Consider the following 72,089-nt stretch of genomic DNA (forward strand, 5'->3'; position numbering starts at 1 on the left):
TGGTCATAGATTCCAGTGGGTCCCAAAGATCTAATCTACAGATCAGTATCCCAGGAAAGCCTCCTTTTAGCATCCTGGATATCTCGGCTCTGAGATTTTGACTTTATATATCAAGAGTCGGTCCTGAAAATCTGTAGTTTTTGAAAAGCTCTTTCACCGACTTTAAGACAAACTCAGGAATGGGAACTACTGGGTAAAACTGTGGTCAGAAAAAAATAAAATATAAGTATCCATTTACACAAGATATGTCTATGATATATAGAGATACAGTATAGCTACTATATATATACATATATATAAAACATATCAATATACATTTATTATATATGAAAAGGCAAAATTAATATACCTATAATACCAGCTTTCATTTGGGTTAAGCATCCTGGTTCTTCATTTTCCTGGGAGAAAATACCTCTATGCTTAGTACTGTCTGTAGGAGACAGAGAAATCTACATTAGCTATGTCATCGGTCCTCAAGATGCTTCTGATGTGATTGAGAAAAGTATATAAAAAGATTCTTTCACAAATTTTCCCAGCTGCCCTTCTCATTCTTTTCTACCTAATACACCTCTCTTTATACCCCTACAGTCACACCAATATCACCTCCTCAAAGACCATTTCACACATTATCCGTTTATTGACAACCCCGAGCCCTCCAGGGCAAGCCAAACACTCTCATCTCTGTTCTCTCCTAAATCAGAACAAAACGCAAAACGCTGGAGGCCGTGGGGAGCGGGGCATCCTCACAACTACTGGATACAACCTGCACTAGGTAAGGACTCTGGCTGTCTCATCTTTGAGGGGCATGAGTGAGAAAATTCGCAGAGGCTCCCATGACTTAACAGGAATCTCAAAAGAGAGGACTTGGAAAGGGTTGCAAAAATGAGGATTTTACAGAGCTAGCAGGAGATTCTGGCTGGGAGAGGACCGGCCACCATCATATGCCATTGGAGGCTTCTGTCTGCTCCGGACACGAGCGGACCCTCTGCTCACTGCTGCACGTGAGTCCCAACACCACCTGCAGACTTTTCCGTGCTCTGGGCCCAATGGACGTTCCCACTTTTTCAGGATCTCGGATAACAACTGGTCATATATCCACGCGTGCTATGTGATATCTAAAAGGCCCATAGGGCCCCACCACATTAGGCAGACCTCTTTCACACTGACAGAGAGTCCAAGCAAGGCAAATTGTTCTTTTGTTCCAATACGCCCCAGATTATCAGACTGTCAAAAATATGTCCCTAGAATTTTACTCAAATGTGGAATGCAAGGAAAAAAAAAAAAAACATGAACACAGGGAAAAAGAGAGAGAGACAAACCAAGAAATAGACTCTTAACTACAGAGAACAAACTGATGGTCACCAGCCAAAATCAAGAGGCAGATGCTTAACCAACTGAGCCACCCAGGTGCCCCTATAGAGTTACTTCTTCACCTCACTCACCAGAAACTCCTTCACCCCAAGCACTGAATTCTTTTATTTTTACTTTCTTAGAACATTAAGTATGTCTTTCTCTTTGCCTTGTTGTAACTCTGTCCCACAGGTTTTAACATATGGTTTGTTTTTTGTTATACTGTAGGTACCCAAGAATACTTTATTTCACTTTACTACCTGACCCAAATGATCTTTAAGGAAAATATTTGAAATTCCCAAGTAGTAGCATCATTTCATTTTCTGATGATGTTGAGATTTTTTAGCTTATTGAACCTTAGTCAGATAATTTGCCAATGTCTTTTTCTACTTTGTAGAATATATTGCTTACTCTGTAGACTTACAGAAGTTGTTTTTTATTTCTTAAAATGGTGATCGGCACTCTGAGTGTGTTTTCTGCATTTAGATGATCATATATAAACATAAACATAGTATAATAATAATTTACAGTCTTCTGTTATTTGGTGTTTTGTGGGGTTTTCCCCCTTCTCCACAGTTATTATCGTGGGCAAAGTCTTCTAGACCAGGGCTGGCAAACTATCTCTATAAAGGGTCACAGAGTAAATACTTTAGGCTGTATGTGCCATCCTGGCTCTGTTGAAATGAGTTAGCTCCTCCTTCGTAGCTCCCCCCAAAAAGCCACTGGCCAACAGACCAAAGGACACCACTGTTTGCCGATGAGATTCCCATGACAAAATCAGAATCCACCGGCCTGCGAGCAGTGACGTGCCAGTCCCTCCCACAATCTACTGTTTCCCCACATAATTACTTCACATTTCCTCCTGCTTTTGCATTATGACCTCGTCACTTGGCACTCGGCTATCCAAAAATACTACATTTTTGCTTTCATGATATATAGATGTTTGGGTTTTTTTTTTTTTTTTTCACTAATTGCTCTGTTTTGATCTCTTGATGGCCTTTCCTCCCCAAGTCAAACTCTGGTGAGATTAAGACTGTGGTTCTCTGTGTTCTTTCTGTTTACTTTCAACACTCATAAATCACTTTTCAATGTGGGTGGATGGATTTTACTGAGGTACACAATCTTGGAATTCTTGCTTCTAATAGGGAAATCTAGGCAGTTTAGTTTTGTACACTGGACACATATAACTGGTGGTAATTTTATACTTCCTTATATTTTTGTTTTTATCTTTCCTTTTAAGAGTTTTCGCTGCACAATCTGTGTTTTTGTATGTGTCGCTTACATGTTAGATTTTGCTGTCTGTTCTGTTCTTTTCATTACAGAAATTTCATTTTTGTTAAAATAGTTATTTCTAGGGGCGCCTGGGTGGCGCAGTCGGTTAAGCGTCCGACTTCAGCCAGGTCACGATCTCGCGGTCCGTGAGTTCGAGCCCCGCGTCGGGCTCTGGGCTGATGGCTCAGAGCCTGGAGCCTGTTTCCGATTCTGTGTCTCCCTCTCTCTCTGCCCCTCCCCCGTTCATGCTCTGTCTCTCGCTGTCCCAAAAATAAATAAACGTTGAAAAAAAATTTAAAAAAAATAGTTATTTCTATAATGTCAATTTTGTGTCATGATCCTAATTCTTTATTTTCTCACATAGTATCCACTGATTTGCTTTTCTGAGTGAGGAGGACATTCACCTGTTTCTATGTCTTCTTTTCCCACCCTCTGCAGTCAATTGTATAAGATTTCTTTTTGTCTCTTTTTCCTTAGTGTTTTCAAGAGTAAACACATTTAGGGGTGCCTGGGTGGCTGAGTCAGTTAAGCATCCTACTCTTAATTTTGGCTTAGGTCATCATCACATGGTCTATGAGTTCGAGCCCCACATCTTGCTCTGTGCTGACAGCTTGGAGCCTACTTGGGATTCTCTCTCTCTCTCTCTCTCTCTCTCTGCCCTTCCCTTGATCTCACTCTCTCTCTCTCTCAAAATAAACAAATAAATTTAAAAACAATATTGAAGATAAACGCACTTATACGGCCCTGGATATCTCCCAACTTCTTTACTGTCCCTCAACTTTTGCTACTTATACCTTATTTTATTTACATTATTGGCTTTGCATCATCTGTATTCTACATGTAACATGAACGTCCACTTCAATTAGTCTTAATTCTACAGTGAAATATTTTTAATTCCCCGCCCCCCTCCCCCCCCCCAGGTTGTTTTCAGTTATGGTCCAGCAAAGTTTTCGGCCCGGTATTTTCTATGAGAAAAGCCTCTTGCAACTGTACTCTCAGAATTCTTTCAATATTTTTGAGACGTTCTTTGTATGTGAATGACGGTTGGGTTGGCTATAAGCTTATTATTAGGTGACACTTGAACTGATGTCATTGTAACCGTCACTACTCTTCAGGCACTGAAGGTTACCACCAGCGATGTGAACCAGGCCAGTATTTTCCTTCTTAGAAGCTGCAAAATCTTTGACTTGATACCCAAAGAGCTTTTTTCCTTAACTCTGTCAAGCAGCAACTTCAGTAGAATATCTGTGCATTGTTTTTTTTTTCCAACGTACACTGTGAACATTCTCTTATTTCTTAAAAATAACCTTCACATTATAATTGTCATTTTTTTTTTGCTATGGCTTTGATTCTCTATTCAGTAGACACCAAATAGGTATATGATGAATATCCGTGGCCTGTCTTCTCCCTGTGCAATTTATTCACAATATTTATTAACTATACATTTATTTTTAATTTGTTGCTCGCATGTTTCTGAGTCCTTTCTTTCTCACGTAGTGTTGTTCTCAGTGGTGGTGATTCATTTGTTTTGTTAGCTTTGCTGTGACTCCCATTTCAATTATACTTTTATTCTTTCCACTTCTTGCTGAGCTCTGCCAGCTCATGTTTTAGCGTCTGTTTTCCACCACGTCTTCCCCTACGCTTTCGCACAGGGGATTTTCTCCTATTTTATAAAAGCAATTGCTTCATTAAAATTTCATTCTCTTAATTCACACCAATATATTTGGGCCTGATTGTCATCTGCATTCTGGCAAGACCTGCCAATGGAGTGTTCTTTGTTGCCGTGTTTTTCCTACCCACAGCCCCTTTCGCATGGTTCTTTCCATACGGTGATCAGAGGCCAGCTCTTTTTTCATTTCTTTCCTCATTTTTCTTGAATGAGCTGTTTACAAAAAACCAGATACGGGTGAGGGAACAGGGCAGGGTGGTGTGCCTGGCTAGAGAAATCTTATTTCAGCTCGGATTTTGGTACATGGGAGATGTTTTAACCTTTACTTTTCCTTACGGCTGAAACACAGCACGGCTGGCTTGCTCTGAATACAGAAGCACCCTCCCCTGCCTTCCCTGAAAATGCGGACATGTTCCAGGTGTTCTAGAAGGAATGGTAAGGAATGGTGGACAAAGTCTAAGGAAATGTCCTGCTCCAGTCCTTGTGAAGGGTGCATCACCTGCTTTGAAGAGCTATCCTTTGTTGGATGTCCCTTGGCTGTAAGCAGAGACCACAGTGATCTGTTTATTTAAAAAAAAACAAAACATTTAATGTTTATTTATTTTTGAGACAATGTGAGAGACAGAGTGCAAGCAGTGGAGGGGCAGACAGAGGGAGACAGAGAATCCGAAACAGGTTCCAGGCTCTGAGCTGTCAGCCCAGAGCCCGACGCAGGGCTCGAACTCACGAACCACGAGATCGTGACCTGAGCCGAAGTTGGATGCTCAACCAACTGAGCCACTCAGGCACCCCAACAGAGACCTGTTTCTGGTATGCTGACTTGGCCTTGGTGCTTTTAAGCATCCCTGCCTGGAATGTGTCTGAGAAACACAAACACGGTCTGCTTTGACAGGGATGCTCTCTCTTTCTAATTGTGTGTAATTATTTTTGAGACAGAAAAAGTGCTTTTTCTTCTTATTCTTCATTTTAAAACATAAGGTTCTTTTTTCTTTGTACTTTATCATATTTTAGGAAGTTTTATAGAAACATGCGACTACCCTGTCATAATAAAGGCAAAATAAATAGCCTGACGTGGGAAGGTAGGTGTGAGGGGCAGAATTTCCTAACAGTGTATTTATCACATCCCTTAGGTACCAGCATCTTAAAGATATTTCCCTTATGCCTAATATTTTTGTATCTATTAGTATGTTTTGATCAATGAACATCACCAAAACTGGTACATCTAAACACTTTGAAAAAAATACAAATTTTAAAAACATAAGAAAATATTAACAATAAAAACATAATTTTAATTATGTATTATATAAAATATAGGTATAAAATTAAAATAAAAACTATTATAGTATTAAATTATAATCCTTACCAGAAAAAAGACATTTAAAATATCATATAGGGGCACTCCTGTAGCTCAATCAGTTAAGCATCCGACTTCAGCTCAGGTGACGATCTCACGGTTTGTGAGTTGGAGCCCCGCGTCAGGCTCTGTGCTAACAGCTCAGAGCCTGATTGGGATCCTCTGTCCCCTTCTCTCTCTGCCTCTCTCTTGTTTTCTCTTCTCTCTCTCTCTCTCAAAAATAAAGATTAAAAAAAAAACCCCATACATTGCATACCTTAAACAAATATTATACTGTATGTTTAAGAAGAGGAATTTAAACAAACACTTTTTTAAAATTAAAAAAAAAGTTGGGGCACCTGGGTGACTCAGTTAAGCATCTGACTTTGGCTCAGGTCATGATCTCATGGTTCATGGGTTCAAGCCCCATGTTGGGCGCTGTGCTGACGGCTCGGAGCCTGGGGCCTGCTTGGAATTGTGTCTCCCTCTCTCTCTGCCTCTCCCCTGTTCTCTCTCTGTCTCTGTCTCCCTCTCAAAAATAAAATAAAACATTAATTTTTTTAATTAAAAAAATTAAAAATCACATAAGCCATCTAGAAATAAAGTATTAAAAATGCTCAAAAGCCAATAGTGGAAATAAGTATAGTACTGTTGTACCCCGGGATGAATTCCCAACGTGGTCAATTTTGATTTCAGTTCAGGGACAAATCACACTTTTTTGTTAATAATCCTGTGTTACACCTACATTAAAACTTGACACATAAAGGCTGCCAGTGCCCTTAGGGCTGACAGAACTCACCAGCAAACTATCACAAGGGAACGCTGGGAGCTTCAGGGCAGCATGGGCAGCTACAAGCCCCCTGACCCTCACAGGTCCCTTCAAAACAAGCAGAAATGGTCAGAACACGCTTTGTCAGAATTCTGGAAAAAATGCAAAGGTTTACAGCAGCCAAGCCAACCCTGAATCGAGGGAAAGGCAAGGGTAACCAAGCCCCAGACAGCAGTGGCTCCACTGTGGTGATGAAGGCAGCAGACCACGTTCCCAGTGGGGGACCCTGGCCCTGACCCCCGAGGCAGTGGAGCAGAACTCAGTCACGGGCTCCTGCGCAGGTCTGGTCCCATCACCTGGGGTACAGAGGTCTAGTGCAAGGTGCTCTTCTCTGTGGTACCTGCCTCGGCACTCACCCGGGCTGGGAAAGGACAGGGCATTAGCTGACAATATTGTAAACCGATGAACAAGCTACAGATGGCTGGACAAAATGATTACAGTTGAGAGCCCACAACCAACCACCGAAGTCCTGGGAGACAGGGCCCGGAGACAGTCGATTTGGTCAGGGCATCAGAAGCACTATTTCAAGAGCCACCTGCGTGTCCCAGGGCAGGGTGGATGCTCCACAAAGGTCTCAGACGTCCCTGTGCTCTCACACCTCGGGCTGACGGTCAGGCTCAGGTCAAGTGTGGCAGACAGGTGAAGGAGCGCCCAGCACAGGTCAATCTGAAAACACTAGGAGAGGTTTGCTTTGCTTTCGTTTCTGTTTTGCCTCTCCGGGCATTCATGAAGAGTTCTGTCACAACCCCAGCAGAATGCACAGTAAGGAGCAGAGATCCTGAGGAATCACACATGAAAAGGGAAGCAATGTCTGCAAAAATACTTGTGAAAACATCAAGTCACCACACACACTGAGTTAGTAAGCCTTCAAAGAACGAAACAAAACAGAAAACCTCAGGGAATGGAGAGGGTATGATTTCCACCACAGCCATGTTATAATGTCCAAATGCCCAGTTTTCAACAACAAATTATGTGGCCTCAAAGGAATGGGGAAGGGGCACCTGGGTGGCTGAGTCAGTTAAGCATCTGACTCTTGATTTCAGCTCCGGTCATGATCTCACGCTTGGCGAGATCGAGCTCCACATGGGGCTCTGTGCTGACAGCCTGGAGCCTGCTGGGGACTCTCCCTGTCCCTCTCTCTCTGCCCTCCCCTCATCTCTCTTTCCCTCTCTCTGTCTCTCAAAAATAAATAAGCAAACATCTAAAAAGAACGAGGAAATCATGCCTGATGTAAAGGAGCAAAACCGGCCGATGAACAGCACCCCTGAGGAATCCAGATGTTGGGTTTATTAACACAGACTTAAAGCACTGACTTAAATATGCTCAAAGAGTTGATGGAAAACATGGGGAAAAAAAAGTAAAAAAAAAAAAAGGTTACAGATAAAACTGGTAGGTAGTTGTGGTCTGTAATTCCAATTGTTGCTTCTCACAACTAAAAAAAAAAAAACAGATGCATAAAACATAAAAAATGCAAATTCATGTATTGGGCATACAACGTATAAGATATATGACAATGTTACTGGGAAAGAGAGTTGAATGGCAGTAGAATTTTCATATGCTATTGGAGGCAAATGGGCAATAGTTTAAACTAGATTGTTATCCATTTAGGAGATTAAATATAATCATCCAGAAAACTATAGAACATTGCTGGAAGAAATTAATAAAGACCTAAATGACAGAATCATGTGTTCACAGATTTGGAAGACTTCATATTGTTGGCTATGAATAGTATTAACAATTTACACATTGAACACAAGCCCTATCAAAATTGTAGCAGCTTTTTCCCCCTAGAGATGGAAAAAAACAATCACTAAATTTATATGGAATTGCAAGAACTCAAAATAATCAAAAGAAATCTTAAAAAAAAAAAAAACCCCAGCTAGAAGACTCACACTTCCCGATTCCAAAGCTTAATACAACTAATGAAAACAGATACAAATCTATACTAAATACAATTGTCTAGCACTGACACTGGGCAAACAGGTAGAATGATATAAGAGAGTTGAGAATATACCCACAAACCCCTGTATCAACAGCCATTTGATTTTGACAAGGGTGCTGAGGCCAGTCAATGGGGAAAAGTTAGACTTTTCAACAGATGGTACTTTAGCAACTGGATTTCCATGTGCAGAAGAACGGATTTGGACTCCTACTTCACACCATATACATGAATTAACTCAAAATGGGCCAACAGCTTAAATGGAAGAGCTAAAATCATAGAGCTCTTCAAAGAAAATGTAAGGATAAATCTTGTTGACCTCAAATCTGGCAACACATTCTTAGATGCGATGCAGAAGCAGAAGCAACAGGATAAAAAAATAAGCAAATTGGATGTCATTAAAATTTAAAACTTTTGTGCCTCAAAAAACACTATCATGAGAGTGAGATAGTAGCCCACAGAATGAGCAAAATGTTTGCAAATCATATATCCGATTATGGTTTATATAAAGAATTGCTGCAGCCTAGAACAAACACAAGTGAGGAGATTTTAAAAATGGGCAAAGCATGTGAATAGACATGTTTTTCCAAAGAGGAAATGCAAAAGGGGCCAATAAGCATAAGAAAGACGCTCCACAGCATTAGTCATTAGGGAAATGCCAATCAAAACCATCACGAGATACCATACCACATCATAAAGGATGGATGTAATTTTTTAAAATAAAAGAAAACAACCAGATTGCGAAGAACGCGAAGAAGCATTCTTTTTTGCTGGTGAGAATGTAAAATGGTGCAGCCACTGGGGAAAACCGTTGGGCAGTTCCTCAAAACGTTAAACATAGAATTATTATCAGACCCAAAAATTCTACTCCTGGGTATGTATGCAGAAAGAGCGAAAACGAGGACTCCAGCAGATTCATGTGCACCAACATTTATTATAGCATTAGTCACAATAGCCCGAAAGGTGGAAACAACCTAAAACTCCATCAACAGATAAGTAAGCAAAATGTAGCAATTGTGTACAACGGAAGATTATTCAGCAACAAAAGGGACGAAATTCTGATTCTTGCTACAGTAGGGATGCTCCTTGAAACATTAAGCTAAATGAAGTAAGCCAGACCCAAAAGAACAAATATCACATGATTACATTTACATAAAATATGTAGACAAACTAATGTATTTAGAAATTAAAGGTTACTAGGGCCTGGGGACAGGGCAGAATGGGAAGTTACCACTTAACGGGTACAGAGTTTCTATTTGGGGTAATACAACCTTGGGAAATAGAGAGTGGTTATAGTTACACAATATTCTGAATGCAATTAGTGCCACAGAATTGTACCCTTAAAATGGCTAAGATGGAAATTTTTGTTTTATATATTTGACCACAGTAAAGAATATTATAAAAGCAAATTATAGTAGTAAATTTGATTTAAATAATGATGAAATAAAAATAAAGGCAATGACGACAAAACAGAAGAGACTCATAAATATGGAGAACAGAGGGTTCCTGGAGGGGTTGTGAAAGGGGGGATGGGCTAAATGGGGAAGAGGCACTAAGGAATCTACTCCTGAAATCATTGTTGCACCATATGCTAACTAATTGGGATGTAAATTTTAAAAAATAAAAAATAAAATCAAAAAAATAAAGGCAATGATTTTAAGCTATCTTATTGTTATACGGAACAAAAAAAAAAAAATGGAATGTTACCTAAAGTTTTGAAATAGGTGTCTTGTGACCAGTATCATAGTTTCATAATCACCACTAACCAGCTATTGTCTCAGTATCTTTAGATCTGAATTTCTTCTTCCAGAAAAATCAAATTATATAATTTCCTTACTAAATTCACAGGGCATTTTGTGCGAGATACAAGTGGAGTTCTCCAATTGATAATGCTTTGGAAACAGTAAAAATGTTATCCATTTTTAAAATAGGATTATTAATTATGCAATTGTGTGGTTTGTCCAAATGGTGTAATATAGTCCATAGGCTTTACGTGACTTTTAAGCCAAGCAAAAAGATGCCCCCAACAGGGATTTTTGGAAAGAGATAATAGAAATGAATGTGTATTGATCTAAGTTAACCTTACGAACACCGTTTCTGAACAAATCACATTGGTACATGTCTATAATGTTCCTCTGTGAATTCCAGTTTGGAGCAAGAATACCAATTTTGCTAAGCATGCAGGAACCATTTGCAATCATTTAAATTTCTCAGAGATCTTTGTTCTTAGACTATGACAGCACAGAGAATCAGTCTCACATTTTGGGGTTAAACAAAAGGAAAGATCTAGGACTTAAAAAGAAAATGTGGCCCCGTCAGCTACGTCATACATCTGTCCCACATTATCTGCAGTTTCTTTCCACCCCACAATCTCAAATCTCTCTTCTGTTGTAAGCTTCTAATTTTACTTTTCCCCCCAACATGATGCAGTTTTACTTATATAATGAATGGAAAATAGCACCATAACAACTTATAAGCCTGGAAAAATCATCCTGCATTTCTTCTAAAATAATTTACCTATTGTTTTGCCAAGGATATTATGCTGTGACAATTAAAAGTATGTGTTTAGCTATTAACCTTATAATAGGAATAAAATTGTCTCTGTCTACTTAACCTAAAACCCATCAAGCAAAGAAGGCTGGAACGTAAGAGCTAAAGGAAATATGACTTCCTGTTTATCTGGACAAGATAAGAAGATGCTGAACTGTCCATGATCACACAGGCAGGGCCCCAGAGGGACAAGGATACAAAGAGGGCTGATGAGTTCACGGGCGACCGGAGAGCAAGCAGCAGTGTTCTGGGTTAGGCGGGGTGGGGGGGGAAGATACTGGTGAATAAGAGACACTGTCTTCCAGGACTTGGATGGAGTTACCTTTAATCTCTGAGGTATGCCTCAAGGATGTGTGGCCCTGAAGTAATGCACTGGGATATAACCCATTTGTGCTAGCTCACATTCTCTCAAATACCCTCCTTTTCCTTTTTGATTTTTTAAAAAATGTTTACTTGTATTTGAGAGAGAGACAGAGCATAAGCAGGGAAGGGCAGAGAGAGAGGGAGACACAGAATCCGAAGCAGGTTCCAGGGTCTGAGCTGTCAGCACAGAACCCAACGCGGGGCTCGAACTCATGGACCATGAGATCGTGAGCTGGGCCCAAGTCCGGTGCTTAACTGACTGAGCCACTCTGGTGCTCCTCCTCCTCTTCCTTTTGGTCTGTGTCTATGGTTTGCATGGCTGCCCCTCTACTTCCAGTGTTACGAAGACACTTTCACCTCAGGAGTGGCATTTGCATCCCTGAGCAGCCGCTGAGAGACTGGGTGCCAGAGATCTGAGGTGCAAAAGGCAGAAGTAAGAGCTTGCTTCCCAGACTGTACCTGGCCCAGGGGGTACAGGCAATGGGAAAACCTGAGGCAGATCAACTCATTTATCTCTCTCCTCTGGGCCACCCAAGAGTGGGACTGTCCTTATAGCCTTTGAGTAAAAGTCCTAAGTCCAGACTTGCTGTGACTTTGAGGCTTGCTCTGAAACAGTATCTAGTCTAGAGAGAGGTGAAATTCATCCGCATATGTCTTTGTTTTTTTTCCCTTAGTGTCACTACTCCGGGTTTGCACCTTCCCAATAAAGTGTTGATGCTTGAACTGCTACCTTCTAGAAAAAGTCGGCTAACACAGAAAATTTGGATGACATTTGAAGACTTATAAGTAAGGCACTCAACAGTCACAAGCTTGGGACGTTTATTTCAATATTACCCTGAGAGTTGCTTCATCTGTTTTGGGGGAACACATGGAGAACAAAAAAAACCACCTTAAAATTAAAATCTACTAAATATCGTAGTTTCAAAAAGTAAATGATATGCAACATCAATGAAAGAAATCAAAGAAGACCTGAAATAATGGAGATATTTTCCATGGTCATGAGTTGGAAGAGTCAATATTGTTAAAATGTCATTTTTTCCTAAATTAATCTATAAATTCAATACAACCTCAATCAAAACCCCAGAAAGCTATTTTGTAGATATTGACAAACTGACACTGAAGTTTCTATGGAGAGGCAGAGCTCTAGAATTACAGACACGATCTGAAGAAGAACAACAAAACTGGAGGATTGACACCATTAAATTTCAAGACTTACTCTAAAAGTACAGTAATCAAGACACTATGGTATTGGTGAAAGAGTAGATTCATAGATCAACTGAACACAGAGGCAGGCCAAAAATAGACCCACAAAATACAGCCAACTGATCTTTGCAAAAAAGCACAAAAGCAATTCAATGAAGAAGGAAAATCTTTTCAACAAACAGTGCCAGAAAAATTGGATAGCTATGGGGAAAAAATGAGCTCAATCAGAGGCGTGACACCTTTCGCCAAATTAGCCCAAATATCTCATAGACTTTAGTATAAAATGCAGTATTATGAAACTTACAGAAGAAATTAGGAGGAAATCGAAGTGGCCTTGGATTTGGTGATGAGTTTTTAGATACAATCCCAAAACCACAATCAATGAAAGGAAAAATTGCTGAGTTAGACTGTATTAAAGTAAAAAGTTCTGCTCTGCAAAAGTCACTGTCAAAGAATCAAAAGACAAGCCACAAACTCAGATGAATATACATACAAAGGCACATCTAATAATGGATTTGGAGGTTAAATACACAAATAACTTTTAAAAATTTATTTTAAGTTTATTTTTGAGAGAGAGGGACAGAGAGTGAGCAGGGAAGGGGCAGAGAGAGAGGGAGACACAGAATCTGAAGCAGGCTCCAGCCTCTGAGCTGTCAGCACAAAGCCCCACATGGGGCTTGACCCGAGCTAAAGTCAGAGGCTTAACCAGCTGAGCCACCCCAGCACCCCTACACAAATAACTCTTGAAATTCAATATGAGGACAACAGACTCAACTAAAAAGTCCATTAGTGGTAGAAATGGATAACTCACTGAAGAAAATCTAGAGACAGCAAACAAACATATGAAAAGGAACTCAACATCATTTGTCACTGGGGAAAACCAATGACATCAAGTTCCATTACACACCCATCAGAAGGTTACAGTGCAAAATCCGACAACATCCAGGGCCGGTGAGAGCACACAGCAGCAGAACTCACTCATTGCTGGTGGGGATGCAAAATGGCACAGCCATGATGGAAGACAATTTGATGATTTCTTACAAACCAACAGTCTTAGCACACAATACAACAAGCACATTATGCATGACCTTTCAACTGATCTGAAACCTTATGTCCGCATAAAAATGAATGTTTCTAGTAGTTTTATCTTTTTTAACAGAACTGGAAGCAACCAAGATGCCCTTCATTAGGTGAAAGAGTAAACAAATGGATGTACGACATACCATGGAAAACAACTGAGCAATGGAAAAGAAAGAGCTGTCTAACATGAAGGGACATGGATGAATCTTACATTCATTGTACTAAGGTAGTCTGAAATACTGTATTTATATCTGTGCTGCTATAAGAAAAATGCCACAGAATGGATGCCTTAAGCAACAGGCATTTACTTCTCACTGTTCTAGAGACTATGAAGTCCAAATGAGGGCGATGGCATATCTAGTGTCTAGTGAGTGCTCATCTCCACCTCCACGATTTAATCACTTCCAAAAGGCCCCACCTCCTATTACCATCACCCTTAGGGTTAGGATTTCAGCATATGAAATATGAGGGACACAAACATTTAGTCCATGACAATAATATTCTAGAAAAGGAAAGCTACCGGCATGGAACACAGATCAGAAGTTGCCAATGTTTTATTTTATTTTATTTTTTGTACAGACTATCCAGATGATACTCTAACAGTAAATGGGTGACAGGATACATTTATCAAAACTCATAGAACTTTACAGCGTAAACAGTGAAACCTAAAGTATGCAAATGTGAAAAAGTCACTCTTTTCCCTCATTGAGGTGTGGGTTAATTCTAAAACTCTCTCTCTCTTCCTCTACCTCTCTCTCTCTCTCCATATATATATATATATATATATATATATATATACACACACACACATATATGTATATATGTGTGTGTATGTAGATACACACATATATGTATATATGTGTATGTAGATACACACATATGTGTATATATGTGTGTATATGTATATACACATATATACATATACACATATATGCATATATGTGTGTATATATATACACATATATACATATATGTGTGTGTATATATATGTATATATATATATACATATATATATATATACTGAATTGAACAATTAACTGGTGGTGGATGGCGGTAGATGGTGGGGGGCTAGATCCTTTTGTTGGAGTGGAAAGTCATGGAAAATCAGGACAAAGGTGTGACAATGCATATGGCAATGGGATAGAGTTGCAGACACCAGTAAGGACTCATATACAGCTTGACACAGAGATAGCTACATTATAGAAATATGTCTTGACATGTATAGAAATATGTCTTGACATGCCAGACTTAGTATACAAACTTACATTCCCTTGCTCTGTCAGTTGAGAGGGACTAGAAACAATAAAACCCCAGTAGTAACAAGTACACCTACTTCACAGATTTTGATTACTAATACCATTCTCCAACAAAGAACCAGGGCTCCTTGGAAAAGTGACTGATTCTGGAACTCAGAAATTATACAAGTGAGGCTGGAGAACCTTATAGTGCCAGAAAGTGGATAAGTACTCAAATTCTCTCTCTCTGTCTCAGTCTCTCTCTCTCTCTCTCTCTCTTTCACACACACACACACACACACACACACACACACACACACACAGAGAGATAAGGGTGTGTCAAAGAGACACTGGAGCCAATTGAACACACTCCCAGTGGCCGAAACTGAAATATGATCAAGCCACAATATTAATAAAGTAGTACTACTAGATTATAATCCAAATTACAAGATAAATATCTACAAAACCACAGTGATATAAACAAATTATTAAATATTTTTCAAATAGGGAAGAAAAGAAAAATCTCCCATGTGGAAGAATAATATAATTTATGTAGATAGTTCACCATTAAACAAATGGAACATAACTCTTCACCCCTTAAGTGTGGGGTGGTTGCAGTGACTTCCTTTTAAAGAGAACAGTATGGAAAAGTAGTGGGGAGGTAATAACTTGATATTGGAGAAATCAGCAAACACTACCTCAGCCAGGTGATCAAGGTCAAAGTCAACAGTCCTAAGTTATGTTCACAGTACATACCCCTGACATAATGTGATGAGAAGGGCATCTTACATCTGTGATCTTCTCAGGGAACCCACAACTTCCAGTCTAATCATGAGGAAAACAGCAGACATACTTCATTCACCAGACATCCTACAAAATACATGAGCAGCACTCCTCAAATGTGTCAAGGTCATCAAAAACAAGAAAGTCTCAAAGCTGCCACAGCCAAGAGACTGAGGAGGCATGATGACCACGTACGTAATGTGCCGTGGAACACTATACGAGATCCTGGAACTCATCATCGATATTAGGTAAAAGTAAAAATAAATCTGAATAAATCATGGACTTTAGTTATTAATAATGTGTTAATATTAGTTTATTCATTGAACTAATATAGGGTTTTATTAGGGGTATTACATTAGAAAACAGTAGGTGCAGATTATATGGGAACTCTTCAAAGTACTTTCACAATTTTCTTTAAATCTAAAACTATTCTAAAATAAAGAATATTGTTTATAATGGAGCATACTTGTCTAGGAAGTAAAGTGCCAGAGTTCCTTAATTCACTTCATTCATAGAAGGCGAAAAAATTGTTTTTCTTCACAAGACAAAAGAAAATATCACTAATGGATCTTGTCCAAGTGCTGACTATAACACGCAACAGCGATTCTACTAGTAACAGGTTAAGCAAAGAGGGGTTTATATTTACCAAGTAACATGATGTCACTAGGAGAGCAGTAACAAATAGCACAGTGGCTCAATGGCATTATCAATCAACTAGACATCATTCTAGGGGCTCCTGGGGGGGCTCAGTGGGTTAAGCATCCAACTCTTGACTTTGGCTCAGGTCATGATCTCATGGTTCATGAGATCGAGTCCCGTGTCAGGCTCTGCACTGAGCGTGGAGCCTGCCTGGGATTTTCTATCTCTCTCTCTCTCCCCCCCTCCCGGTCTCTGTCTCTGTCTCTCTCTCAAAATAAATAAATAACCATTTAATAGAACTTAAAAAAATTAGAGATCATTCTATTGTCTTCAACCTGAGGTTCATATCCTCATGGTGGCAAGATTGAATTACTTCTTACAGCCATCACAGCTAGAGTCCAAAAAGGAATAAATATTAAAGGAAAAGGCAGGAAGAACATATCAGGAAGAGCATATTGTTGTTATTCAGGTAAATCGTTGTTTTCCCTAAAGACCTACTCGGTAGACCTACCATTCATTACAATGAGCAGATTGTTTTTGCAATGCTTTATGTAACAAGGCGAGTCAAAAATTAGTTAACACTGTCTGTTAACTAACTGCAGTTAAAATAAAAACTTTAAAAAACCATCTATATAAAGTGTGCCCCGAAAATCATCTTTCGAAGCCAATCACATTGCATCGCTGAGCAAACCGTAGGTTCCATTAGTAAGGAGAGGAAACGGAAATGTCGACTGACAATCAGCAGTGTCTACCAGCATTTATCCATGTACCCACATATCCCACAGAGAAAATATTGAGAAAAATAAACAGCCATGTATGTTATGTTTGTATAGCACTTCTAATGGACTATATGTTATGATAAAGATCCCATGCGCCCCGAACAAGGTTAAATCTAAGCTTCTTTGTTCATTGGTCAAAAAATCAAAATTGAGTCAGAATCCTCAACTCCCTCAGAAGGAGAGCTGGTGCCAGCCCATGGCTATGCCTGGGCCCCCCCCAAGACCCAAATAGGTCTGCGGCCACCGAAGATGTTTTTGATGATAGCGCCTCACCCGATCTCGACAAACCTGTTTTTACGCCACAGCCTTCTCTACAAGGTTTTTTGTCACTTTGCAGAACAACTTCCACTAACAATCCATGCATCTATATTCAAGTGAAGTTGTGCAAGCATCAGACACCCCTGCATCAGGAGTGAAACTCAGCACCGACTGACCTAATTCTTGTGGGGAAATGAACAGCTACTACCCATTTCTGCTGCTACTTTTCTTGGGTTCTGTAAAGTCTTTTATCCTGCAACTTCTAATAGGTTAGGAAGAAAAATATCACAGCTCAAGAAATGTGAGTTTAAATCCCACCTCTGCCACTACCCAGAAGTATCACTTCAACGTTTGCTTTCAGTTTGCTCATGAATGCAACGAAGTGTGTAAGACTGAACGATATGTACTTTCTGGGTCAGGGTTTCTGCTCTATAAAATGATGCCAACTGTCGTGTAATTGGTTATAAAGTATAACTTTATTCATGAGCGTTCTATTAAGGCCAACAATAACTCATTAGCCTACAATGTGTTGGCCAATTATTCTTTATGTTTAGAATGAATCAGAAACGCATAACCTAAATCATCCACTTCTCTTCAGTTCTAATTCTTGGTGATTTCATTGTACAGCTTGCCCAGTGAACTGATGTATTGTAATTAAGAAAACTGTTTTCGATTCTTCCTTCCCACTCCATGCCTTTGTATATACGATTATACCAGGTACCCTCTCTCCTTCGACCCTTATACAACACACTTCACTAGGCAAATTTAAAGTCTTTTAAGTTGTTGGGGCTGAAACAGCTAGTTGTTCAGTGAGATTCATTTGTTCTTCTTCTTGGACCAGCTAGACTATATCCCCTGCTCTTCCGGACAAGATGGAGCCAGGGGACTGATTTAGACAAAGCAACATGAGTAAAAGGGCTGGTGCCATTTCCGGGCAGTCTCGTGAACTTAATCACAGCCGCTGCTGGGTTATTTCTCATTCTACCAGCTGAATGTCAATGTTGTCAGGACCCTAGAGGGTGTCAGAGCTACAACATGGCAGGAGCTTGGATCCATATGTTGCTCTGGTGCAAGGAGCCAATTGTCTACCAAGAATGTATGTGAGTTTGTGTTTGAGCCCATATAAGTGTATGGATCTTTTGTGTTTTGTTTTTGTTTTTTTTTCAAAAACAGTCCACGTTAGTTACTATACTCTGATTGTAAATATAATTAATAACTTGAAAACTAGGATAGTATACACTTTCTTCTTTCCTAACTTTGCCGTCATATAAGAATTGCGGATTTAGAGTAAATGAGTCACTCTCTTCTACAATTCTCTGAAAGAATCCTGACAAAGTGACCATGAAACCACCCACAATGCTCTGTTTTCTATGCTTTGTTTCTATTTCTGTTTTGTTTCCAATGCTCTGTCTGCACAATAGACAATATTCACGCAGAGTGGAAATACAGGCTTGTATTTGGTTAAAGGGTTATGGTTGTTGAATGAAATGATTGAATGACTTACATCACTACTCTTTAGAGCACTTCATTCTCAAACATGCTTTGCAACTTGCAAATCTAAGGTACCTCTATTCATATTTCATTCTCTAAGCCTCATCTCTGACAGTATCTAATCTTCGGATCCCAGAGCACAAGTTTTACCTCCTCTGCTTATCCTACACTTTCCACCTATCTCTGTTTCCAAAATCATCATCTGGTATCATTTGCTTATATCTAGGTCCCTTCCAACAGGCAGTGAAATATGAATCAAACGGATTGTTGTGCAGCTGATAGAAGAATAGCACCGCATACCTCCCGTTGTAAAGACTGGAACAGCTGGGGTACAGGTGACATCACGACACCCACTAGTGAGGGTGTTTGTCTTAGGACAGACAGCTAGCTGCCTGCTGCCTCAAAACCAGACTTATTTGCTGTTGCAAATGTGAATGAACATGAGGGTGGTAGAAGAGAATTATAAAGTTGGAGGATCTTAGTGACTAAGCAATAGGAAGTGATGGTATGTATTACAGAACGAAAATAGCATAGGGCCGAGGTTCTCACAGGGGTCTGTGGAAAACCTCACAACCTGGAAATGGGGGAAAAACACAAATTATCAGGTTCCAACTCAGATCTACTAAAACAGAAAGTCTGGGGGTACAGCCCCTAAATCTGAGTCTTTAACAAGACCTGCATGTAATGATGGTGTGTACTGATGTTTGAGAGTCACTGGCAGTCGGAGGAGATCCACCTGCATGGGATCTAAGTCATGATCAAGACCATTAGAGTATTGGGTTGCCATTCCAGATCAGCTTCCTGCTCCTATGTCTAGCACTGACTAGCTGTGTATCTGCAAAGGAGAAACTTACCCTATTCATTATGTTTATATGGATATTTAGTATGTTTCTTGATTTTCCTTTTAGTTCTAAAATTCTAAAATGATACGAACTATCCCCATTTTTACCTAAATGGATGTGCTTCATGGAAGGCATTGTAAAACTCTAAGATACTTTCATTTCCATTACTTATTGAAATGTTGGAGAGATTTCATGTAATTCCTTTGAGAAATGATGTTCTGGGGTCACCTGCTAGTAAAGAGTAAGCCTCCTGTGTCAGTGTTCTTGCAGAAACAATGTGTTCTGAATGTATACATGACAACTAGTTCTGTTACCGTGTCGCCTAGATTTACCCATCTTCAACATGGAGTGAAAACTTAATATCCAAAGAGCACAGGATCATATTACAGACATGCTGAATTCCAGGAAGTTCACAGTTGATAAATCCATGCTTATTCCTGGATACTAGACTGTACTAGATTCTACGATTCTACGATTCTACTATAACAAAGTACCACAACAGAAACAACAAGATGAACCACATAAGATTCTCAAGTCTAGAAGTCCAAGGTCAAAGCATCAGCAGGCTTGGTTCCTTCTGGGGCCTCTCTCCTTGGCTAGTAGATGGGCCCCTTCTAACTATGTCCTCACATGGTCAACCCTGTGTGCTTATCTGTGTCCTAATCTCCTCTTTTTATAAGGAAACCAGTTCTACTGAATTAGGGCCTGACCTAAGAACCTCATTTTACCCAAATCACTTCTTAAAAGGTCCTATTTCCAAATATAGTCACATTCTGGTATACTGGATTAGGACTTCAACATGTGTATTTGGGGGGACACAAAGCAACCCATAATATGGACTATAGTGAAGTATCTATATGACACCCCAAGCAGCATTTAAAATCAGATTGGTTATCCCTGAAGACCTGTGAAATATTTTTCCAGACTATCCTTAGCCAGACTAGGAATGGAGGAAAGGAGTCCTATGTCCATATACGCTTGGACCATGCCTATGGTTTCTCTTTATATATTATAATTAAATTATTCTGACTGGCTTTACTGAAAAGTCAAACATAAAAGGGTATGATAAAAATGCATAAACATGTGGATTACTTATGATAACAGTAACTATCATCTTCTATGCCTTAGAATGAAAATGAGGTTCAACTTTCTATCATGAAAAAGAAGCTACACAGGTTTCTATTAAAGATCTTGAGCATAAAAACACATCTGCCATAGTTCATGGTGAACTGAAATGACTATATATTAGGTACCATGAGGAAAATATCAATTAGCTTGTAAAGCATTGGTACATGTCTATTTTATTCGTTTCTGAAATTCTTGATTAATGAGTGCGCATATGAATACTTTGTTCTTGTGTGAGATTAAAGATGAGAACAAACTGAGGGTTGATGGGGGGTGGGAGGGAGGGGAGGGTGGGTGATGGGTATTGAGGAGGGCACCTTTTGGGATGAGCACTGGGTGTTGTATGGAAACCAATTTGTCAATAAATTCCATATATATATAAAATAAATAAATAAATAAATAAATAAATAGCTAAAAAAAAAATAAAAAAAAAAGATGATAGTTAAATATAAAAACAGGATAAATAACAAAGCATCAACCACAAAATGCCCATGGATGATGAATGACTTTTATTTTAATTGTACTAATATTCTGGTAATTATTAAAGTGCTGAAATCTCTATAACTCCTTTGGAATGGGCAAGACTTCTTTCTGGCTGGGTAATAGTATGCAAGTTCTCAGCAAAGATAGCCAATCAGATCAGCGGTCTCATATTAAATTTTTAAGTAAGAATTCAGTAGCTCAGGAAAAACTGATAAGCTCTACTTTAGAGGTTGTACTTGTCATGGCGAAATGTATGCGTCAACCTGGCTAGGTGACAGTGTCCAGTTGTTTGTTGCTGTGAAGGTATCCGTGGATGCAATTAACATTTACAATCTACTGACTTGAAGCAAAGGAGATGACTCTCCACCCTGTGGGTGGGCTTCATGCAATCAGCTGGAAGTCCCTAGGAGCAAAGGCTAAAGTTTCCTGGGGAAACCAGAATTCTACCTCCAGAATGTAAGACCGCAATCCGTAGGGCAAGCCAACAGGGAGAATTAATATGGCAGTCTTGTGTCTAAAGGCTGGAAACTTGGGCAGAATTTCTGAGTTGCTGAACTACTAGCCGGCCCGTCTAGCATTACCTGATGAATTAAGTAACCTTCACCGGAGACATTAATTTCTGTCACTGCTTGCTACAGCACATTGTTTACCAAACTGAGACATGCTGCTGGCAACTGGATGCCTCCTAGGCCACGGACCTACATACTCCCATGGTTCATGTTTGCAACTTCTGATGTTGAGAAACAGAGGAGGATCATTATTGCGCCCAGAGCCCTTTCATACATATAACATGGCTTTTCCTCTCACCAGTTGACTGGCCTCCGTGGTTCCTCAGTGACAGCTGCCAGGCACATTCTTTCCCCTCAAGTTTCCCAGGGTAGCCCAGATGTGACTCGGAACGCATCATATAGCACGCATTTTCAATTAGATTCTTAAAACTAGAAAAAGTATCCATCGGTGTTCGTTGATATGGCAACAGAGAAACATCTTATTTCATTTTGCGGCTAGAACATACATTTTTATTTTTTTTTTTTAATTTTTTTTTCAACCTTTATTTATTTTTGGGACAGAGAGAGACAGAGCATGAACGGGGGAGGGGCAGAGAGAGAGGGAGACACAGAATCGGAAACAGGCTCCAGGCTCTGAGCCGTCAGCCCAGAGCCTGACGCGGGGCTTGAACTCACGCACTGCAAGATCGTGACCTGGCTGAAGTAGGACGCTTAACCGACTGCGCCACCCAGGCGCCCCTAGAACATACATTTTTAATCCAAATCTCCCTAAAGGTTTTGCTGTATTTTCCTCCAGAATGTTTTCTCCCCTCACGCAAAACTAGGTTGCCTATATGCCGCCTCGTGGATTTAGTTACACTGGAGAAAATGAAGAGGCAACCCCATTTTCTGGCTACCAACAAAACCCTGCCTAATTCTCTTCGCTCTTGGCTCGCTGCAGAGGGGTCAACATCACCACCGCCATCCCTAGGCCCACCACACTCATCTCGGTCCTCCCAGCCCATCCCTTACTGCAGACCTTTGCACCTGCACACCTGACTACCTGCCAGGTGTCTTCACTAGGGCTTCTGTCAGGGCCTTGAATGCAACATGTCCCTCCAAACTGCTCTTCCATGTCCCTTACGTCTGGTTTGACCTCCACCTGGTGGAGCCAAGCATTCTACCCTGAATTTCTTGAATTATGTGCTAAAATGTTTTGCCTCTACGTCTTTTATGTATGTATGTGCATGTATATAAGTGTGTATGTGTATATATAAATTCTATACACATTCATGATATATTACTTATATATTTATGAGTATACTTTATATACGTGGATGCAAATAAATAAAAATACATATATATTAAAAATATATGTACACATCGTGCTCTCTGAAATGCTCTCTGAGGAAAGCCATAAACATCACTCATTTCAGCTTTGATGTCACATCCTGAAGAAACTTTCTACAGCACCCCCCCTTTATAAACTGCTCTATAAACTCCTAATCTTATGCCTTAGTGCGGCAGATCTCAGATGGCATAGACATAACAATGACCGTTCAATGCCCATTAACTCCCCTGGTGACTTAAGGGCAAACACACGGTCAAGGTTATCACACTGCATATCTCTTGTGCTTAGCACCAGTGATGATTTTTTGAATCAATGGGAACATTCTAAACCTTAAAAAGCCATTCACAGGGGCACCTGGGTGGCTCAGTTGGTTAAGCATCTGATTCTTGGTTTTAGCTCAGGTCATGATCTCACAGTTTCCTGGGATGGAGCCCCACATCAGGCTCGGTGCTGGCAGCATGGAACCTGCTCAGGATTCTCTGTCTCCATATTTCTCTGTCCCTCCTTGCCTCGTTCTCCTCTCTCTCTCTCTCTCTCTCTCTCTCTATATATATATATATATATATATATGCCATTCACAAAAGTCATTCATATAACTATCATTGTTACTTTACACATTAAGCATTAGCCACTATAAACATATCAATTTCATAAGAAATAGCCAATTGCCCTCTCCCATCCCATGTCTGTATAATTAGCAAGTCTCTTTTTGTACATGTGGGGTAGACAGGATGTTACTATGGCCCCATAACCTTCATCCTGCTGTTATTTCTGTTATGTTCCTTAATATTATAAAGGGAATATAATCACATAAATCCTATTAAAACAGAGATGTTTCTGCTTCTGAGGGCAGAACTAAAAGTAGATGACCTTGACCAAGCTGAGGAAGTTCGGCTGTATTACTAGTCCTCTGGGAATTTTCATCATGAGTGGGTGTTGGACATTGTGCAATGCTGTTTCTGCATTTACTGATATGATCACATGAGGTTTTTTAGCCTGTTGACATAATGGATTACAGTAACTGAATTATGAATGTGGAACCAGGCTTGCATGTCTGGAATACATCTCATTTGATTGTGGTGCATAATTATTTTTATACATAATTGAACCTAATTTCCTAGTATTTTTTGAGAATTTTTATTGTGTCCATAAAAGACAGTAGTCCTTTGGCTCTTTAGTTATTTTTTCTTCTGCTTTTACTTTAGATTTAATTTGCTCTTCTTTTTTTACTTTCCTAGATGGGAGCTTAGAAAATATGTTTTGGAGCTTCTTTTGTAATATATTGATTCAATGCTATGAATTTCCCTCTGAATACTGGTTTTGCTGTATCCCACAAAATTTAATGAGTTATATTTTGATTTTTCATTTAGTTCCAAGTTATTTTAAAATTTTCTCCTGATACTTTATCACTGATTCATGTGTTATATAGATATTGCTTTATTTCCAAATATATTTTAATTATCTGTTATTGATTTCTACTTTAACTTAATTATTGTCTGAGAGCATATTTTATATGATTGCCATTTTTTAAGGTGTGTTTTATAATCTGGAATGTAGCCTATCTTGGTGAATGTTCCATGTGATCTTGAGAAGAATGTGCATTATATTATTGTTAGGTGGAACATAATATAAATGTCAACTAGATTCAGGAGACTCATAGTGTTGTTTACTTCAACTACATCCTTAATGATTTTCTGTCTGTTGGATCTGTCAATTCCAGTTCAAAGAGTGTTGAGGTCTCCAACTATAATATAGATAGCCCCAATTTAGGATAGTTCAACTTAACAATTCTTCAACTTTGCAATGGTGCAAAAATGATATGTATTCAGTAGAAACTTTACTTCACATTTTGAATTTGGATCCTTTTCTTGGCTAGTGACATGCCACAAAGTCCTTTCTTGTGGCAGTGACAGCTTCCAGTCTGCCACATAATCATGAGATCAGACAACCAGAACACGTACAACCATTCTGTACTCAAACAACCATTCCATTTGTCACTGTCAGGCTAATGTTTGTGTTCTGAGCAAAGTTAGGGACAGGCTAGACTAAGCTATGACATTCAGTAAATTAGATGCACTAAATACATTTTCAACTTAAATATATTTTCAACTCACCATGTGTTTATTGGGATGTAACTCCATCACAACTTGAAGATCTGTAATGGATTTGTCAGTTTCTCCGTGTAGCTTTATAAGTTGTCTGTGTTATGTACGTTATGTTGTTAGGATCTTACATATTAAGGATTGTATGTCTTCTTGAAGGATTGACCCCTTTATCATTATGTGTAATCGCTATTATATTTGAATAATTTTCCTAATACTGAAGATTGCTTGGACTAAAATTCATATAGGTATTCCCAGTGTCTTTTGATTACTGTTAGTATAATATGTTTTTCTCCATATCTTTACTTTCATGTATCTGTGCCTTTATATTTAAGGTGGGTCTGGCAGGGGAGTGCACCTGGGTGGCTCAGTAGGTTGAGTATCCAACTCTTGATTTCAGCTCAGGTCATGTTCCCAGGGTCGTGGGATCAAGCCCTGCATTGGACTCTGTGCTGAGCATGGAGCCTGCTTAACACTCTCTCTCTCTACCTCTGTCTTCTCCCCCATTCATGCTCTCTTTCTCCCTCTCTAAAATAAAAAATAAAAATAAAATAAAGTGGGTTTGTTGTTGACAATATATACAGTTGAGTCTCAGTTTATCTATTCTGACAGTCTCTTTTAGTTAATATATTTAGACTCGTCACAATTAAAATGATTATTGATATAACTGGATTTATATCTATCATATGTGTAACTGTTTTCCATTCTCTCTTGTTTGTTGTTTTAAATCTGGGACATTTCTATAGACTTATTTTCATGCTCACTGATTTTTCCTGAGATGTGGGCAACCTGCTGATAAATCTAGCACAGACATTATGTACATTTGCCACAGTGTTTTTGAATTCTAACATTTTCTTTGGATTCTTAGAATTTCCATTGTTCTCCTTACATTAGTCATGTGTTCTTGAATGTCGTCTACTTTTTCCATTACAGCTCTTAGCGTGTTAACCACAGGTACTTTACATCCAAAGTCATATAATTCCAAAATCTCTGTCCTCTCTGAATTTGGATCTAATGCTTATTGTGTCTTTATCATACAACATTTTGTTTGCCTTTCAGGGTCCTTTGTAATTCTTTGCTTAAAGCTAGACATAATTTATTCATACTGATAAATAGGCATTTAGTGTGTGGTTTTGTTTCTCTAACTGCAAGTCAGGCTGATTGTACTGTCTGTTATAGCTGTGAGATTCAGAGCCTAACATTTCCTACAATATCTTTTCCCATTTTTTTATTATTATTTTTTAATACGTGGGTATTCCTAGAAGTTCCTTCTTAGTACCTCATTGACCTTAGCCGTTCTTTTAGTTATATTTTCTTGTTAGGACACATGAGCCCTGCTAATGTAGCAGCAATATGTTGAGGGTGAAAGGTGGAAAAGCATTTCATAGTCCTATGATCAGGGCACAGTATTTTAGTGAAATATGCTCCTGAACTGTGATCTTTGCCAGTGCTCCAGGTTCTCCCCAAGCCCTCCACCACGTCCTCTGCCAGGGCTCCCGTGTTCTCCCCATGCCACCACGTCCAGACTCCCCTTAGAGAGGCAGGGGGCTACATGGAGCTGCAGTTGTATTTCCCTTTTTACATTTGGAAATGTTCCTTCACCAGTCGCGCTTAGGCTCTGGCAAAATAACTCAAAACGCTGTTTCATAAGGGTTAGGTTTCTCCTTCCTCTGGCATGAGAATGAGGGGAGTTTCCTCCAATCTTGACCTTGAGTACTTGGAGAGGCTGCTGGAGGAAAAGTTCAAGAGAATATGGGTCTCCATTAAGGGTGGACCCCAGGAGATTTTCTCTCTCACACTGGTCCACAGCTTAGTTCTCGGCACTTAGTTAACTACCTTGTAAGTGTCCCTGCTGGTTGATGGTTCTTGCAGTGGCTTCTGCTCTGGCAAGTTTTCATTCTCTGTGCTCACCTCTGTCTTTAGTCAATATTTAGGGAGGTAGTTTGCCCTATGACTCCAATTCTCTAATGGATCTAAGAAGAGTTGTAGATTTTCAGTGTGTTCGGGTTTTTTCTTGTTGTGAGGAAAGAGTGACAACTTTCATGTTCTACATGCTAGACCAGAAGCTGCAAGTCTATTAATGGTAGTTTAGATGAAATTTAAAATGACATTGTTGTTACTTTCCCTGGAAATTGTATTATCCATATATCATCTTTGATGTGCCTGGTAACGTTATATTTACATTTTAATGGGTTGTCTTCTTATTAGTGAACTTTGATAATTCATTATAATTTCTTAACAAGTCTATCATTAAATGAATGATTTCCAAATAGTTTTTTCTCGCGTGAGTCTTTTCCGTTCATTCTCTGAACAGTGTTTTTGGAAGAGCCATTCTTAATGTTTATGAAATCCTATCAAATCGTGGACTTCTGGATCTTGCTTTTGGTGTTATATCTCATACTTGCCTAAATTAAGGTCAGAAGTGTATTACCCTATGTTTTCTTCTAGATGCTTTATGGTACCAAGGTTTCCATCAAGACTTATGATCCACTTGAGGTAACATTTTTGTACATGGTACAAAAAAATGGAGTTCACATTTTGCATTTGTGGAAAAGACCATCTTTTCTCCATGAAACTGCCTTTGTATCTTTTTCAAATTCAGCTGTCCATTTATGCTTCTGTTTCACTGATTTATTTTGATTATCTTTTCATGAACACCACATGGACTTCATTTATTAGCTGTACAATAATTTTTAAAATCTGGCAGTGTTCATCCTCCTTTTCTTTTTAAGCTCTTTTGGCTATGCTAGGTCCTCTGAATTTCCATATAAATTTTAGAATCATTTTGTTAATTTTTACAAAACCTGATAGAATACTGCTTGGGATTGCATTGAATTTATAACTCAAATTGGGAAAAACAGACTTCTTAACTAGATTTAGTCTTCTGACACATGAACACCGTGTGTCTTTCCATTTACTTAGGTTTTCTTTGATTTCTTTAAGCAATGTTTGGTTGTTTTCATTTTAAAAGTCCTTGAAATATTTTAATTCCTAATACTTTATCTCAAAGTATTTCATGTTTTTGATGCTATAATAAATGATACTGCTTTTAAATTTCCACCTCTGATTTTAATTGCTAGCCCTTGGAGCTTGTAATTATATTTTATGAAAATTCGATTGATGTGTTCTGCCTTTAGACTTCAATCTTGCTGAGATCAGGCACCTGTTTTCTCTCTCTGACCTCCTCTGTTTAATGTGCCAATCAGTTGTGTGAATGAATGGGTGAATGATTTATTTGATCTTTCACTGCACAAGGAGTTGTAGACATTCTGCAATCTGGGACAATTAGCAGCTTTATTTTGTTTACTCCTCATTAAGTGTGATAGAGAAATATCACTTCCTGGCCCATCTGCCTAGATACAGCAATAGCCTTGGAACAATGGTCCCATAGTTATTATGAAGACAAAATAAGTTTCCAATACTCCAGTTATTACAAAGTTTGGAGAGGGGAACCTTTGAAAACATTGTAACTTTCATTTCTCAACTTCTATCATGATATGTGTTCAGGGTATTAATACGGACATGGAAGAAGAGGCTGAGTTTCTCAAGAATCATTTATAACACAGGACGAGCCTGGAATATATTGTAGTTTCACAAAATAAGGAATTTCTCAAACAAGGGTGGATGCATGTTGAAAGGGAATCAAGGAAGCAGTCGCCCCAATGGTTAAAACTGGAACAACTTGACCAACAGATTAAATAACATACGTATCAGATCGTAACACACAGAGTAAAATAGTCATACATCCATACTGACATGAATAAATAATTTCATCATTTCAAAGAATAAATTTTCCAAGAGTTAGAATGATAGAAAACACCACTGGCATTGCACAGTGATAATTATTGCAAGCAAGAACCACTAATGGATACCAAAATTATTGGGTGAAAGTTTGCAGAGAAATAATATAAATATTAAACCTGAAGATCTCTCTCCTAAGTATTTAAATTAAAAAAGGAAAAACATAATAACTTTAAGGTAGAGAAACTTAGCCATATCACTTTAACTAAGGGAACAATTTTATGATCAGTAATAAAACATATTTATATTAAGTACCTGAGATGATGCCCCTAGGAAGACACACGACTGTTACAATATTCTTGTCAAAAATACATGACCTCACTTAAATCAGAAAATACAAATGAAGGGACTTTGTATAGAATAAGTTTACACAGAATAACCCTTCAAAATGTCAAGGGCACAAAAGACACCCCCTACCACCATTACCACATTAAAAAAAAATAGAAGAGGGGGTGTCAAGGACGGAAGGCTAAGAAAACATTGGACAACCAAATATAATGTGACACCCGGCTTGAATCCCAGAACAGAAACACGACATTAGAGGAAACTTGAGGAATTGTGAATTAATTGTCCCAATTATTATTATTATTATTTTTGTATCTTTGATCACTGTTCTATAGTTATGGTAAAAGGTTTTTTTTTTTTTTTTAATTTTTTTAACGTTGATTTATTTTTGAGACAGAGACACGGAACATGAACGGGGGAGGGTCAGAGAGAGAGGGAGACACAGAATCCAAAGCAGGCTCCAGGCTCCGAGCTGTCAGCACAGAGCTAGACGCGGGGCTCGAACTCACGGACAGTGAGATCATGACCTGAGCCAAAGTCGACGCTTAACTGACTGAACCACCCAGGCGCCACATTATGGTAAGAGATTCAACATTAACAAAGCGAAATAAAGAGTATATGTGAATTCTGTATTATTTTTGATAATTTCCTATACAGCTAAAATTATTTCAAGATAAAAGTTATTGAAAAATGTAATCATCGAAATGTACGATGTAAATCAAGCAGTTTGATTTTTGTCTGACAGACATCATTCCAATAAAAAATACAAAGTGTACTTAATTTTGACCTCGGAAAACTGATTTCTATGATGTTACTTATTTAATCTACATTTTTTTGAAAAAGCATCCGTCAAGACTTCTTTTTTAAACTGAATTGCATCCCAGAAGGAGAAGTTTAGACATGTATCTTCTCACTCTGCCAATTAAATGGAATTTTCATCTGATGGCTGATGTCTTATTTATCATGAAAAATCCATATATCTAACTCACTGTAAGTTCAACATAATGAACCCCCGATCTAATTAATGACACTAAGTGGGTGGAATGCAGGTGGCAGTGGGCCACAGGGTGACTCCACTTCCTGTTTCTTCCAGGTAGCCATATGCGAATGTAGCCTTAATTCTGGCACTCTACAAATTCTCTGGAAAATCATGTCTGTTTCTCGTGTGAACCAAACTATTCTCTGCAAAGAGTATGGTGAATACTTTCAACACCACAAAGAATGTCAATGCACCCAGACAATGCCTGAAATAAGCAACAATTTCAGTGGTTTTTATGGGTCCCTTGATAGACAAAAGTAATTACAGAAAAGTTCTAAGAAGCCTCAAGGGAAAATTGAGAACTGAGTAAGCCAATAGCTGTTTATACAATGCTTCAGTGCTTGGCAAACTTAAGCAGATTTTTCAGAATTGAAAATGGAGAAATTTTATGTCTTGATGCTGATGTTGTTTAGAAAGAGATAATATACTTCTCCAGGCATTTTAAGCAACACAGCAGATATGGAAGAAAACAGCAGAGGGAAAATAGCAAGCGTTAGAATCCTATCATCAGCATGGAATTCTATGACGGTCTCAGTGCATCAGTGCAAGTGCTTTGTGCTCTTCCTTTCTGGCTCTCTCTCTTTCATACACACACACACACACACACACACACACACACACACTTAATGCAGTCTCAAAAGGTGAAACAGCAAATGCAGATTCACAAATATTATCATCTTGATAAATTCTTGCAGTTACCGTGAAAGAATACATCTCCAAATAACAATTTAAAGTTTCTATCAGTTTGAACTATTACACTATCAGTTTCCCATTTTTTTCTTAAATATTCAACTCCTTCCTATCAGTTCCATTCCTCCCATGAGTTTTTTTAATCTGCTCAAACATTTCTAATTTTTTTTTTAACTCAACTCTCTTCTGCTCTCACTTATACCTTGGTTACCATCCTTCTGACTTCTTTCCTTCATGGTGAGCATTTCACTTGTGGTTAACTTTCCCCATTTCCACACTAAAAGAATTCCCAGCCTATCCCACTTCATTCCTTCCTATGTTTGCTCTCTTTTATGATTATACATCTCTGCCATCTAGGAAGATTCTACCTATTTTTTATGCTACGTGACTTTTTTAGCAGTGACTACGACCATTCAACTCCTCTTTGGCCACTTATTCTCAGTCTCATATGGGGTCACCCTCATGTCTCAGTGATCTGATAAAGTTGCTGTTAAGGTTCAGTTCTGGTCCACCTCCTCCTCACTACTGACTATAATCTCTCTCCTAATTGACTCATTAGTACCCATGGCTAGAATTAGCAGCTGGATGCAAAATCCTCACTAACTGATCATTTATTAATTCATGAATTACAAACTGAGTGATTTCGTGCCAAACAATGCACCAAGTGTCAGAAAGCAAATCACATGAGGTACCAGCCCTCATACAGCATCCACAACTTCTCCTCTAAGCTCTGGATGCACACACCTGCCTGACTTCTGTATCTCTCTACTTAGACATCTCAGGGTGCCCACATTTTGCCTATAAAGCCTTTCAAAATTTATACTGTCAACCCATCTCTGCCACAAATGTTAGTAGAAAACACCGTATCTTCTTTCTTGGAGTGTTCCACAGTCTCCTAACTTGTATTCCTAAATCAATTTCTGTCTCAGCTTGCAAGGTGCTTCATGTTCTGATCTGCATTGTTCTGCCCAAACTCCCCTTACAGCATGCTCTCCCTCACATATCTGCCCAAGCCATGCTGCCTTGTTTCAGCATGTGTAACAGGTTCCACTCTCCCCTGTTTTAGACCATTTGAGTGAGTACTTTCCTCTCCCTACTCCAAACCTTAACTTTGTCATACTATCTTCAAGATGCTCTATTTAACTCCTAGATTAGGTCAAATCTACCTATATTGTACACTTACCAATTAATGTATCATTCTTTCATATCAATTAGCACAGTTATAGCTTTGCATTGTTTTGGATGTTGTGATTAACTGACGAAGGGCCATCTCTCCTACGATGCTTCAATTTCCTGATGGCAAGAATGATGTGTTTCTTCACCATTATAGAAACATATTTTAATATATAGTAGCATCAGGGAATATTGTGTTGCTTAAAAAAGGTATAAAGTAGTTTCAAACAGAGAGGGAAGCAAACCATAAGAGTCTCTTAAATACAAAAAGCAAACTGAGTGTTGATGGGGGTGCAGGGAAATGGGTGATGGGCAGTGGGGAGGGCACTTGTTGGGATGAGCACTGGGTGTTGTATGTAAGCAATGAATCATGGTAATCACTCTCAAAACCAAGAGCACATTGTATACTGTATGTTAGCTAACTTGACAATAAATCATATTTTTAAAAAAATTTACAGAAGTATATATGTGAATAAATAAGGTAACTATCATTTTGAGTTTAAATTTATTGATATCTAGAATTCATTCCTTTCTTTCAAAATATCTGAGTTTTGCTTTAGACAATACTAAAATAAAATATTAGACATCAAAATTTTGCTTCTGTGACTCTAAGATCTGAAGAATGGGGCTCAATCACACATGCCACTTTTTCAGAAAATTTTCGGTATGTGGTAACAACGAAAAGTTCTTAAAAACAACTACTAAGCTCATCTGTGTGGAACATGTGGCTGAACTGGACTAAGACTGAAGTTCTGGGATCATCAGAGACATGAATGCATCATAGATTTTATTTAGCCCCATTCAAACTTCTAGAAAACCTTGGAGGTCAGCTGCAGGCCCCCCCCCCAAAAAAAAAAACAGAGCAAACATGGAAAGGGGGCAAAGAGGTGCACAACATCAGAAGTTGGTGTGTCTTATCTCATCATTCGTGGAAGGGACAAAAATGAAACATTTAGAATACCGCAAGCGAAAATATGCATCTTGTACTTTACAGGAAATCATTAATTGAAAAGATGCTGTTATTAACTGTAACCTTACCTAATTTCAATGTTTGTGGGGAAAATAATGCATGCTCTTCCTGATTTCCCACTTAGTAGTGTTTGTCCTTTAAAGTCATTCTAGCTCATTTTACACAGAGTTCAATCTCAAGACTTTTCAAATAAACATAAGCCTAAATGTGATCTTTAGGCTATTTATTTATTTAAAACAACAAATTTTTAAATAAATGAATACAAATGATGACTAAAAGAATTTAGAAGTTTCCTTACCTTTCCTAAAACTAAGATCTTAATTTAAAACATAGAAGCTCAAATAAACAGGTCTTTAGTCAAGTTATGATAGACAGTAGCTGATATTTTGGTTCAGGAACTCTACTGGAGATGTTTAATTGTGTAAATGTGAAGCACTGAGAGATGTGATAAAGAGGATCAATGATGCTCTTATTTCTAGAGTTCAGTGTTGCCAACCAATATTGTGATTTTTTACAAAAGCACTTGTCTTAGAAATTAGAGAAAGAGGTGAATAGATAAAACAAAAGAGAAACTGGAAAGGAATACTAGAACAAAGTAATATGTTACCTTTAAGAGTTTTGTTGTCACCTATAAACTAAAGTCAACAAAACTTCCAGGCAGTGAAAGGTTTAAGCCCCACTCAGAGGTTTTCACATTGAATGGTGGTCTCCTTTGGCCAATACGGGTACTGGATTGTGCCTTGAAGGCACAGGAACTGAGGAGAACTTGTTGATGTGCCCATTCTTTCCCTCATTCTAGCATGTCTTTTCATGAAAGACAAAAATCTTGATGTGGAGATGCCTTATTTACCTCTGAGAGCTCCATAAAGCTCAGATTTCCCACAAGAAATACCAAAAGGCAAGAAAGCAAGACCACAAACTAGTCATAAGTCACACAGACAGATGGTAGTTCCACGCACGGTGAGTACAGCACAGCCACACAGTTATGGCATTGTCAGGTTGTTCAGCAGAGCCGAAGGTAACATTGGACGTGGATGAAACTTTCATTTAAAAAGTTATACTCGGGGCGCCTGGGTGGCGCAGTCGGTTAAGCGTCCGACTTCAGCCAGGTCACGATCTCGCGGTCCGTGAGTTCGAGCCCCGCGTCGGGCTCTGGGCTGATGGCTCCGAGCCTGGAGCCTGTTTCCGATTCTGTGTCTCCCTCTCTCTCTGCCCCTCCCCCGTTCATGCTCTGTCTCTCTCTGTCCCAAAAATAAATAAACGTTGAAAAAAAATAAAATAAAATAAAATAAAAAGTTATACTCATGGCACCCAGGTGGCTCAGTTGGTTAAGCATCTGACTCTTGGTTTCCACTCAGGTCATGATCTCACGGATCGAGCCCCATGCCGGGCTCCTTACTGACAGCATGGGAGCCTGCTTGGGATTCTCTCTCCCCCTCTCTCTGCCCATCCCCCACTAGCACTCTCTCTCTCAAAATAAATTAAAACAAATTTTGAAAAACCCTATATTTAAAACATTTCCGCTGTTACTAGATGAATCCAGGGTTATTTTGAATACTTTCTACTTTCTTAATTTTGTTTGCATGCTTATTCACCATGCTGAAATTGTAGATCACCACACACACACACACACACACACACACACACACACACCAAAAAACAAAACAAAATAAAAACTAGGAAAACCCATCCTGCCCTTGTTGTGGGATTGGGCTATCTTCTAAAGCTAGTGCAATTTTTACAATTACTTCCAAATTATTTCGATGGCACTTAGTTAAATACCAACCAATCATCAATATCTTTCTAAAATCAAAAATCACTTGCTGCACATCCTATGTTCCATACAAAATATATTCTTGTCCAGATTTAACATATGAGATTTCTAAGTGATGAGTGTGGTCTATATTTAAACAAGAGGAAGCCATGTCAATCTTTAAACACTCTTTTATGTCCTCCCTTTTATACTCTGGTGGCTACATGACATTTTCTGTGGAACCATGCCCCACAAACTAATGAATTTCAGGTTTCCTTCCCCTAAGAAATCCTAGAAAGCCCAAGTACATCTTGCACACAGTATTAGATACATAAAGACTTTCCTGTTAGTAAATGGCATTCATGTATTTGCTATTAGGTGTGTTATTTGTATATCTTCAAGGAGATTTGTTGATGTTGTTTTTCTTTCTTTCCTTCAACTTGTTCAAGTAGAAGGAGACAAAAGGCTTTGACTTGCTGCTGACTCTTCCTTTCCCAACATAGCAGGATGTATTACTGGCAGATTAGAGTAGCACCCACTTACACACTCAGGTTTCACAGAAAAGTATCTCCTAAAAAGCTTAGTAAAGAAATATTTGTATGTTCTGTAATGACAATAGCGTCTCAGAAATATCATCCAGAAGTTACAACTAAATGTACCAGTCAGATGCTTTATCGTCACAGGTGATGGATAGAAGATGGACTGATATGAAACCTATCAGATTACAGAACAGTTTGTGTGGTCTCTTTATCATCCGAATGACTGGTCCAGGGGTGGCTGGGTGGCTCATCTGGTGAAGCCTTCAACTTTGGCTCAGGTCATAATCTCGAGGTTCATGAGTTCAAGCCCTGCATCGGGCTCTGTGCTGACAGCCCAGAGCCTGGAGTCTGCTTTGGATTCTGTGTCTCCTTCTCCCTCACTGTCCGTCTCCCATTCATATTCTCTCTCTCTCTCTCTCTCTCTCAAAATAAATAAACATTAAAAAAATGATTGGTCCATGATGGGAATAAATCACATACATGCCATATATTCTCTTCCTGAAGAGGCGGTTTATATTATTTGGTTACACATGGAGGCTGGTTAAATTTGGCAATGTTGCATGTAAAAAAATTATTATGGAAAAAGTCATTTACTAGAAAACTGTAGTGGGATGCTCTAACTATTAAAATCTAATTTCACAATTTAAGGTAGTTTAATGTGGTGGGGTGTGATTTAAATTATGTTTGTGCCTATAAAATGGTATCGTTCTGCCACTCCCCACTGCTTAAAAATACGGTAAAAACTTCTCTAAACCTTCTTTCTTTGGCCAGAAGAAGTTCAAGATCAATCTGATCATCTCTAACACACACAGAGGATATTAGGAAAGGTTTAACAGAGGTAAGAAAAACTGTCATAAATAGAGAGGTCAGACAGCATCTGCCTCTCAGCTCCAGGTACTCCTTGAATGTTACAAGGAAGCTTGTTACAAGGAAGCTGGATGAAATAAACATCCCCCTCCTTTGCCAGTGGTCACCACTGCGGCAGGAAGGTGCCCTGTGCTTGCTCTGTTCCTTCTACCACCTAAGAGCCACCTGGTGGCCCTCATCTTCCAACCTGCCAGTCCTGGCCTGTGTTTTGGATTTCTTAGGACGATGTAAGTTTTCCTGTCTTTGGTCGCTTGCCTGCCACCTTCAGCCTGCCTGTGTCCTGACAGAAGGTTTCCCACTTGTCAGATCTGGGCCATAGTTTCTTGCCCTCCAGATGTGCCATGCTGGCGTCCGGTAGTTTCCTGCCCGCCCGGCCCATTGGCAACCCAAGTTTCAGCCCATGTCTGCTGCAGTGGAAGGCTTCCTGCCAGGGCAGACCAACGCGTGTGCACCGGCTGACGGCCACCCAGTGAGTTTCCTCCATATTGGGCTGCAAACACACCCTCTGCGCTCAAGTTTTCACCCGAGAATTGGAGGATGACACCCTCCAAGCCTGACCTGTCCTTGAGATTCTCTCTCAGTCCCAGCGTATTCTTTAGTGTTCTGCCTCATCTCAGCTTACTATCTAATCTCCTATAAATAGTTAATAATTATTTATATTAAAACTCCCCTGTTCCAACCACTGGGTACTCCTATTCCTGACTCTCCTGCTATATTTATACATTTCCTACAATGAGAAAAATCTCTGGTATCTATGAGGATGAAACAATGGCTAAGATTCTTATAAAGAGAAATTGAAGACAAAAACAGTCCACCAGTCAACCACCTGCATAATGCATGGCATATTCAGTCCATATCAGAGACCTAGAGTGATTTAAGGGCAAAAATAAATTCAATGGCAGGGTACATAATCACTTTCAGAGGATTTGTCCACAAAATCCTATAAATTATTACTATGGCAGTCTTCACTTCTTGGGGAAATTCACTTATGCATAGCATCTCTATCTCCCATGTCAGTGATATTACTCTACACGTTGTACCGAATATCAATACCTCACTTTATACATTGGACCAGATCCCCCCTTGCATACGCAAGTATTGTGCTTCAGCAATTTTCTCTTCTTACCTCTTGCATCATCTCCCACCTCCCCACCCTTTTAGTACTCACTGTCATCAACAAACCAAAGTGCAATAACATGGTCGATCTGAACATCTACGGAACTCAATTGTAAAAGCTTTCTATTAACACCTCTTCCTTCACCTACCACTCCATGATCTCAACTTCCACTTATCCCCACCCTTCTTCCTCTCTTCGTTTTATATTTACTAGGCTTTGGTCCCTTCCCTGCTCCTGCCTGGGTCTTTGACAATTTCCATACTGTCAGAGCTAATGGACAGTTCTCAGACCTCTTCTTGGTAAGCCTCAGCACCCTTCACACAGTGGATGACTCTCTTCTGTTTGAAACACATTCTCTTTAGCCTACAGAATATACTTCACTGTTCAATGCAGTATGCGATTTTCTTTCTTCTCCACTGTCCCCTCCTTCTCGGGCTACTACTGAGGACTCTCTGCCAACCCTTATGCATTGGGATGCTCGAGACTTATCCATGGGACTTGTTTTCTCTTCTTCTACTCGCTTACTTACATGGTGAACACATTAGTCCTGTGTACCCCCAAAGATCTGAATATTTATGTGTTTAGTCTTGACACCACCTCTAAACTTCAGGCTCATGTTATTGTCCTTTGAAACATGTCCACTTAGAGGTCTACCAGTATCCATTTATGCACCTGAAAAAACCACTTCCCTATCAATATAGTGGGAATTAGTAATAAACTAAAATATGAAGCATTAATAATCCCCTGGGTTACGAATCTTCTTGGCACACATCTCACATTGGAAACCACAACTAAGCATTCAAAACTTCATGAAATACCTGAGAATTTGACTGTCATTTAATCGGACAATTATGAATTCCATAAAATCCTATCTGGATGATGCAAAATTGTTAGTCTCCACAAGTTCTTACCCCACTCGGTGAATGTTCCATGGGAAAATGCAGGGTATAGGAAAGAGCCGTGGCATTGGTGAGGACTGCTGTTTGGCAACTGAGAGAAAGTAGAAAATAAATGTACTTACTCACATGTGGAAGAAGCTCACGGATGTCTGAATTTCTGAAACAGAAGAGAAAGAGAGAGAAATCAGAGGAGATGCTGAGTCTGAAATTCACTCCCCCTCCCCTTCCTGTTATGCTGTGTATCAGGTGGGGTGTTCCAGTGGTACCCAGCACACGGGTGAGTGGGAGAAGGTGACGGACAACATCTCATAAGCACTGCAATGCCGTGTTCCAGTGTCTCTCACAAAGATGACCAAATTAAGGCTGTCAAGTATTTAAGTAGCTACCACAAACATGGTTTTGCAAATGGCTGAAAAGTATTTCTGTAACATTCTCATTCTCCCTTTTTCCAGTTACACATTTTACAGAATCAAGGGGCTACTTGTGTTTGATTCATTTAACCATGACTTCATTCACCATAAGTTTGTTGATCACCCACTATACTATGCTTACAGCTATGTTAAAGAAAGTCCCCTTTTTTTTTTTAATTTTAGAGAGAAAGAGCATGAGCAGGGGACAGGCAGCAAGGGAGAGAGAGGGAATCCCAAGCATGTTCCATACTTAGGAGGTAGCCTGACATGGGGCTCAGTTCCAGGAGCTTGAGCCCAAATCAAGAGTCAGATGCTCAACCACTGAGCCACCAAGTTTCCCCAAGAAAGAGCTTTTATTTAATTAAATGGTTTTTATGTTAATTTATTTATCTTGAGAGAGAGTGAGAGAGAGAGAGAGAGAGAGAGAGAGAGAGAGCGCAGGGGAGTGGCAAACAGAGAAGGTGAGAGACAGAATCCCAAACATATTCCACATGTCAGCACAGAGCCCGATGGAGGGCTCGAACTCACAAACCACAAGATCATGACCTGAGCTGAAATCAAGAGTCAGCCGCTGAACCAACTGAGCCACCCAGGCACCCCTATTTAAGTTTTAAAAAGACAATATTTTACATGCATAGTAAAATTCTGATTCCCATACATATAGTCCTTGGGAAACATAAGTGATTTGGACATAAATAAAATATAGAAATATTAGTGATGTATTTCCTGATTCTAAGTTTTTCCAACTTGTCAACATGCCAAAATAAAGAGGGAGAAGGTTTTTGGATGAATATGAAAGGAGTCAATGTCTTCTCGATATTGAATATAAAGCCAGAATAATTCTTTGCCATGTTAGTGATCTCCATATGAGTAATAAAATACGAGCTTTGATTATACATTCCCAATCTGAGAAGCATCAAATGTAAAGAGAGTGTCGAGCATTGTAGAAACCAGTTACATGTTGGCATGAAACCCAACTTCCCCACAGAGTCCACATTCCCTACGTTAGCAAATCAGGCAAAACATACTTACGATTACTGGAGCCAGCCATGTGAATTCCATGCAGTGATTTAGGCAGAGACTAACAAGGATGGAAATGAAATCCCTCCTCTCAACTCACATGTGCAAGCACGCCCACCACAAGTGTGAACCGCAAGCCATTTTCTGGTGGAAAAACTAATAAGACAGGAAAACATACTCTTTTCCACTTCAAAATGCCAAGCCTTACTTACACCTCTGTGGATTTGACAACACTGCCCTAATCTGGCTCTCCTTCCTCTATTACCTCAGCTTCCCACTGAGGCTTCCTCTCAAAGCCGCCTTAATTTGCTTAATGAAAACTGTGTATAATTGTTGAAGATTTGTGCCACACTAAACCGTCCAAATCATCCTTAAATCTAAAGATTAATTTCCCCTGCAATTACCTTCCTGGCTGTGTCCTGCCTAAGTGTGCGAGCTAGCAAAACTCAAGATGTCCTCAGTGCCCTACACTACTTTGCCCCTTGCACACCTTTCATATTTGAATATACGTGTTTCATTTCTCACCTCTGGTGAACTCACTTGAGGTCCCAGGAGATTTGGGGCACTCTATTTTTAAGGAGAAAAGTCAAAATAAATGAAGGACCTAGGACTCTATTTTTATTCCTACCTAATTACTGGTATAGACCCAAAGAGATACCCTACTATTGTTGCAATATTAAAAGAGACATGCCCAAATAAAAATAAAGTCTGCCTAAATTATTCAGCTATTCCAGGACTTCTGAATTTGTTTTAAGTGCTAAAAGCACACTTATCTATGATGACTGACTCAAATTGTTCTTTCTCATACATAAAACAACTTTAATGCATTTCTCCATTTCTTTATTTTCTTTTTTTTTCAGATTTTTTTCCCACTTAACTGCATGACAGGACATTTTGAGCCAGTTATTGAAGTCTAATGGATTGATTGATTCTGTTTCATCTTATTCTTTCCAGAGGCAAACAACCAGAATCAATCAAACCTCTAATCCTGAATTCCATATTTGCATGAAGAACTCTGGGGAGGATGACCCACTTTCAATAGCAAGAGAAATAAATCTATTTCCACAATAGTCATATAAGAAGTAATACTGTCCACATTTCCCGGGCACTGTGGAATGAATTTTAAAAGTCCATCTTTGAACTCCAATGATGAGCTAATAAAAATCAAGGTTCATGAACATCACTGGAGCCATCAGTATCATAACATAAGTCAGACTAGCATTTACCTGACTGGGAACTATGATCTTACAAAAAAAGAAACTCAGGAAAATCTCTGTACTGGATTGTTATTTATAAAATAAACAAGTCAAGAGGGCTGGTGCTGCCTCACTTGTCTTCTTCCTGAATCCTTATGAATCTGTAATGTCATAGAACAAAAAACAAACCAACCTGGATTTGTGGTGGGAAAGGAGGGGTCTGAACCTGTGTGAATTCAGATGACTGACCTCAGATCTCAGACACTCATCTTCTGAAAACACAGTGTTAATAAACACCTCACAAGAATTGTTAAAGTATCAGTGAGGTGCTTGTGAATATATATGCATGTAAATATATGTATTTACTAGTCAGAAGACTTCTGGAAGAAAACCTTCATACTTGGTTCACTATGGCTCTGCATGACTAGTTACACCAAAGTGACCACCACTGTTTTTTGTTTTCAACAAGTGATCATTCATCAAAAATGTCCCTTATTGACCTTCTGTACTTGAAGAGGCAGTGTAAGATAATGATTCAAGGCATAGGCTCTGGAGTCAGACAGGGCATCCTCATTGTACATCTGAGGTTATGATCACAAATCATAGTGGGAATTAAATTGAATTAACTAATACATGTATAGCACAAAGAAAAGTGCCTAACACAATCAACACACTGTAAGTGTTAGCTCTTACTATCTTGACTGACAAAATTTTAGTCCAGGGTCCTATCGTTTCTCATTGTTGTGGACTATTTTAAATAGCCCCCTATCTGGAGCCGTTACCCCTGACTCAAAGCTTGTGAAATTAACAAAATCTTGAATCTTGTATGTTTCCTGAGATGGTCTTCATATGCATCACAATAACTATTTAGGTGGTAGTTATGCAATCCTCTTGTTCAGACTTACATTCTACTTACATAAATGCACACTTTGAACATATAGCTGTTCCTTCTAGAAATGATAACCACTGCTTTCCTCTTTTTCACCTGAGTTCTTTAGACTTTAATGAGAATCTGACACTTAGCTGAACTAATAATGTTTTAAGTTGACTTCCTAATACTAATGTCAAATAGCATTACTACAAATGTAGTAAAGAAGGAAAGTCAAATTAATACATCTAACAGAGCAAAATCTAGATTTCCATTTTATTTTAATCTGACTTTGGCATTTAGGCTAATGTTTTCCATTTCATTTGCTCTCTCTAACTTGTATCAAGGTTAAAGTAAATTTCTATTACGCTTAGTTCCACGAGTAGAACTTTGAAGACTTTGCTATGTAGCTGTTCATTCTCTGTAGTTAAATAACTGTGGAAATGTTGAATATTAAATAGAATCTCAGAAATACACAGTGAGCAAAGACCTCAGAAACCACCTAAGTCAACTCCCTCATCTTTCATGGGAGGGAATCAAGTCCTAGAATCATGACCTCAAAAAGCTATTTAGAGCTGTATCCACTTGAAGGACACAGGTCCCGATTATTCGCCAATGCCGCTTCACCTTTCAACCTCATTTTCCACGTGTAATTGTAGAAGATATCTGTCAGGAACTCTAGCTCGGCCATTCATCCGCAACAGACTGGTCAGTGGATACAATGCTCTACTGAGGCCTTGGGAGAACACAGAAAAGGAGTTCCTTTCAATATATTTGTCACTTTATTCATATTTGGTGAGCCTGCTATCTATTCATTCATCATGTGGCTATATATCAAATGTTTAAAAATCTGCACAAGACACAGGCACACGTAATTACATGTTTTCTTTTGACATTGAGAAATATACTAGATTCGTAGAATATTAAAGTTAGAAATGACATTACAGACCATCCACTCAAATTCACTCTTTATTTTAGTGGGCTCCTCTATAAAACGAAGGTGATGTGGTTTCTTACAGATCCTAAGGAGGAGCTAAAATGATGAGTGGGAACACAGCAAGTGCTGGTGAGAAACAACACCAAAAAACATGAAAAACAAAAAAAACACAAAACACACACACACACACCACACACACACACACACACACACACACACACACAACACAACACAGAGGTGATACTCAACTGGCTAAAAGATACTCTCAATTCCCTGGCAGAACTCCACATGAAAGATTTCTTTAAATGCAAAGACACGGAAAGAAATCTTACTCCCCATGCCTTCTGGTAGACACGAGACAGAGTTCACATTTTCAATCTAATTGCAGTATTACCAGTATAAAAAGAAAAAATAACCTTAATAATATAAGGTTATAATATATATAATGATAATATTTAATTATAATTAAATGGTATGATAAGATTTCTCTGTCAACATCTTAAACTAAAAATGAAAGGTGGAGGGAATCCTATTTCTCTTACCTCTTTTCTTGCAATGCACTATTTCATCCCCAAGAAACTACCATAATGTTCATGCATTTATTATTAGTTCAATTTTTATTTATAAACATCAGTCCTGAATGCATTGCAGCCACTTGATTCAAAAAGATGCACATTTGTCAGAAATTAATCTCAGTAGAGATTCTGATTTTAAATAAAGCTTTTGTAAAGTGTCACTCAAGGAAAAAAGAAACAAAGTAGTTTCCAAAATGATTCTTATTTAAAGACTGTCCAGAAGGTACAGGCACGCACTTTTCCAGAGAAAAACATGCCAAATATCACTGCATTCTTCCTCACTAACTTCTCAATTTGGTTTACATCCAAAATGTTCTGGAGAGTAACAGTGACTCCTCAAACAGCATAAATCCACGCATGAGGTTTCTCTGGGGTTTTCTAATGGAATTGCCCTTGGTTCCCAGATGTCTGAACCTGGGTTTTGAAGCATTTACTAAAATAGAGTCTGGGATCAGATGTGCTCTTCCTCCCAGGGTGTAGCCAGCCCTGCCTGGAATACTGAGACCAAGAGCTTTGGCTCCCATTGCAAATTTCTTTATATCATGACATTGGATTGCAACCTGGCTATTCCAGTGGCCTAGAACATCTGCTGGGAGGGAGTATCCAGCAGCAGTGCAGTGAAAATGTATCATTCTCTTCCTTATAGTTAAAAAAAATCACTAATATATTATAAAGTACGGAGAAAAACTACTATATCAAGGAAAGGAACACTGACCCTTCCATTGAGTTTTCTTGCATTTACGTATGTCCCAGGGTTTGTCTTCTCATATCATGTCTTCCATATTGTATCTTATACTTAGGAACACAATGTTGGTTTGAAGACAAGACACTGAGGACCTGAGAAGAAATCCAGAGAGGATGGGTGGGGCTGGACACCAAGCTCCATGTGTACGTCGTGTGTCTTATAGCAGAAACCACCAGCCTGACCAGTGCTTTGCTCTTAATTACTGACACAACATCTTAAGAGGGTGGCCTCCACAAGTTGTATCAACTCTCATCTGGAACACACAGATTTGAGCTATAAGACCAGAGGCGGTTTTCTAACTTTCCCTGGCACTGACGATGCCTACCATTAAAATTGAGATTCAAAATTATGGCTAGTCTTCAAGAAATTCAGTTACTTTTGGAAATACTGCTCTCTAATTTTAGCCCAAAACACCTGTTTGGAAGAGAGATGTGAAACTGGAAATTATTTTCCCTCAAGTGGTGTATAAAGTTTTATGATTGAAATAATATTCTTCTATCTCAGGGTCAAAATGCCAGTGCTCCCCCCCCATCCACTAAAATGTATATGTGATACAAAATGGAATGGATAGGCTGAACACAAACCATAACAAACTATTTCAACACCACGCGAGGATTATTTTCTCTGAAAGCTGCAGAGTCTCCATACAGAAGGAATCTCAACACAGGAAAGAGAAGTCAAGATCAGTAATGAAAACATCCCACCTCCTCCCTTCCATGATCTGCGTCCCTTACCAGAAACACCCACATTCGATGCTGGGCCCAAAGCTTAGTGATCACCTGCCTTTGGCACATCTGCTGGGGTTTGAAGGGGCCAAAACATCTCCAAGGCCATATTTCCCATGTGTGCAAATACACTGCAGTGGTACACGTCTCAGACGCAAGAGCAAAGGACAGAACTTACAACAGCAGGGCTTCTCCGAGGAATCGGGAGCGCCTCACGCTGGAAATGAGGACAGCACTGCCAGAAAACACATGCCTAAGGACGTGCATCAAGCCACCTGCTACATGCAGCCCTGAAGGTTTTCAAGCATGAGTAGAGACTGTCATTGAGACCAGGGACCACTCACAATCTTATTAGGGTGAAGAAAAAAAGTCAGTCCTGGAATGACTTCAAATCGCGTAAGAGACAATACACAGGGTGGGGATGGGGGCAATCAATAGATCAGATACCCAAAAAAATATTTGACTTAAAATAGAAGAGGACTGACCCTAAAATATGAAGTCAAAAGCCAAAATGCCACCTACAAATAACACAAAATCCTATGGTTTCTGATGTGTCTGCAATAATAATAAACAGAAACAAGAAAGAGGTCTTACAGAAGTCCTTTGATTGATGGGGGGAAAGTTCTAATTCACTGTGTGTGTGTGTGTGTGTGTGTGTGTGTGTAAGAGCCAGTCTTGCTTTAAGACAAGATAAGTGTACTGTTACATAGGCAAGCACTCAGACAACTTACTCCCACATTATTCATCTACAAATAACACTTAAGGAGACTTTTCAGCCTATCAAAAACAAAACGAGATCAAAATGTTAAAGTTGTTTGTAAAATGGCAGCATTACTGAAATCAGGAAAGCATAAGAAGTCTGAAAAGATTTTTTTTTAATGTTATTTAAATACTCAGCTTTTCTTTCCTGGAAAGGTAAGTACGAACAGCTGGCTGCCTCTGTCCCCTCCCTGTAGTGGTCACAGATCTCCCTGGCACAGTGGTGCCCCATTGGACTGGGCAAGGTGTGTGCCAAAGCCCTGAGAAGGAGACACCCTTGGTCTCCAGGACATGGAACCACAGATTAGTTGTCAATGATAGTTAAGGGTTTTTGAGATATTCTCTACGAGGGGCACCTGGGTGGCTCAGTCGGTTAAGCATCTGACTTCGGCCTAGGTCATGATCTCATGATTGATGAGTTCCAGCCCCAAGTCAGGCTCTGTGCTGACAGCTCAGAGCCAGGAGCCTGCTTCGGATCCTGTGTCTTCTTCTCTCTCTGCCACTCCCCCGTCTGTGCCCCATCTCTCTCTGTCTCTCAAAAAGAAATAAAAATGTTATTTTTTTAATATTCTCTAGGAAACAAATAAGTCACCTAGATTATTCAAAATCATATAAAATTTAAATAAACTGAAATTGTATATTTTACACACATATCACACATAATATATGCATGAATAAATACACATACACACAGAATTTTATATCTAACGAAGAGTGAATATTATTTTTGACTGTACATGAAACACCAACAAATAGAATGATGTACAGGGCAGAAAAGAACGTCGCTAATTCTAAAGAATCATCACACAGAATATGTTCTCTCACTGTTGAAATCAGTAACAAAGCACATGTCTAGGAAGTAACTTACACACTACCTTCTAACCCTTGGATTAAAGAAGTCATTAAAATAAATCTCACAGAACACATAAACCAGAACACATTAAAAGTGCACACAAACTGTGGTACTGAAACACCGTTTACAAGGAAATCTGTAGCTTTAAATACATTTACCAGAAAAACTGAATGAAAAAAAAAAAACAAACAAGTGTGCGAAGCATGAACACAAAAACTCGAATAGGAACTACACAATTAACCCCCCAAAAGAAGCAATGACATAATAGAGATGAGGGAAGGAAGCAGTGAAATAGAGGACATCATTAGGATCAAAAGTGGTAACAGGGGCACTCAGGTGGCTCAGTCAGTTAAGTGTCCCACTCTTGATTTCAGGTCTGGTCATGATGTCACAGTTTGTGACAGTGAGCCTTGTGTGGGGCTCTGCGCTGTCAGGGCAGAACCTGCTTGGGATTCTCCCTCTCTCTCCCTCTCTCTCTGCCCCTCCCACACACGTGAGCACTCTCTAAATAAATAAATAAACTTTAAAAAATTAAAGAAGTGATGACATAAGGGGCGCCTGGGTGGGTCAGCCGGTTGAGTGTCTGACTTTGGCTCAGGTTGTGATCTCGTGGGTTCATGGGTTCGAGCCCCACATTGGGCTCTGTGCTGACAGCTCAGAGCCTGGAGCCTGCTTCAGATTCTGTGTCCCTCTCTCTCTCTGTCCCTCTCCCACTCATGCTCTGTCTCCATCTTAAAAGTAAAATAAACATTAAAAAATTAAAAAAAAAAAGAAGTGATAACATAATCAATAAGGGATAAAAGATTTGTAATAATGGATTTAAAGGAGAAGAAAACACCTGGAAAGACTATTCAAGAACAAAAAAAGGATTACAGAAATAAATAAAATATAAAACTGTAAGAGTTACAGAAAAATAAGGGCGGCTGGGTGGCTCAGTTGGTTAAGCATCTGATTCTTGATTTTGGCTCAGGTCATGATCTCACAGTTCTGCACTGAGAGCCAGCAGTGAGCTTGCTTGGGATTCTCTCTCTCCCTCTCTCTCTGCTCCTCCCTCTTGTTCTCTCTCTCTCCCTCAAAATAAATAAACTTAAAAAAATTAAAAAAAAAGAGTTACAGAAAAGTAAACATGCCCCAAAATGATAAATGTATGCCAATGTATTTTGATACATATTCATAAGCAATTATCCATAAATCAATTAAAATGCTAAAGACCTTCATCTACACACACAAACACAATGTCTTACGTGTTACTGCATTAAATTTATAAAGAAAATTAACCTTTGTAAAATGTGTTTTCCAAAAATTTAACAATTATTTGTATACTTTGTCCTATTTCTATATACCATAGGTAGGGGGCTATTGATTTTAAAATAAGAATGATGAAGAATCAAAGTCCTATTTCACATCTGAGGTTTAACTTAATTGCTCATATTGTAGTTGGAATATTTCATCTGACAGTGGATGATGAAACAGATGGTTAAACATACTCAAGAAACACAAGAGTACCATTATATCAGGAAATCTGTCAATGAAATTCATGATGTTAATAAATTAATAAGTTACATCATTATCTTAATGAACAGAGTAAACTTCTAATGCAATTCAACATTTTTATGATTAAACCATAAAAAACAGGAAGCTTCCTTAACCTGATAGGTTTTTAACAACTCATGTAAACTTTTTATCGTAACTCATGTCTTTTGAAAACAAGATCAAAGGGTATTCACTATCACTGTTATTATGTTATTTTATTTTTAGAGAGAGAGAACACAAGCAGGGGACAGGTGGAGGGAGAGAGAGGGGGAGAGAGAGAATCTCAAGCAGGTTCCTCACTCAGCACAAAGCCTGATGGGGAACTTGAACCCATGACCCTGGGATCATGACCTGAGCCGAAATCAAGAGTCCGACATTCAACTGATTATTCCACCCAGTGTCCATCACCGTTATTTTTTTTTAAACATAGAATTTGAAGGTCCTGGACAACACAATGCAATATCATGAAGACAAATGAGAGGTACAAAAGGAAAAAGAACACTTCCATTTGCATATGAAATCATTATCTATAGTGAAAATTTAACAGGATCAAGAATCTATATAAATCAAAAAAAGAAAAGAAAATCTTGGGGATACCAGACCACCTTACAAAAATGAATCCTGTTATTTATACAAGGAAATATGCTGCAAGGTAAAACAATACTCATAAAAGGTTAAAGTATACCTATAAGTTGAAAGTAAAAGTAGAAGATTTTAATGTCGAAAACTAAAATTCTATTCAAAGAAAAAGGGGATACTGCACGGGAGAGCATACAGTCTTCATGGATAGAGAAAGTTAAGGAAAGTTGTTAATTTCAAACCTCTTCACACTGATGTATTATAATGTATGCATTATAATAGTACATTAATGTACTATTAATAGTAATGCATTTCAATGTATTCTGGATTAAAATTTCCACAGCAGTTTTTGAGAATTTAAGTGTATTTTTCCAAATGTATACCAAAATTTAAAAACTAGAGCCATTTTGATAAAGACCAAGGAGAATACACTTGTCATACCCAATAGCAAGTTATACTACAAGGCATAATAATAAGAAATTGCAATACTAACCCAAAGACAGGTAAATGGAATGGAATAGACAGTTCAATATCATACCCATGTGCACATGAAAGCTATGCATACAATTTGCACATATATACATATAAACATATGTGTGTATATATGTATATATACAATATAAAATATGTATATATATAATATACGATATAAAATTTCAGTTAATGGCATTGAAATAAAAACTCTAAGTGGCAAATAAAACTGCATACCTATCTTACATTATATGCAATAGAAGACCCTCATAAATTAAATATCCTTATATAAAAGCTAAAATACAAATATAATAGCAAAAATGTCAAAGAACGTCTTTGTCTCCTTTAACTGATGAAGAACCTCTTAGATACGACCCTGAATACATAATTTACGATGCCAAATATTGACTACATAAAATTAAAATCATCAATACAACAAAAGGCTACGAGTTTTTCAAAAATTTAGGAGAAAAGGCTGGCTATATCAGAAAAGCATATAAATTAAAAATATCTAAAAATTTATGCATTATCCGAAAATGATATGAAAAGAGTAGGAAAATGATCAGGGAATGGGCTTTTCATATTCAGGAAAATTATAATGACTAATTTCATACAGTGATGTTCACTGTATTACCCAGATAATTGAAAATTAAAACAATATTTTTGCTGTACAGATTGTAAAAATTTGCAAAGTTAAGTAACACCAGATGTTGGCAACTACAGAAAAACAAGCTTCACGTATTCTGAATAAGAATGAAGCCTATTACAGCCTCTCTGGACAGCGCTCCAGTGGATCTTAAGGAACATCCATACACCCAGGGGTTCACACTGCCTCAGGAACACATCCGCAGACATAACACTCGAGTCAGCCCACCGTGCACATCCACAAGGTTCACAAGTGTTCACAGTGGCTCAGGAACCCATCCACAGACACAATACTCTAGTAAGCTCCCTGCGCCCATCCACAAGGACAGCTGATTATGAATATCCATCACACTATTCTTGCGTGTGGCAATAGGGAGATGCAAATAGTACATGTTCATCTCAAGGAAATCTCATCAATAAGATGAAAGAGTTCATTATGTGCCAAGAACTGTTCAATTCCATACAGATAGTAAATACTTTATCAGTACAATGGAATATTTTTCAGTTATTATAAACAGTGAGCTGGAAGCTTAAGGATTTACACAAAAAGATCTTCACTAAACAGTGTGCAGTCTGAAAAATGCATGGGTGTACACGTGTGTGTATGTGAATATTGACGCTATTCATATCAAGTCTGAAGATGTGCATATACAACACCACAGAACAAATCTACGTAAAATTCTAAGGTACATACAGAATTGAGCAAATGCACAAGGTCCACTGTAGTGAGTTTCAGGGGGATATGGGAAGGGAGTGGTGATTACAGATGAAAAAGAAAAAAAAAAGATGGAAACAAAAAAGGAGGGAGTGCTTCTGAAATAGGATGTGAGGTACTCAGTGCATCGTCTCCCCAGTGAAATTGTCACAGCTTGTGAAAATAAGAAAAAAACAAACACATGAAGACTCTGGTTATCTCTTCAAGGGCTCACAGCAAACAAGCAAAGGAAATAACATTTATTCAAGAAAATCTACTGAACTTCACTAAGAGTCTGCAGCATGTAAGCCATAACCCAGTCATTCCCACTGGCCCCCAGGGCAGTGTGGCCTCAGCTCGGGCTCAGGTAGAAAAGGGAAGACTCCCACTCAGCTAGGTTCCCAGCCTAGTGCCCAGGGAATGGGCACCAGCACGTCTCACCTGGCCCGCAGCTGCAAGCAAGCACAAAGGAGGCCCGGGGCTCTTACTCTGCACGCAAGGGTCCACTTGGAGAACAGAGATTCTACCCCGAGCATGGCAGTTTGAAAACACTGGGACCCGATTGCCCTGCCCCAGCTCACAATCGGGGTATGAATTCCATGGTGAAGAACGAGACATGAGAGGACAAAGGACTACCATCCCAATCAGCATCCAACGAATAGAACAGGGGCATCGCTCCCAGAGAAGTGAGCTGCTGTCCCTGTTGCCGTCCTTGGAGCACTGGTCACAGGGCAGGTCTGCTCCGGAGGGAAAGAAGTCCACAGGGGGATGTGGGGTAAGGAAAAGAGTGATGTTGTGTAAGGGTACGAACTTGCAATGGGGAGTAAATAAGACAGATTAAATGCATCGTATAATGAATATAGACAACGATAGTGCACTATTATGCAATGTGAGAGAGGTGCTAAATATCACTACAATGGCAATCACGTTACAATATACCAATGTATTGAATTAACATGGTGCATATCTTAGATTCAGACAAGGTTATGTGTCAAATATATTCAATTAAATAAAGGTCATAAGAGCAATAAGAAAGTCTGTAAGAGCTCTATAGACCCCACCAACTGGACTGACTTTATGAGGAACAGAGTTTAGGGACGTTCAGTCCTAAGGGAAGTGTCAAATTGATAGAGATCTTGGTGGTGAGTGATTCAATAGAAGTTGCTGTCCTCCTAATAGCAACATGTGAGAGTTGATCATTAGAGGTTTAACAGGGAAGACCAGAGAAGAGATGGCTAAGAAGGGTTCTCTTAGGGGGGCACCTGGGGACTCAGTCAGTTAAGCATCTGACTTCGGCTCAGATCATGATCTCACGGCTCGTGAGTTGGAGCCCCATGTTAGCAGCTCAGAGCCTGGAGCCTGCTTCGGATTCTGTGTCTCCCCCTACCTCTGCCCCTCCCCTACTCTCTCTCGCTCTCAAAAATAAATATACATTAAAAAATTAAAAAAAAAAAACCAATAGAGCCATCAATGAAAACCAGCTAAAAGCACAACAACCCCTCCCTGGGTGGTGGGCACATACCCAGACTGCGTCCTCTGAAGAGCAACACAAGAGGAAACAATGAAATCCAGCCCTGCTCAAGTGTCCAGAGTTGCTATGATATATTAACAGAAATGTCCAGCTTTTACTGTCTCTTTCCTGGTCTCACCATTCACCTTCTGGCTGGTCTGCTGTTACACTCAGCAGTTAGCTTCTAATACATGTTAGTTGGTTGAACACTAACAGTTGGTTTAAGATGCAAAAGTCAAAGAATGCAACATGCCCTATCAACAAAATAAAGGACAAAACAAGAACAAAACAAGATCTCAACAGACAAAGAAAAACAACGTTTGAAAAAGTTCAACACTCTTTACCAAAAACAGAGAAAACTAACAAACAAAAACATGTAATAGGCTAGAAATATGAGGTAATTTCCTCAACTTTAAAATTGGCATCTACAGAGGCACCTGGGTGGCTCAGTTGGTTAAGCGTCTGATTTCAGCTCAGGTCATGATCTCGCAGTTTGTGGGTTTGAGCCCCGCATCAGGCTCTGTGCTGACAGCTCAGAGCCTGCAGCCTGCTTCAGAGTCTATGTCTCCCTCTCTCTCTGTCCCTCCCCTGCTCAAACTCTCTCTCTGTCTCTCTCTCTCTCTCAAAAATAACTATACATTAAAAACTTCTTAAATTAAATTCATTAAAAAATGTTTTTTGGCTACAAATAATACCATGAACAAAGTGAAAAGACAAGGTACAATGGATAAAATATTTTCAAATCCTGTATCTAATAAGGGACTTCTATCTGGTATTCATAAAAACACTTACAACTCAATAACAAAATGCTAAATAGCTCACGTCATGGGTAAGAAACTAAGTACACATTTCTGTGAGGAGGTATATAAATGACCAATATGCACACAAACACCTGCTCTCGGGAAATAACAAATCAAAACCATAATGAGAAATCACCACACACACAGTAAAAGGCTACAATAAAAAATGCAGATATTGGGAAAGAAGAATCTGTTTAAGTAGTGGCGACGGGGTTTCCTATCCTGCAGATAAGGAGCACGGAAGTCTCTACCCCCTGCTAACAAGTGTAAAGCTGAACAGGATGATCTAGGAAGGAGAGGAGGACGAAGGACAAAGTCCCACCGCCAGATGGGAGAAACAGACAGGCAAATGCAAGGAATCAAGGCCTCCTGGGACAGAGACTCAGCAGGAACTAGTGTCAGGGCAGGAGAACCAGAAATGTAATCCAGCGCAAAAACGTTGACGGTTAAAAGCTCCAAGGAGACCCAGTCATAGGGGGTGTCCCAACATATAATGAGATTTATCGCCAGGAACGTGACCAGGCTCCCACATGAAATATTAGAGAAAAATCCCATTGAGCTGCCAGCAGGGGGAGGGGAAAGGAAACAGAAATCTGTCACTGCCCAGCTGTTTCTCTTACCAAGGCCCACCCTCAGAAGAAACAGATTAACCACAACCCAACCTCCCTCTGTATGACCAGAAGCAAAATGACCTGGGGAAGGGAAATCTCTGAATCCACCCACTGTACCAGCCTGTCCCACATAAGAAGAGAACAAAACAAAACAAAAAACTGAGAAGTACTTGTGAAGTTTCTAGTTCAGAGGTGCAGGCTCAGTAAGACAGACATCTAATCGCAGGACTAGAGGACATGTCTGTTACCCATACACCTCACCATTACTTACTACAGGCTTATTAACATGCTTGGCCTTCAACAAGGTAAGAAATGTAAATGATACGCTAAGAAAGAAGAAAATGGGATCAAACAAAAGCGTCAATTAAAACCATAAAAGAGGGGCTCCTGGGTGGCTCAGTCAGTGAAGCGCCCGACTTCAGTTCAGGTCATGATCTCATGGTTCGATGAGTTTGAGCCCCACATCGGCCTCTGTGCTGACAGCTCAGAGCCTGGAGCCTGCTTCAGATTCTGTGACTCCCTCTCCCTCTGCCCCTCCCTGCTCACACTCTGTCTATCCCTGTCTCTCAAAAATAAGTAAACGTTTAAAAAAAATGAATTTACATCAACAATCTAAGTTTCAACATTAGGAACTAGAAAAAGACTTGTATATTAAATCAAAAGTAAACAGAATAAAAGAAATAATTAAATTACAACAGAAATCCAATGACACTGAAAACATAATTTTTTTTTAATGTTTATTTATTTTTGAGACAGGGAGAGACAGAGCATGAACGGGGGAGGGTCAGAGAGAGAGGGAGACACAGAATCGAAGCAGGCTCCAGGCTCTGAGCTGGCAGCACGGAGCCCAACGCGGGGCTCGAACTCACAGACCGTGAGATCATGACCCGAGCCGAAGTCGGACGCTTAACCGACTGAGCCACCCAGTCGCCCCGACACTGAAAACATAAAATCAATAGAAAGCCAAGGAAAATAAAACCTGGCTATTTGAAAAGATGAATAAGATTGATAAGTTTCTAGCCAGGCTAACTATTTAGAAGGCAAAGAGGCTACAAATTACTAATAACAAAAATAAAACAGAGGATGTTACTAGATCCGCTAGAAATTAAAAGGATATTAAAGGGATACTATGAACAACTCAGTTTCCACAATTTGATAACAATTCCTTGAAATTCAATTTTTTTTTTTTCAACGTTTATTTATTTTTGGGACAGAGAGAGACAGAGCATGAACGGGGGAGGGGCAGAGAGAGAGGGAGACACAGAATCGGAAACAGGCTCCAGGCTCTGAGCCATCAGCCCAGAGCCCGACGCGGGGCTCGAACTCACGGACCGCGAGATCGTGACCTGGCTGAAGTCGGACGCTTAACCGACTGCGCCACCCAGGCGCCCCGAAATTCAATTTTTCATACAGGAAAACACAGATGATCTCAATAGGCCTATATGTATTAAATAATTTCAATAAATAATAATCTCCCAAAACAGAAAGCACCAAGCCTAGATGGGTTCACCGGTGAGTTCTACCAATCATTTAAAGAAATGAAAATGCAAGTTTTCTACAATCTTTTTCAGAGGACAGATAGCAGGGAAATAATTCCTAACTCATTCTCTAAGGCGAGCATTAGTGTAAAACTGCAACCAGACAAAGACATTACAAGAAAACATAACTACAGACAAATATCTCTCATAAACATCGATCTAAAATTCCTCAACAAAACATTAGCAACATAATTCCAAACAAGGGTAAAAAGAACTATACAACATGACTAAGCAGGATTTACTTCTGGTATGTAACACTGATCCATTCAAAAATTAATTATGAAATCTATCATAAAACAGTCTAAAAAGGGAAAAATCAGATGATCATACCAACTGTTACAGAAAAAAACACCTGACAAACTTCAAAACCGATTCATAAGAACTCTCAGTAAAATAGGAATACAAGTGACTTTCTTAACTTGTAAAAAAGTATCTACTAAGAACCCACAGCTAACATCATACTTTACCATGAGAAACTTAGAGAGTAAAGATTTCCCACTAAGGTCAGGGGCCAAGCAAGGAGGTCACCTCCCACCATTCCTTCTCAACCTTATACTGGAAGAATTAGTTAATGCAATAAATCAAGAAAGAATGGTATAAACTTTGGAAAGGAAAACCTAACACTGTCTTTGTTCATAAATGTCATGATCATATAGGTAGAAAATCGGAAAGAATCAACAAAAAAAAATCCTCCTGGAACTAACATGTGATATAAAGAATTGGCAAAATGCAGAGTCAATATGAAAAATCATTTAGTTTTGTATATAACAACAATAAACAGGTAGAATTTGAAATGAAATACACAATATCATTAAGACCTCAAAAATAAAATACTTAGGTAAAACTCTAACAAAATATGTATAAGATCTATATAAGGAACACTACAAAACACTGGTGAACGAAATCAAAGAATGAAATAGGTGAAGAGATACTCTATGTTCATTGATAACAAAACAATATTGTCAAGATGTCAGTTCTTCCCAACATAGTTGGTAGATTCGGTGAAATCCCAGTCAAAATCCCAGCAAATTATTTTGTGAAAATCCACAAACTGATTCTGAAGTTTTTAAAGAGGATTAAAAAAAAAAAAAAAAAAACAGAGCACAGAACAAGATATTGAAAGAGGAGGGGGGAGGAGCCAAGATGTCAGAACAGCATGGAAGTTTTTTGTGTGTCTCGTGTCCATGAAATACAGCCAGACCGCTAAACCATCCTACACACCTAGAAAACGGATTGGAGGATTAACACAACAATCTGCACGACCTGAACCACAGAATTCAGTAGGTACGTGGCGTAGAGAGATGAACTTGGGCAGAGAGAAGCCGGTGGCAGGCAGGGAGCTGCCTTTGCAGGTGGAGAGAGGACGGAGACTGGGGCGGGGGAGAATACAGAAAAGCACCCCTCCCCAAAAGCAGCTAGTGAGAAAGTGGAAAATTGGAAACAGCCACAGGGACTAAACTAAAAAGGGAGAGAGGAGAAAGGAGAGGGTTTAAATTCCATTAAGACTGTAAACAAGGGGAGCGCAAAGGCTGCAACTCCACACCTCCATACCTGGCAGTGCTCTGGTGGGAAGGGCGAATCCCCAGGAACAGAGTGGGGTCTGCGAGGTTCTGGGGCCACACGGGGAAAAGCGGTTCCACTGCTGGAAGGGCATTTGGGAGAGACTGTTGAAGCCACCTGGTCCCAGCAGACCCCGGAAGGCGGCCACATTCGCCGGTGCTGGGGCAAGGTCATTAAGGGTGAAGCCAGGTGCCGGATGTGTGTTGGGATTTTCCATAATCCCTGAGACGCTGCTGCTACACTGTCTCGTGAACTTTTTCTGGGACGGGCTGGCACCTGGACGCAGTCTCAGGGCACCAACAGCAGCAGGGTCCAGCGGGTGTTCCTGGGTGCAGCCGACATTCGGCTATTGCTCATTCGGCCACTGCTCGGTGAGAGCCTCCGGCAGAGGGGCGGAACGGGGCAAAGCCACAGTCCTTCGGAAGTAAGGGGCGGGGAAAACAGCCGCACCTGAGACAAAACTCGGGAGAGAGGTACTGCCTGGGGCCTAGTCACGAAGAGTGAAAAAGTGGGAAGTGGACGAAAGCTGAAGGCAGAGGATGGGTGCACGATTGCTGATCCGGAAGAACACACTGCGTTGCTGGGTGGCGCCATTTTTACCACTCCCGTGCATGCGCATACGCACCTACAAACCCTGCAACACTCCACCCCAGTAGGCTAGCAGCGCCATCTAGTGGAGAGCGGAGCCGTTACACTGAGCCCCGCCCAACTGGGCCAGCCCCGCCCAACTGGGCCGACCTCGCTCTTCAAGAACACAAGTCACACCGCCAGCTTAATTTATGGACTATAAAGCACTACATACTCTGACTTCTAGGGGAAAATGAAGTAATTTCAGTCCTACTTCAACCTGTTAGCAGGTCCATCTATACAATTTTCTTCCTTTTTTTTTCTTATTTTTACTCTTTTACACTATTCTTTTTCTTGAATACAGAAAGAGAAAAAAATCATTTTTACTTTTAATTTTTATTAAAAATATGTTTCTTTAATTTTTTTCCCTACTATATTCTTAACTTTTGTGTAAATAGTTTTTCAAACTCTACTTTTTTCCCATCATCTCATTTTAGTCTACTTCAGTGTCTTCATTTTTTCAAATTCTCAAACAATTTCCTTCCCCCCCCCCCACTTTTTTTCCTCTAACCTGTCAAATCGCTTTCAACACCCAGACCAAAACATACCTAGGATCTAGCATCATTTATTAGATTGTGTGTGTGTGTGTGTTTAAGTTTTTAACTTAATATGTTTTTTCATTTTTTTTATTTTAAGTTTTCTACCTCATTAATTCCTTTTATCCCTTCAAAATGACAAAACTAAGGAATTCATGCCAAAAGAAAGAGCACGAAGAAATGACAGCCAGGGATTTAACCAACAAAGATACAAGCAAAATGTCTGAACCAGAATTTAGAATCACGAAAATAAGAATACTAGCTGGAGTCGAAAATAGATTAGAATCCCTTTCTGCAGAGATAAAAGAAGTAAAAAATAGAATGAAATTAAAAATGCTATATCTGAGCCGCAATCATGGATGGATGCAGCGGCAGCAAGGATGGATGAGGCAGAACAGAGAATCAGTGATATAGAGGACGAACTTATAGAGAATAATGAAGCAGAAAAAAAAAGGGAGATTAAGGCAAAAGAGCACGATTTAAGAATTAGAGAAATCAGTGATTCATTATAAAGGAACAACATCAGAATCATAGGGGTTCCAGAAGAGGAAGAGAGAGAAACAGGGGTAGAAGGGTTATGTGAGCAAATCATAGCGGAAAACTTGCTAACCTGGGGAAAGACACAGACATCAAAATCCAGGAAGCACAGAGGACACCCTCTAGATTCAACAAAAACTGACCATCACCAAGGCATATCATAGTCAAATTCACAAAATACTCAGGCAAGGAGAGAATCATGAAAGCAGCAAGGGAAAAAAAGTCCCTAACATACAAGGGAAGACAGATCAGGTTTGCATCAGACCATCCACAGAAACCCGGCAGGCCACAAAGGAGTGGTGGGATATATTCAATGTGCTGAATCAGGAAAATATGCAGCCAAGAATTCTTTATCCATCAAGGCTGTCATTCAAAACAGAAGAAGAGATAAAAAGTTTCCCAGACAAAAATTAAAGGAGTTTGTGACCACTAAACCAGCCCTGCAAGAAATTATAAGGGGGACTCTCTGAGGGGAAAAAAGATGAAAATATATATGTATGTATATATATATATATATATATATATATACACACACACACACACACACACACACACACACACACACCAAAAGCAACAAGTATTAGAAAGGACCAGAGAACACCACCAGAAACTCCAAGTCTACAAGCATCATAATGGCAATAAATTCATATCTTTCAGTACTCACTGTAAACGTCAATGGACTCAATGCTCCAACCAAAAGACATAGGGTAACAAAAGACATTTGGTTCACAGTGTATATGTATTGTTTATCAGTGTTTTATATATATGCCCTGCCTACCCATATAAATTGAAAATTTAGATTAGGAAATATGTCTTCGTATCTCCAATGCCTATCCCAATAACTCAACAATTATCATATAGTTGTCAATTTAGTAAATATTTGATTATGGAAATAAAAAATAAATTAGCCCTGCCTTAGGTAGGGTTCCCTAGGAAATAGATTTTGAACAGAGATTTGCATACAGAAGATCAATTGGAGAGTGACTGCTCTGGAACACCCAGAACAGGGTGATGCTATTGCAACGAAGGCTTCAGCCCACCCTACAGGAGCTCTGGAGCCATGATGGCTCTTCGTTGCTGTCCCACGTTGAAATCTGAGACTTTATGTACCCACATCAACCACTAAATGGAGGCTGTCCCTAGGAAGGGGCATAACCTTGGAAAAGACGACTTCCTTCAGCAAGAAGTAATTACTAGAGGGACTGACTAGCTGTGAATCATCATTACACAACACTCATAACACCTGGGGAAAGGAAAGTTTTGGGCCAGCAGAGGGGATCTGACTGTGCACCTCTGTATCACTGGAGTACCAGTGTTTTAGTTGTGAGAACTAATCATACATGTGAAGAGACATATTTGCTGTTATTTGTACTTGGCTTCATATTTGATGTATTGACGTTACATCTCCATTAAATAAATTCTGAAAGCCAATTTGTCTCAAGAATTTAAACAGTAACTACTACATATTTTACTCAATACCTTCCTTTATTTTTTAAAAAAAAATTTAATTAATGTTTTTTATTTATTTTTGAGAGAGAGAGAGAGAGAGAGAGAGAGAGAGAGTATGAGCAGGGGAAGGGCACAGAGAGAGGGAGACACCGAATCTGAAGCAGGCTTCGGGCTCCAAGCTGACAGCACAGAGCCCAATGAGGGGCTCGAACTCAAGAACCGTGAGATCATGACCTGAGCTGAAGTTGGAACTTAACCGACTGAGCCACCCAGGCACCCCCTCAATACTTTCCTTTAAAAAATGTAAAATATTATTATGGCTGAGTCTCCAAATATTTTCCTTTAAACAGCAGACAAACCTGCACAGGTACAAAGATTATAAACTCAGCTTTGCACAGTGCACCTAACTTGATCTAAAGCATCAACACCATAGATATAAATTATTTATTATTATTCTTATAACTTCCAAAGTTATTGCTTTATTTATGTTGATAGTTTCCTAGGATTTCTGAATAATTTTCATTCCTTTACAGGAATCCAGGTTGCAGAATTTGGTTGGGATTAATAAAACCTGGTGGCTTACATATAAATGATTCAATAGCCACTGGTTATTAGATTGAGGCCATTACTAATGTGAAGATTTACTTGATACAACATGAATTTTTAAAATTTCTGTCACGTGATTTTAATTTTTGAGACTTGGTATCTTCCCCAAAATGATGTGTTCGTTTAGTTTTGCATAGCTGATAGTCCCTAGCTCATAGCTCTTTTATTAAGATATATCAACACAAAATGCATTTTGTATATTTTATGCCTGAATTTACTATTAGTATTTTATTATAATTACCAGAGACATTTAGAGGTTTAATCTTACAGGACATAGGAAACTGAGTCTGTATAACTTGTCATTTTGGAATATCATAATAAACTTTCTTTATAATAACAACAAAAAAAAGACATAGGGTAACAGAATGGATAAGAAAACAAGATCCACCTATATGCTGTTTACAAGAGACCCACTTTAGACCTAAAGACACCTTCAGATTGAAAAAAAGTGGATGGAGAACCATCTATCACGCAAATGGTCAACAAAAGAAAGCCGGAGTAGCCATACTTATATCAGACAATCTGGACTTTAAAATAAAGGCTGTAACAAGAGATGAAGAAGGGCATTATATCATAATTAAGGGGTCCATCCACCAAGAAGACCTAACAATTGTAAACATTTATGTGCCAAATGGAGAGCACCCAAATATATAAATCAATTAATCAGAAACAAAGAAACTCATCAATAGTAATACCATAATAGTAGGAGACTTCAACACCCCACTCACAGCAATGGACAGATCATCTAATCCAAAAATCAATAAGAAAACAATGGCTTTGAATGACACACTGGACCAGATGGACTTAACAGATATATTCAGAACATTTCATCCTAAAGCAGCAGAATATACATTCTTCTCCAGTGCACATGGAACATTCTCCAGAATAGACCATATACTGGGACACAAATCAGCCCTAAGTAAGTACAAAAAGATCAAGATCATACCGTGCATATTTTCAGACCACAACTCTATGAAACCCAAAATCAACCACAAGAAAAAATTTGGAAAGGTAACAAATACTTGGAGACTGAAGAACATCCTACTAAAGAATGAATGGGCTAACCAAAAAGTTAAAGAGGAAATTAAAAAGTATATGGAAGTCAATGAAAATGATAACACCACAACCCAAAACCTCTGGGACTTAGCAAAGGCGGTCATAAGAACTAAGTATATAGCAATCCAGGCCTTCCTAATGAAGGAAGAAAGATCTCAGATACACAACCTAACCTTACGCCTTAAAGAGCTGGAAAAAGAACAGCAAATAAAACCCCAAACCAGAACAAGACAGGAAATAATAAAGATTAGAGCAGAAATTAATGCTATCAAAACCAAAAAACAAAAACAAAAAAAACAAAAAACAGTAGAACAGATCAATGAAACCAGAAGCTGGTTCTTTGAAAGAATCAACAAAATTGATAATTTTGATCAAAAAGTTAAACCAGTTTGATCAAAAAGAAAAAGGAAAGGACCCAAATAAATAAAATCAAGAATGAAAGAGGAGAGATCACAACCAACACAGGAGAAATAAAATCAATAATAAGAGAATATTATGAGCAATTATATGCCAATAAAAAGGGCAATCTGGAAGAAATGGAAAAATTCCTAGAAACATATACACTACAAAACTGAAACAGGAAGAAATGGAAAACTTGAACAGATCCATAACCAGTAAGGAAATTGAATTAGTAATCAAAAATCTGCCCCAAAACAAGAGTCCAGGGCCAGATGGCTTTCCAGGGGAATTCTACCAAACATTTAAGGAAGAGTTAACACCTATTCTCTTAAAGCTGTTCCAAAAAATAGAAATGGAAGGAAAACTTCTCAACTCTTTCTATGAAGCCAGCATTACCTTGATTCCAAAACCAGACAGAGACCCCACTAAAAAGGAGAACTACAGATCAATTTCCCTGATGAACATGGATGCAAAACTCCTCGACAAGATATTAGCCAACCAGATCCAACAATACAGTAGAAAAATTATTCACCACGACCAAGTGGGATTTATACCTGGGATGCAGGGCTGGTTCAATATCCGCAAAACAATTAACGTGATTCATCACATCAATAAATGAAAGGACAAGAACCATATGATCCTCTCAAAAGATGCAGAGAAAGCATTTGACAAAATACAGCATCCTTTCTTGATAAAAACCCTCAAGAAAGTAGGGATAGAAGGAGCATACCTTGAGATAATAAAAGCCATATATGAACCACCCAACGCTAATATCATCCTCAATGGGGAAAAATGGAGAGCTTTCCCCCTAAGGTGAGGAAGAAGACAGGGATGTCCACTCTCACCACTGTTATTCAACATAGTATTGGAAGTCTTAGCCTCTGCAATCAGACAACACAACGAAATAAAAAGCACCCAAATTGGCCGGGAGGAGGTCAAACTTTCACTCTTCAAAGATGACATGATACTCTATATGGAAAATCCAAAAGATTCCACCAAAAACTGCTAGAATCGATGCATAAATTCAGCAAACTTGCAGGATATAAAATCAATGCACAGAAATTGGTTGCATTCCTATACACCAACAATGAATCAACAGAAAGAGAAATCAAGGAATTGATCCAATTTACAATTGCACCAAAACCATAAAATACCTAGGAATAAATCTAACCAAAGAGGTGAAACATCTATATACTGAAAACTATAGAAAGCTTATGAAAGAAACTGAAGAAGACACACAAAAAATGGAAAAAGATTCCATGCTCCTGGATAGGAAGTACAAATATTGTTAAAATGTCAATACTGCCCAAAGCAATCTACATATTCAATGCAATCCCTATCAAAATAACACCAGCATTCTTCACATAGCTAGAACAAATAATCCTAAAATTTGTATGGAACCAGAAAATAACCTGAATAGCTAAAGCGATCTTGGGGCGCCTGGGTGGCGCAGTCGGTTAAGCATCCGACTTCAGCCAGGTCACGATCTCGCGCTCCGCGAGTTCGAGCCCCGCGTCAGGCTCTGGGCTGATGGCTCAGAGCCTGGAGCCTGCTTCCGATTCTGTGTTTCCCTCTCTCTCTGCCCCTCCTCCGTTCATGCTCTGTCTCTCTCTGTCCCAAAAATAAATAAACGTTGAAAAAAAAATTAAAAAAAAAAAAATAAAGCGATCTTGAAAAAGAAAACCAAAGCAGGAGGCGTCACAATCCCAGACTTCAAGCTATACTACAAAGCTGTCATCATCAAGACAGTATGGTACTGGCACAAGAACAGACACTCAGATCAATGCAACAGAATAGAGAACCCAGAAATGGACACACAAACGTATGGCCAACTAATCTTTGACAAAGCAGGAAAGAATATCCAATGGAATAAAGACAGTCTCTTCAGCAAATGGTTCTAGGAAAACTGGACAGCAACATGCAGAAGAATGAACCTGGACCACTTTCTTCCACCATACACAAAAACAAATTCAAAATGGATGAAAGACCTCAATGTAAGACAGGAAGCCATCAAAATCCTCGAGGAGAAAGCAGCAAAAACCTCTTTGACATTGCCTGCAGCAAATTCTTACTCAACACATCTCCGGAGGTAAGGGAAACAGAAGCAAAAATGAACTACTGGGACCTCATCAAAATAAAAAGCTTCTGCACAGCCAAGGAAACAATCAGCAAAACTAAAAGGCAACCTACAGAATGGGAGAAGATATTTTCAGATGACATACCAGATAAAGGGTTAGTATCCAAAATCTATAAAGAACTTATCAAACTCAACACCCAAAAAACAAATAATCCAGTGAAAAAATGGGCAAAAGACATGAATAGACAGTTCTCCAAGGAAGACATCCAGATGGCCAACCGACACATGAAAAAATGCTCAACATCACTCATCATCAGGGAAATACAAATCAAAACCACAATGAGATTCCACCTGAAACCTGTCAGAATATCTAACATTAACAACTCAGGCAACAACAGATGTTGGTGAGGATGCGGAAAAAAAGGATCTCTTTTGCATTGTTGGTGGCAATGCAAGCTGGTGCAGCCACTCTGGGAAACAGTATGGAGGTTCCTCAAAAAACTAAAAATAGAACTACCCTACAACCCAGCAATTGTACTACTAGGCATTTATCCGTGGGATACAGGTGTGCTGTTTTGAAGGGACACATGCACCCCGTGTTTAGAGTAGCACTATCAACAATAGCCAAAGTATGGAAAAGAGCCCAAATGTCCATCGATGGATGAATGGATAAAGAAGATGTGGTATACATATGGTATATACATATATGTATATGTATGTATATGTATGCCATGTGGTATACATGGTATACATACAATGGAGTATGACTCGGCAATCAAAAAGAATAAATCTTGCCATTTGCAACCACGTGGCTAGAACTGGAGGGTATTATGCTAAGTGAAATGAGTCCATCAGAGAAAGACAAAAATCATATGACTTCACTCATATGAGGACTTGAAGAGAAAAAACAGATGAACATAAGGGAAGGGAAACAAAAATAATATAAAAACAGAGAGGAGGACAAAACAGAAGAGACTCATAAATATGGAGAACAAGCTGAGGGTTATGGGAGGGGTTGTGGGAGAGGGGAGGGGCTAAGTAAGTAAGGGGCACTAAGGAATCTACTCCTGAAATCATTGTTGCACTATATGCTAACTAATTTGGATGTAAATTAAAAAAAATAAAATAAAATAAAACAAGTTTAAAAAAAAAAAAAGAAAGAGGAAAACAAAGTTGGGAAGAGCCCAAATGTCCATGGACTGATAAATGGATAAAGGAGATATGGCATATATACAATGGGATATTACTCAGCAATCAAAAAGAATAAAATCTTGCCATTTGCAATGACGTGAATAAAGATAGAGAGTATTATACTAAGAGAAATAAGTCAGAGAAAGACAAATACCATGACTTCACTCATATGTGGAATTTAAGATCCAAAACCCACGAACATAGGGGAAGGGAAAAAAGAGCGAGGGGAGCAAACCATAAGAAACCGTTAACTATTGAGAATAAACGGACCCTTACGGGAAGGGAGGTGGATGGGGAATGGGTTAAATAGGTGATGTGCATTAAGAAGGGCATTTGTTACGATGAGCACTGGGTGTTGTATGTAAGTGATGAATCACTAAATTCTCCTCCTGAAACCAATATTATACTATATGTTAACCAACTAGAATCTAAGTAAAATCTTGAACCAACAACAACAAAAACTCTCCCTGGTGTTTAAACGTGGATGCCATTTAAGGAGTGCACTTGTTGTGACGAGCACCAGGTGGTGTATGGAACGGCTGAATCTCTATATTGTACACCTGAAACTAACATTACTGTATGTTACCTGTAATGGAATTGAAAATAAAAATAAATAATATAGGTGCCCAATACTCCAACACTTGCTCACTTATGTATTGTCTGTGGCTGCTTTCCCATACAACAGCAGAGGTGAGTAGTTGAAACAGATTATCATATAGCCTCAAAGCCACAAGCATCTCCTATGGAGCCCTTTACACAAGCAAGATATTTTACGTCTGCATTCACCTAGTGAAGTATACTTATGCTAAATAATCACTCAGTGACAATTTCAGCCCAAAATAACATTCAGAAAACCCTAAGCACCTCGCCTACGTTAAACTCCAGCCATTAATGTGTATGAATCTTGTCTTTTTGAAAACAGACTTCTTGACATTTTGACATCTTAAGGGAACTAGCTGGCTGAGAACTGACTGCCGTCCCAGGGCTAATTCCTAGAGATTATAAGCATGTTGCCAGAGACCAGGAACACAGCTTTCACATGCAACCCAACCAATCCTGAGTGCATACCCCCAAGCTAGTTATTTCCTCCGCCCTAATCAACCCAGGGCAAGCAGCAGATGACAGAGGTCCCCCTGTAGCCCAAAGCCTGCTGACATTATTCAAACCGGCAGCCCCAACTATTCCTTCTTTCCTGCCTTGCCCTTCCCATGGAAGACACAATAAAGACTCCGGGGCACACTTCCCTTCTCCTGCCTCCTGACCAACACTCGTGCTTCCCACGTGGCCCCGTATGGTACTGCCGGCCCCCTCCCTTCAAGAAATGGAAGTGATAAATTCTTCTTCAATGGCCTTAGCTGCTCTCTGTCAACCCTCAGTCACGACTTTTAATTAAAATCTCAGGTGTACATTTTAATAACTAATTGTCCAGAGCACCATGAATTTCTTCTTTGTAACCCTCGCCACATTTTAGTTTTACATCCGTGTGTGACAATTTGTGTAATAGCTGTGCACCTGACTAGAATATGAGTGTCAGAGTTTATTTTTACCCCTCTCTTTATTCTAAGTATCTAGTAGAGGGCCGTTCGTGTGGAATATGGAGACCACTTTTCTTAACTGAATGCATAAACAAATTGACCTTAATAATAATAATAGGGATGTTTCAGGACATAACTTTTGAAATCTAGCGAATAGTTCACTCAGAAGTAAGCAACTGTCCTTAGCTCTTTCTTAATTAAATAAAAATAATCAACTAAGTTAAATAAAAATAATCTACTAAAGAGTCCAAGTACGATTAAAAAAAAAGGGAACCAAGCCAAAGCAAGCTGAAGAAGTAAAATAATATATTTAAAATAATTTAGAAAATAAAAATAATATGATGCAGGAATTATCACAATAATTTATTCCTATTAAGACTGAAATCTGTAAAATGGTCAACACTTTAGCATAATACCTCTATATTCTAAATTCTAAGAAACGTATTTTCTCACTAAAGATTTCTTTTCAGGGGCACCTGGGTGGCTCAGTTGGTTAAGCGACTGACTCTTGACTTCAGCTCAGGTATGATCTCATGGTTTGTGAGTTCAAGCCCACGTCAGGCTCCGTGCTGACAGTGTGGAGCCTGCTTGGAATTCTCTCTCTCTCTCTCTCTCTCTCTCTCTCCCCCTCCCCCACTTGCTCTCAATCTCTTTCTCAAAATAATTAAAAATGAACTTAAAAATAACAAAACTATGTTTTAAAAGAAAAAAAATTTTCTTTCAAAAATCTGGGGTGTCATGCAATTGATATGCTTATTTAATTGATGATGTTTTATTTCCTCTCTAATTTACTATTTAAATGGTGGTGTTCTTAAAATTGACAGTGTCTTTAAATGAAAATGCTATCATATTAAGAAAAAAAGAATATACAAAATTAAACAGGAGAAAAACGGAAACAGAGTTTGGGTTAGATTAATTTCATGAAAGAGGTTTATTCGGGCTCCATCTGGAAGTATGATTTGATGAAAGAAAACTGTTACATGGAAAACAAGAGAAAAAAAGAGAGACACAGGTGCTCCCGGATGGGCTGCCCGTGGTCAAAAGGCACTTTAGACAATCCTCGAGGGTTTACATGCTCAGCTAGGCTACTGCATCAGGGCACTGAGCTGTTCTTTGCATGCATTCTCTCTGCATCTACTAATGAGAGTTTAAATCTGAGCATTTTGTTTTAATTTTTTTTTATTTTACATTAATTTATTTTTGAGAGACAGAGTGAGAGGCAGCACAAGCAGAGGAGAGGCAGAGAGAGAAGGAGACACAGAATCCAAAGCAGGCTCCAGGCTCTGAGCCATCAGCACGGAGACCGACATGGGGCTCGAACCCACACACTGTGAGATCATGACCCAAGCCGAAGTCAGACGCTCAACTGACTGAGTCACTCAGGAACCCTTAAATTTGGGCATTTTAAAAATAAATAAATTTTGCATAATGTAACAACATTAAAAACAGCAACACAGTCTTAAAAGAGGAAAATGGGGTTTCAATTTTAAGTACCATTGAAGACAAACTGCTTTGTTCAATGTCTCTTTCAGAATTCCTTTTAATAGTCATGCTCAACGGTAAGAGAAATATCCCGAATGTTTATCCTAGTGGTGCTATTATATTTCCAATATATATTCTAGCCTATTTATCGATTTCAAGAGAGAAAATACTACTGGATCAATGAGTGTGTGATTTAGAGGGATAAGAAAGTAAAACTTTCATCAAGACCTTCCACAAATATTTATCAATGATATAAACGAATTATTTCACATGATTATCTAAAAACCAATCTTTATTTGCAAAATGGCTCTAGGAGCTCAATTTGAATGGCAGCATCGAGGGTCCATGAAACTGACAAACAATGGTTTAAAGCAGGTAGGTCTGGCCATGTACTCATCTACTGGCTCAATTCAATGAAAGTATTTCCCATTCTTAGAGATATGGGAATGGCTGCAAACATCACTGCTTCACCCGGGGTCTTGGGCATGAATTTTAACATAACCTAGCCAAGCTGGAGGGAATGAATAGCTGTGTTTTAACTCGGTGCCATCATCTTTCATTAGAGAAGTCATGACTCAAGAGCATAAAATACTCAGACTTGAAGAATGAAAGACAAAAAAGAAAATATTTACTAACCTTTGGGCTCAAATGTAGTGTGTATACACACACACACACACATATATATATATATATATATATATATATATACACACACACACATATGTATGTATATATATATATAGAGAGAGAGAGAGAGAGAGAGAGAGAGGCCACGTGGGTGTCCACACATCTATGCACATGCAAACATCCTAGATGACGTGGTAAAGGGAATGATGAAATTCAAGCAAAAAGAGAGACAGGGAGTTCTCTGAGTTCTCTTCTCCCTGCTGTAGAAGTATTAAAAGGATTAAAGATTGTGACCTTTGCCTGGGGAGAAGGAACACAGGCGCATTCCATGGAAGAGAGTTCCTATCACTCCAGTCAGTGTTCCGAACCAGGCAGGTGCAGAGGGAGTCTGGCCGAGCTCATTATGAATAATTCATATCTCATCTATCTTTTGAAGAGGTGTTAAATTGCCCTTTTGGCATGTCTGTGGTTTCTGAGGAATGTGTTCACACCTCATTATCACTCAGTGATGGACTCCTGAGAGAGTATGTAATTGTCTTCAAACCAAGGTCTTTGTCAGTCCAGTAATGCATGATTTCAGGACAATAGGAGTTCCCTTGTGACCACAAAGGTTTTAAAAAAAAAAAAAAAAAAAACTCCAGAGAAAAAGAGGACAATGATAGTTTTCTTTTACCTTAACTTTTAGAGCAATTCTACTTTTCTCTAATATTTGCTTCGATTAGAATTTACTCATTCCACCTTCCAGTTTCCTGAAAACAGAACTCTTTGAAATGCCGATACACAGAAAAAATACGGTTTGTTTCTATCATGTGGCCAAAAAGTGCTACAAGACCTACTTTCCAAATTCACACCCCTTCCCACAACCATTCACTTATGAAACAATCATTAAGAGTCATTTACTACTTTAGGCAATTTCACATATTACTTATTTTACCTTAATAAAATTCTAAAAACCTAAAGAGGCAGAAATTGTCTCTCCTTTTGCTGCCTGGACGCCGATTTCCTTAAATAATGTAGCCAGTAAGTGCTGGACTGAGGCCTTCCTTCAAAAGCGCTGGCTGCTTTAAACCATTATGGGAAACTACCCACAAGGATCTTCAAGTTCCTACATCACTGTGCTTCCTTTCAGTTCAAACGCCATATTCTCTTGAACAGTTACCACCGTGATATTTTCCAGACCATTAAAAAGCCTTGTCTATTTGCAATGCTAAGGAGATAAGCCAAGGGGAACAGTCCCGGAAGCATGTTCAGTGGGACACATGATGTTCTAAAGATAGATCGGCCAGATGGGTCCACATCCTGTGTTACTGGCCTCACTTATACGTGTGTGAACGTGGGAGGGGAGAGCAGAGAGGGTAAAGTCAGACCAATAAGCGAGACACTGCAGCACTCCAAAATAGAAGGGATGATAAACTGGTTAAATTGTAATGAGGTAGAAAAGGAGGAAAGGGGATGGCATTGGGAATTATTCAGAAATTCCAAGTCAACTCTTTAATGATATATGAGACATAAGGATTGGAAAAAGAACATATCACATCTAGACACTGTAACTCAGCGGATGGTACTGTTACTTACTGGGAAAAAAAAAAACCCTAGGGGACAACCCGATCTAGTAGGGAAGATTGGAAGTGTGTTTTGGGATATAATGATTTTGAGAGAGATATATGGCTTTGGAACTCAGGAAGATTAGAGCAGATGATAATAAATCGGAGAGTCATCTGAATATAGGTGGGAATTAGGCTAGTAACAGCAAATGGATCTCATCTCATGTGAAATCATGGGAAACCAGGGACAGCATGAGAGCCCCAGCAACCTATGGAAAATCCAACAACACGTGGAAAAGTGTGATTAATCCATTTTAGCCACGATTTGTTTACTGGGCGGGGCATGGGGGGGAGTGGGAGGGAGACTGAGTGTCTCCTAGATACAAAGCTTTCTGTCTCAGCGCTAGCTACATGAAGGTATAGAACCGCATCCCTTCCCTGAGAGAGTTGCATGATCTAGTAGAGAAAGCCATTCATCTATTTCAGTCATACTTTACTCCATTCATGATGCAAAACACTGGTGACCAATATACATACCAGAAATCATTACAGGAATTGAAGTATAAGTTGTTACGTCAAAGAAAAGGACACAGGGGCACGTGTCAGTTAAGTGTTCTACTCTTGGTTTCAGCTCAGGTCGGGATCTCACGGTTTGTGAGTTTGAGCCCCATGTCAGGCTCTGTGCTGACAATGTGGAACCTGCTTGGGATTCTCTCTCTCTCTCCCTTTCTCTCTGCCCCTCCCCAGCTCCCAGCTCATTCTCTCTCTCTCTCTCTCTCTCTCTCTCTCTCTCTCTCTCTCTCTCAACAAACAAACAAAAGGAATAAAAGCTGTCTGGGAATAAAAGCCTAGTGGTGCTGCAGGTACGTAAAAATAACAATCTTCACAACACATCGAGATTATCCACTGGGCGCTGCTGAGAATCACTGCAGTGAAAGATGAGCCACGGCTGTGGTAACACAGTGCCTCATAGTGAAAACTGTTCAAATCCCATCTGCAGGCACACAGAAGGGTGAGGGGAACTGCACACCAAGGGACAAGAAGGAGCAGACGTATGTAGACATGAAGGAGTGCTGTAATTAGAATTCAAGGGGCTCCCGGTCACTGGAGCCACAGCGGCACTGGCAGAGAAGAGGAGACAGTGAGTGTTGGGGTAAGATAGAGGGTTCCACGGTAGATACTGAGCGATGGCTCATGGATATCACACTCAAATATGCCTGAAGTCCTCTCAATTCTAACATAAGAGTCTTCTAGGGCACCTGGGGGGCTCGGTCCATTGAGCATCCAACTCTGGCTTACATCATGATCTCGCAGTTTGTGGGTTCGAGACCCGCATCAGGCTCTGTGCTGACAGCTCAGAGCCTGGAGCCTGCTTCGGATTCCGTTTCCCTCTCTCTCTCTGCCCATCCCCTGCTCATGCTCTGTCTCTGTCAAAAATAAATAAAGAAACATTTAAAAGTAAAAATAAAATAAAATAAAATAAAATAAATAACAATAAAAATCTGTCTCTACACTCCCCTACTGAAATAGCTCTAACCCTAACCCAATGAGCCTTGTTCCCTCAGACTGTCCATGACTGTGTTCTCCCATTCAGGGACCACACTACTCACCCGGCTTTAATGGGACCCCACCTACAACTCCCACCAATTCTAATAAACCTCAATTGTAACAACTCCCATGTTGCCAAAGCAAATAACTACTTTTCGGCCCTCCTCCATCATTGACTTCTTATCAGTATTACCCTCTTTGCCAAAATTCCTCCTAGGCATCTCTGATAGCAATCATGTTTTTTTTTTTCTTTTCCTCTTCTCTATCCATTCTTTTACAGACTTGATTATGAACTCTTCTTTCTTTCACCCTCACTCAAAACACCACCTCGACTATCTCTGTGCTCATCTCAGTTGGTACAGCCTGAATATCCTTTTTCACTTTTATGACTTCAATAACCATCTGCTTGCAGATAGCACCCAACTGTATTTCCCCAACCCAAATTTCATTACCAAAGCTCACACAGAGATACACCAGCCCGTCCTCCTGTGGATACGACATAGATCATCCACATACATGTGAACTCTTGAACAAAACTCATCAAGCCAA

Source organism: Lynx canadensis, chromosome B1, assembly GCF_007474595.2.
Source record: "Lynx canadensis isolate LIC74 chromosome B1, mLynCan4.pri.v2, whole genome shotgun sequence".
NCBI lineage: Eukaryota > Metazoa > Chordata > Mammalia > Carnivora > Felidae > Lynx > Lynx canadensis.